This window comes from Schistocerca gregaria, chromosome 7, assembly GCF_023897955.1.
Source record: "Schistocerca gregaria isolate iqSchGreg1 chromosome 7, iqSchGreg1.2, whole genome shotgun sequence".
In the NCBI taxonomy this organism is placed as follows: Eukaryota; Metazoa; Arthropoda; class Insecta; order Orthoptera; family Acrididae; genus Schistocerca; species Schistocerca gregaria.
The window spans coordinates 522,331,802-522,403,890 of NC_064926.1; positions in this window are offsets into that span (position 1 = coordinate 522,331,802).

The window sequence follows — 72,089 nt, forward strand, 5'->3', positions numbered from 1 at the left end:
ATGTGAAAGTCCACGACGAGCTTGGGAGGAGGGGCGTCCCGATGTACACGTTCCAAGCCGTTCGCCCTCCAACTTTGAAGACGCTCATCAGACGGATTCCGCCGTCGCTGCCGAATGATGAATTAAAAATCGCCCTTGAAGATGCAGGGTTTGCAGCTTCAGTCGTTGACCACCATCGCATGCCGGGCACTAATGAAAAGACGGGACACAGAGTCGTTGTCCTGCCCGACACGCCAGCTCACAGGAAAATATTTGAGCTGACCAGGCTGTATGACTTGGACATCAAAGTTGAGAAGCTCAGGAAGTCAAGGGGGCCGGTTCAATGTTTCCGGTGTCAGGGCTTCCGCCACGTTGCCCGCCTCTGCACCATGCCTTGGCTCTGCGTCAAGTGCGGCGGGAACCACGACAGCCGACAATGCACCAGGAGCCGCGAACAACCCGCTACCTGTGGCCTTTGTGGCGGTAACCACCCAGCTAACTACCGCACCTGTGTTAAACACAAAGAAGAGAGCCGACGTCAGCGAGGTCTTCCACCTGCTCCGCCGAGGCCTCCCAGGAACCACAGACGCTGGCAGCAACTGCCACCACCAGCACCCCCGACGCCTGCTGTGACTAAAGCGTGGCCCTCGCTGATAGAGCGGAGGGCAGCTCGACTTCACTCGCAGCAGACTGCTACAGATGCCATGAAGCAGACACAACCACCCTCAACCACGTCGACTGCCCTACCAGGACCAGCAGCACCGCCACCTTCAAGCCAGCCGACTCATCCAGCACCATCAACATCACAGACTGAGCTGAAGGACCTATATACACTTTTGACGACCATCGCGGCGTCACTGGCAGAGGTCACCAAGACGCTGGCCCAACTACCAGCCACCATCACCGCCACTGTTGAAGTGTCGGTCAGCAGAGCCATCCAGGCACTCAGAGAAGGCAACGTCCACCATGCCTAGACACCTTCCTCTCGACGACCTTCGTATCCTCGAGTACAATGCAGACAATCTCACTCATGACGTCGCAGAACTCCAGCAATTCCTCAGTGATCACAATATCGACATCTGTCTTGTCAATGAGACTTTTCTTAAACCGGGGATCAGAAGCAACGTGGCCAATTACTGCTGCTATCGCACGGACCGCCTTACCCATGGGGGTGGCACTGCCATCTACATACGTCGCTCCATCAAGCATTACGAAGTGCAGGCGCCTACCACAAGGACCATCGAAGCAACAGCGATCGTAGTGGAAACAAGGACTGGACCTGTGACATTTGTTGCGGTGTACCGCAGCCCTCGTCGCCTACTCGACCTCGACGACGCCAGAACGCTATTACGGATGCCGGGAAAGTTCCTTATAGCTGGGGACCTGAATTCCAAGCACGCTGCATGGAACTCGCTACACACGAACATGAGCGGGCGTCTTCTCCTGCAGGCTGTTGAAGAAGCCCAGGCACACGTCTGTGGCCCTGAAGAGCCAACTTGCTACCCGTCCAATGGCGCACCGGACATCTTAGATGTGGCAATTACTAAGGGAATTCCCCAATACATGACTGCGGAAGTGATCCATGGACTGAACTCCGACCATCTGCCGGTATTATTCCAGCTTCAGGTTGCGCCGGAACTTTCTGCAGGACGTCTCAACCTGAAGCACACGAACTGGGACCAATTTCGTGATTCTGTTGCCTTCTCTCTTGACGTCATCCACGACCCAGACGAAATCGACGAGACCTCCGTAGAACGGTTCGCCACTTCCATCACGGACGCCCTGGAACTGGCCACACCACCTCCAAGGCCACCTCATCGTCCACCACCGGATCTGCCACCGCACATATTGGACTCCATACGCACCAGGAATAGACTCTGCCGTGAGTGGCGCCTCACGCGCGACGCAGCACTGAAACAACGCATCAACCAACTTAGACGAGACATACGGGCAGCCATAATTGAACACCGGAACCAGCGATGGGCTGCGAAGCTGCGATCGTTTACGCCCGACCCGATGAACTTTAACTCCATCAGGTTCTTCACAAATAGACGAAGCCGGATACCGCCGTTGACAAATGATGACCGCACTGTGTACAAGTCGGAAGACAAGGCCAATATGCTGGCGGACGTTTTCGAAACGAACTTTCGACCGCTGGACGACGGAGTTGACCCCCAGCGGGTTGCAGACATTGAAAACGAAGTTACTACCATACTTCGTGCAGCCGACGACGACGCCGACAACGATGACGACCTCATCCCTCCAGTAACGCCTGCTGAAATCGACGCTGGCATCCGGGCCTTACCTGCCAGCAAAGCACCTGGCTGCGACGACATCACGGGAAGGACTTTAAAACAACTCCCGTGGACCGCGATTGTGCACTTAGCAACCATCTTTAATTGGATTTTTGCTACGGGCAAGTACCCAGCAGCGTGGAAACATTCTATAGTGGTGGCTGTCCCGAAACCTGGGAAGAACCGACGACTACCCACCAGTTACAGACCGATAAGCTTGCTACCACACCTCAGTAAGCTCTTCGAAAGGCTCCTGTTGAAGAGGCTCCACACCATCATGGACCGCCTCCAAGTTCTGCCACCGGAGCAGTTTGGCTTCCGATCTGGTCATTCCACGACACAGCAGATTCTTAGGGCAACAGAATATATTACGTCAGCCTTCAACAATGGAGAGTTCTGTGGTGCTGTTCTTCTGGACGTGATGAAGGCGTTCGATAGTGTATGGCATCAGGGCCTCATTTGGAAGCTTAGCGCCTTCGGATTCCCCAGGGCGTACGTCAAGCTCGTTGCCGCCTACCTCCACCAACGCACCTTTGCGGTCAGAGTAGGGGATGCGCTTTCCACGGCTAGACCTATCCGTGCAGGGGTCCCACAGGGCTCAGTCCTCGGACCAGTCCTGTACTCCGTCTTTACATCGGACCTTCCGACACCACCAAGAGTCGACAAAGCCATTTACGCCGATGACACCATGATATACACGAGGGAGAAATGGCTTGAAGTCCTTGTCCCACGACTGCAGAGTGCCTGCTATGCCCTGGAGGAATGGGCAGGAAAGTGGCGCATCCAGTTCAACCCACAGAAGACGCAAACCATCATCTTCACCAAGAGGAGACCTGGCCCTCGCCGACTTCGACATCTTCGGAACCTCCGACTTTATGGAACCGAACTGCAGTGGACGGACTCTGTTAAATACCTAGGAGTGACCATGGACAAACAACTTACATGGAAGCGCCACATCGACGACGTCCGCGCTAACGTGTCACGAAGGATAGGGGCACTTTTCCCCTTCATCAACGAAGGCTCGGACTTATCGATAGCCAACGGACTGTTGATATTCAGGATGTACATTCGCCCCATCTTTGACTATGCCTGTGAGGTATGGGGCAATGCAGCAAAGACACATCTTCAGCGCCTTCAATCGCTCCAGAATAAGATACTTCGCCGTGTTTTCCACGTTCCCCCGCAGTTTCCTCACCGATACATTCATGAAGCAGCCGAAGAATTAGAGGTACCGCAGAGACATAAGCAGCTTGCACGACGATTTTATGCCAGGACTGAAACTTCGACCAACCCACTGATACGACACCTTGGAGCACCGCCTCAGCCAAGGGAACGCTATGCGCGACCCATAGCCATGCTTGAAAGGTAAAAATGTAAAAAGAAAACAATCCGAAATACGACGGAATCTGCACCCAAGATGGAAACTGATTCATGCCCGCCCACACCCATGACACACAAACAAATAAAGATGTTCAACACAAACCTACCCCCCTGAGAGATGTAGGAAATGCTTACAAGTAAACCCTGCACCACCAAGCTGAAGCAGATCAGCCAGAAGAAAAGCGGAAGTAGCACTCAGCCACTGTAAGATCCGCGTCTGTTAAACGTCGGATTGCGCTCTGCCTCGGATGGCGTCAGAGACGGACTGTGACAAAACGCGTACTTTTTGTAATAACTGGTGGAGAACTCGCGAGGACTGTACACCGTCCTGGAGTTGGCGGCTGCTTACCTCAAATTGCCGTATTACTACTCAAAAAAACTTTTTGTTATTAACTCTCGTGTTGGGTTACTTGAATTTCAACACCTGCCCTTCTGTAGTCTTCAGCACCAGCTGTTTTTCAACGCTTTTTAGAACAGGTGACTGCAAAGGTGTCTTCTTCCTCAAATTACGTGGATGACATTGTCGTGTCTGGACGTTCTGCAGAACAACATGTAGCTAATCTTGAGTGCCTTTTTCAAGTACTGATATTGCCAACCCTCAAGTGATCTTTTTCTCAGACACAAATAGAATATCTGGGACCTATTAAGGTGCAGGATATTCACCTCACCAAGAATCATTTGCGAGCCAGGTAAGATTTAGCGCCCCCCAAAAACCTAAAGGAACTACAAGTAATGTTAGGCAAACGGGACTAGAAATTTACTCCTCACGCCTCTGAGATTGCAGTCACGGCCTAAGGATGTTCCGTTTGCATGGACCAAGGAATGCCAGTTGGCTTTTGAGCAACTGGAACGGGTGCTAGTTAGTAACACGTGCCTTAAACGTTTAAATTAGTGATGTTAGCTCTTGATGCTTCTTCCATTAGCCTAGGCGCCGTTCTGTCGCATCGTGCCGGATCAACGGATAGCCAGATAGCATTTGCTTCCGAACTTCTTACTAGGACTCAGGCAAATTACACAAAGACTGAAAAAGAGGCATTGGCGATAATTTATGGTGTAGCCAAGTTTCGTCATTACCTCTAAGGAAGGAAATTCTACTTGGTCACGAATCATAAGACACTCACATCGCTCTTCCACCCAACCAAGCTTGTTCCGCCACACGTGGTGCCGAAATTTCGACGATGGGCTTCACTGCTGTCGAACGACAACTATGAAGTTTTGTACCACCCAATGGGTCAACATTCCGACGCCGATACGTTGTTAAGACAACCAGCGAACAAGGACGATCAGTTCGACCCCTCCGAAGCAGCTTGTTGAAGGATAAATTCTTTGGTCGCTTCCGCAGTCCACAATTTACCCATGGACTAACTTGCATGGAACATAAACAGCTGCGTATGCAGATTTAACCATTATGTTGAATTACATGCGCACAGGGTGGGCAAGGAGAGTGAAAGACGTCGTTCGGCCGGAAGTACATCGACACTTAACTCGCTGTCAAGTCTTGTCAGTACAGCGTGGTGTTTTACTGTTACACACTGAGAATGACCAAGCCTTGGTCGTCATATGACGCACACTACAGCAGAATGTTTTAAGGTTCTTGTATCATGGACACTGGGGTGTGGTGAGGACAGGCGGCATTGTTTTTGGCCAGGGATGTAGACCAGACATGATGTCACGCTGCACCGCTTGCATGGAGCGGCAGGTGGCTCCACCTCACCGCTTTTCTGACTAGCCACGCCCCAACAGCCCGTGTAGACGCTTGACATTGATTTTGCTAGACTTTTCTGGAACACACGACGGCTTATTGTAGTGGATGCCTTCATTCGTTTTCTCTTTGTGGTTTTGATTAAGTCTACCATATCGGCCATTACTAACACTTTAATTTTTTGTATCGAGGACTTTCCTGAAGTGCTAGTGTCTGATATTCGACCGCATTTGATCTCAAAGGAATTTGAACATTACTGCACCTCCAACGGCACTTAATATGTGACCACAGAGTCAAAAATGGTTGAATTGGCTCTGAGCACTATGCGACATAACTTCTGAGGTCATCAGTCGCGTAGAACTTAGATCTAATTAAACTTAACTAAGGACATCACACACATCCATGCCCGAGGCAGGATTCGAACATGCGACCGTAGCGGTCGCTCGGTTCCAGACTGCAGCTACCAGAACCGCACGGCCACTCTGACCGGCTACCAGAGAGTCATTCCATTCACAGTTAACTGGTGAAGCTGAAAGTTTCGTGTGAACATTCAAGGCGCAAATAAGAAATCTCATGGAACTCACTCACGGGAGCGGGCAACTATTCCTTTCCGCCTACCCTGCGATGCCTCGAGGTACACCTTTCCCAGCCGATCGCCTGCACGGCACCTACAACCGTAGCCTCTTTCCTCTGCTGCATCCATGAATGGGGAGTACAGGTCAGCACAAATATCCACAATGTCAGATCCAAGACAGAGTACTCTTCACGACCTTCCGGACAAGAGAGCGATGGTAACATGAGACTGTTTCGCCTGTTCTTGGACATAACATATTCTTGACCTTTTCCCCTACCTGTTATCTGCTCAAACGACACTAGAATCCCCTTCACCCACTGAGACCCCTGATCCTGCCGCTGCATATAGTTTTGAAGAATAAGCACGTAGCCGGGACCCAAGACTGCGGCCATCCGCCGCAGACGAAATGGCATCTCAGCCAGAGGCGAGGTAGACGCGCCCTCATCCCCGATGCCATCACCGCAGCAGCCCATGTCACCTCTGCGCTCTGCCTCCTTTATCGCCAAGGAGGATCTTCCCGTGTTCGAGACTCCGGTCCTGGATGTAGGCGTGCTCCCTCTCTGCAGTGGGGGCTCGGGACGAATGCTGGGTCGAGGACGGGAGAATGTCGCTGGCTTCAGTCCCAGTTCCCGTCCCATCTGCTGCGCATGCACCCGTAACTCCCCCTCGCCGTCGGTCTACATCGGAAATACACTCCTGGAAATTGAAATAAGAACACCGTGAATTCATTGTCCCAGGAAGGGGAAACTTTATTGACACATTATTGGGGTCAGATACATCACATGATCACACTGACAGAACCACAGGCACACAGACACAGGCAACAGAGCATGCACAATGTTGGCACTAGTAAAGTGTATATCCACCTTTCGCACCAATGCATGCTACTATTCTCCCATGAGGACGATCGTAGAGATGCTGGATGTAGTCCTGTGGAACGGCTTGCCATGCCATTTCCACCTGGCGCCTCAGTTGGACCAGCGTTCGTGCTGGACGTGCAGACCGCGTGACACGACGCTTCATCCAGTCCCAAACATGCTCAATGGGGGACAGATCTGGAGATCTTGCTGGCCAGGGTAGTTGACTTACACCTTCTAGAGCACGTTGGGTGGGACGGGATACATGGGGACGTGCATTGTCCTGTTGGAACAGCAAGTTCCCTTGCCGGTCTAGGAATGGTAGAACGATGTGTTCGATGACGGTTTGGATGTACCGTGCACTATTCAGTGTCCCCTCGACGATCACCAGAGGTGTACGGCCAGTGTAGGAGATCGCTCCACACACCGTGATGCCGGGTGTTGGCCCTGTGTGCCTCGGTCGTATGCAGTCCTGATTGTGGCGCTCACCCGCACGGCGCCAAACACGCATACGACCATCATTGGCACCAAGGCAGAAGCGACTCTCATCGCTGAAGACGACACGTCTCCATTCGTCCCTCCATTCACGCCTGTCGCGACACCACTGGAGGCGGGCTGCACGATGTTGGGGCGTGAGCGGAAGACGGCCTAACGGTGTGCGGGACCGTAGCCCAGCTTCATGGAGACGGTTGCGAATGGTCCTCGCCGATACCCCAGGAGCAACAGTGTCCCTAATTTGCTGGGAAGTGGCGGTGCGGTCCCCTACGGCACTCTCGTAGGATACTACGGTCTTGTCGTGCATCCGTGCGTCGCTGCGGTTCGGTCCCAGGTCGACGGGCACGTGCACCTTCCGCCGACCACTGGCGACAACATCGATGTACTGTGGAGACCTCACGCCCCACGGGTTGAGCAATTCGGCGGTACGTCCACCCGGCCTCCCGCATGCCCACTATACGCCCTCGCTCAAAGTCCGTCAGCTGCACATACGGTTCACGTCCACGCTGTCGCGGCATGCTACCAGTGTTAAAGACTGCGATGAAGCTCCGTATGCCACGGCAAACTGGCTGACACTGACGGCGGCGGTGCACAAATGCTGCGCAGCTAGCGCCATTCGACGGCCAACACCGCGGTTCCTGGTGTGTCCGCTGTGCCGTGCGTGTGATCATTGCTTGTACAGCCCTCTCGCAGTGTCCGGAGCAAGTATGGTCGGTCTGACACACCGGTGTCAATGTGTTCTTTTTTCCATTCATTTCCAGGAGTGTATATGCGATCAAGTCCAGAAGATTTTTTTTTTTGGTCGGGGGGGGGGGGGGGGGGGGGGAAGTGTTGTGTCGTTATACCACGCACCGTCAGACTGCACCACAGGCGTCGACAGGTCGACAATCCACTCCAGAGACGACCAGCGATTGACACATCAAGAAGTTGCAGAAGTGGCGCCGCCAGAGAAGTGATATGCGCCTGCGTCATAAGGCGGCGCCACAGCTGAGGAGCCAGTTCCAAGTCAACTCGTCTACCGTGAAGACCGCCTTCTACTCTGCACTTCATACCTCATCGTCTGCTTCAGTGTTAAGATACCAGGGAGCAACTTCCACTTAAAATGTTCTCTGAGAATGAAGAAATGGTCCAGATAGGCTGCATTAATTTTCTCATTATCTATGATACTGCCAAGTTTCGATCTTTGGGCGTGTTCAAGCACGTATCTTAAGCTTCTAGCGTCATTTTACATTATAACATATCCTGCCAAATATAGACTGGCTTACGTGTTACTACCATGCGTATGTGGCACAAAAGCAATATACTATACTTTGTGTACCACCAACCTCTTAAGAAAGATAAGACCAGAATTACAATAAAGACAATAACTGGGAATAAAGCAGCACTTGGCAGAAACACAGATATTCCCAATTAGAATATGCCGTCACATAACCTCTGCTACTGGAGACTCAGTTCACCGGTAACTACAAATACAAGGGAAAGTCACAGGCTACCCTGAAACAACTGAATAGAACAACTGAAAACGAGAAGTTGTTTCCTCATCCCGACAGTAGAGCAGCACCTTGATCAAATTTAACAAGCCGACAGCACATCAACAAAGTGCCGTCTTAAAAGGCTACAGTTGTAGTACGGTTATAGAGGAACATTAAAATATACATCCGATTTATAGAAAAAGATAAAGGTGATCATACAACTGTCCATTTATAACGTAGACTCATGTGAAGGCTATCTCTATATACAGACTAAGGAAAAAAAAATCCGATCCACCACAATGGAGTTAAGCAAATTGGTCGCAAATTGATATTCATACGGGTATCGACGGAAAACGCAAAACTGTTAACTTTGGCGGGCAATGAGTGAATGTGTGACGCTGCAACTCAATTTCACCGTGCAGCTGGCAAGCATAGTGAATTGGGGACATATTGATACCAGGACATAAAGTGTTTGCAAATTTCATTCCGTGCACTTAGTTGGACAAAAAAACGATGACTCGCACACACACACGCAGGGACAAACTACACAGATGTCAGCATTTGAGGTAGCACGCGTAGTTGGGTTCAAGGAAGCCGGTCAGAGTAATCGGCAAATCACTCGACATTTCAAGAGTAGTGGTGTCTCTATTCGACGATGTTGCCACGAATGGGTTAACCATGGCAGAACACAGAATCAAGAAGCAAGCGGTCGATCTAGAGAGACGACTGAAGGTGAGGACAGAGCAATCGCCAGGGAGGCTATCAGAGTCCCGGATTCATCATTATGATCCATCCGTCGTGCATCTGGTGTTGCAGTGACCACATAAATCATTAATATGTGGCTGAGCTCACTGTGCCTCTTGTGCTCACTACGATTGACCTCCGTACACCAGTAAGCCCGTTTGCAGAGCTGTCGGACACATTCGGCCTGGAGTCTTAACGACTGGAGTAGAATTGTCTTCAGTGACGAGACCCACTTCAACTGAGCGCCGGTCATACAGTAAAGATGTGCCTGAAGACGCCCCATACAGCTCTTGAATACCAACCCGACTGTCACCCGCCGTACGGCACGACAATCATGGGTAATACTCTCGGATGCCATTTAATAAGAGGGCCCCTTTGGTTGTCATCAATGACGCCCTTACAGCACAGCGGTCATCGAAAATGCAAACCATCCTGGGCTTATATTTCAGTCAGATAATGCCCGCCTGGAGACGCCGAGAGTTTCTACTGCTTGCCATCATGCTTGCCAAACCCTAACTTGACCAGCAACGCCGCCGGATCTCTCCTTAACTGAAAAACTTTGGACCATTATTCCCATGGTCCTCCAAGCAGCTTGTGATTTTCACGATCTAACGCTCCAGCTGTACAGAATTTGGCACGATAGCCCTAAGAAGACCATCCAACAACTCTATCAATTAATGGCGAGCAACCACTTGCATAAAGGCCAGGGATGGACGAATGCGTGATTGATTTGCTCAATTTGAAAACGTCTTCCCGTTGAATGAGGCATCCATTTGTTCAGAAATTGTAATCATTATTTATCTGTGTATGTAAATCGTACCTACTGATTTCCGTCCCTTTCTGACAATTTCTTCCTATTAGTCTTATTTTTGTCTTAGAGAGTAGATCCAGAGGACACATTGTATATCGAAACGCGTTGACACAGTGTACTATCTGTGAGTGTTACCTACAAAATAAAGATACGACCGCACAAAGGCACAGTACCTGCTTCAGTCAAAAGCATACATGGATTCATTCAGAAACATAAATAGATTCATCTCGTGCTTCAACTTGTGTAGACACCCTGTAGTCACTGCCGTAAGTTCAGCCTGCACCGCCTCCAGAATCCACTCTACTGCAGGCCCGCGATCATTCAGTGTATGAGGCCGACCCCATACAAAAATTTTAAAAATTAAACAAATAAATTACATTCACAGTTTGCGGTTAGGCTTCTCCCGACCGAGCGAGCACAAGCCTTTCCTGGTGGCTCCGCTCAATGACCAACTGATCTCTTCGAGTTCTGATTGCCGCCAAACAAAGACTTCCCCAACCAGAAGGACAAGAGCACAAACAAGTAAGCAGTATGGTCAACATATCTCTTAGACCTGAAGATACCTAAATAGGCAACAGTGTTGCACGTGGCCAAAGGTGGCTGTCGTCGGCTATAACGCTCATCTTCCAGTGAACCAAAAGGTAATCGACACGGGGACTTTTCACAAGATACCCGTGTCGCCATTGTAGCTATTCAAACTGGTCATTAAAAATGTCGAAAGCACAGACTCGACGTTATGTAAACCTAGAAATGTGCCACAACATCTGTTGAGGCAGGAAATCGGTTTAGTTGCTGAGGCTAATCGTTTGTCATTATACTTGCGACGTGCGACTGCATGAAAATCGGTCTGCGGGTTCCACTTCACGCGTATAAAATAGTTACTTATATCTACGATGTAACCATCAGGTTTGTGCACAGTGTAAATGTTATGATCATGCTCGACGTTTCTGCAAAGAGTGCCACTTTAGGAGTACTCATTGTGTTTTCATTACAGTGTTCTGAAGGATGAATCCACGCTACAGTTTTTGCTCCTTTACAGCTCCTTCTGGTACCATGGATGTTATTCCCCTGATGTCTTAAAATCTGTCATCCTGTCCCTTCTTCTTATCAGTGTTATCCATATATTCCTTTCCTCTCCGATTCTGAAGAGCCTCCTCGATCCTCACCTGTTACCCACAAGCAAATATTTGAAGATAACTCGCGGCGAATTACTTATGTCCTAGTACAAATTGTGTTGATGTTCTGGGTAGCGAGAAACAGTCTGAAAAACTTGTAAGAGAGCTGCGTGGTCGGCTGTGCTGAGAAATTATAGTTAAGGCAAGAAATTCGATACATCTAGCCCTTTCCGAGTTAATCAGCATTGAACTTAGGCAATCCGGCTGTTGTGCGTGCAATTTCAAGCGGCCCGCCAGATACAATTAGTGTCAGTTGTACGACATTGCAGCGCGTGTGTCGCTCAGAAGCACGAAGCAACAGCGTTGTGAAGTACATGAAATGTATTCGCAGTCACGAATATGGACAACCATCAGCTGTATAATGGAGTGACGCCAATGAAAATTCGTACCGGACAGGACTCGAATCCAGTTTTACCACTTAACGCGAGCGGTCACCCAAACATTTGGCTATCTGAGCACTCTTTACGGTCAGACAGAAATCTCAAAATGTCGTCAACCATGTGTCTACAGTCTGCAATTGTACATCCATCAAGACGGCCTCCCGCAATGAGCGCGAAACCGAGTTAGAGTGCCGATCCGGTACAAACTTTCATTGCGTCATTCCGTTGTACAGCTGATGGTTGTCCATTCTCACAACTACGAATAAATTTCAGTGGCAGTCATTTTCGGAGCATGTATGACAGCGGACAGTACTGCTCAGCCTTTGACCTGGGTTCGATCCTTACTACCGTCGAATGTCCAGTTTCTGTATCGCTCTCTTGTTCGGTTTTAGGAAATCAAACCAAGGATACGTTTGGCGACAGCGTCTTTGGCGGAACGCTTGAATCTGCTTGAAAAACTGTCTGATTGGCTAACATCAATGCTAATTAACTCGGTAGCGGCGTGACGTATCAAATTTTTTTCTTGAAGATAGTTTTTCGGCACAGGATCCCCTTCAGATTGTTTCTGAACACTATCTTTATGTTGGAAATCTGACTCTGTATCCATCGTTCCCAGTAGGGTACTCTTCGCTTTAGGTTTCGGCAGTGCGACGATTCCGAACAACGTCCACCAAGAATTAAGAAATTTACATTAATAGCTGAACATCGTTGGGTTCATCAGGGTGTCTGTTGGAACGCCTGAAGACCTAAGTTGAATAAATGTTGTAAATTTTTATGCAGTTAACAGATTCCGGTTACAAGTTCCGACACAGTCAACTTTTACAGTGTAAAGAAAATAAATATTACGGAACTTTTGTAGTAAAATGTAATTTAAAAAACTGTTAATGCTTATGGACAGCGTTTGGCGCTGTCTTTGCAAACATTTGACGCTCTTAGTTAACATTATCTGTTTCCTTCATTTTATAAATGTATGGATTGACTGTAGATATGACCTCAGTACTTCGAAATGAAGAGTGATTGCACAAAATTATCGTAAGCCAGAACAGTTGTTTGCAATCGATCTCATTAGTGAAGTGTCCCACTCATATTTATGAAAGAACAAAAGTGGAGCAATTCTGGTCGAATTAGGAAGTGCCAATAGCAAACAGCAAGCGTTTCTCGTTCTCTCGTAGGCGTCAGTTCAGGCGTTGGCTCCGACACTTGGAAAAAGCTTTCGATTTATTGCCGAAATGGAACGAATACAACCTAGTACTGCGTAGACCAACCACAGCAAGTCTTTTCACATGCACGGATTTGTTTCGTAATAGAAATACATTTGGCTGGACTAGAGGGCTGCTTCCACGAGCGTTGAGTGTAAAGAGGCACATAACGCCTGTTCCAAGAGCTGTAGTTAAATTTTCTTTAGGAGCGCTACACTGCGTTAAATATGTTCGCTGGGTACTATGGATTTCATTGTGTCACAGGCTATTTGACTCGTTAAATCTCACTGAACTGTAAGTTACTATCCAACATATTTACAAGAAATTTCAGCTTATAAAGCACTGTCCTTAATTAAGTCAATTTTGTTGTTTCTTGCTGGCCGGAGTGGCCGAGTGGTTCTAGGCGCTACAGTCTGGAACTGCGCGGCCGCTACGGTCGCTGGTTCGTATTCTTCCTGGGGCATGGATGTGTGTTACGACCTTACTTTAGGTTTAAGTAGTTCTAAGTTCTAGGGGACTGATGACCTGAGAAGTTGTCCCATAGTGCTCAGAGCCATTTGAACCATTTTGTTGTTTCCTACATCACACAATTTTCCCTTTTGAGCATCAGATTCTCGTGTACCTGACCACGTCTTTAAACACTGAAGCGCCAAAGAAAATGGTATAGGATTGGGTACTCAACCACAAAAATATGTAGACAGGCAGAATACGGCCCTGAGGTCGACGACACCTAAATAAGACAACAAGTGTCCAGCACACTTGTGAGATCAGTTACTGCTGCTTCAAGAGCAGGTTATAAAGATTTAAGTGAATTTGAACGTGGTATTATAATCGGCGTACGAGCGAAGGGACATAGCATCTCCGAGATACGGATGAGATTTTCCCGTACGCCCATTTAACGGGTGTACACTGAATATCGGGAAACCGGTAAGACATCAAATCTCCGACCTCGCCATGACCGGAAAAATATCGTGCTAAAAAGGGATCAAAGATGAGTGAAGAGAATCGTTCAACGAGACAGAAGCGCCACCCTTCCTCAAATTGCTGCAGATTTCAGTTCTGGTCCATCAACAAGTGTGAGCGTGCAAACGATTGAACGAAACTTCATCGTGTCGGTTTTCGTAGTCAATGGCTCACTCGTTTACCCTTGATTACTGCGCGACACATAGCTTTACGCCTCGCCTGAGCCTGTCAACACCAACATTGGAATTTGGTGGAAGCTCTGCAATGATGTAGGGCTGTGCAGTTGAAGTGATATGGGATCCGTGATACATTTAGATACGACTCTGACAGGTGACACGTACGTAAGAATTCTGTTTGATCACCTGCGTTCATCGATGTCCATTGTGCATTCCGACGGATTTAGGGAATCCCAGCAGGACAATGTGACTCCTCACACGTCCTGACTTGCTACGGAGAGGTCACCACCCCTTCGCACTCTAACGGATTTATGGACAGCCCTGCAGAATTCATTGTGTCAGTTCCCTGCAGCACTACTTCAGACTTTAATCGAGTTCATGCCATGTCGTGTTGCGGCACTTATGCGTGTTTCAAGGGCTCTACACGATATTAGCGGGTAAAACAGTTTCTTTGCCTCTCCAGTAGATCCAGCGTTGGAGCGAGAGACAGACTGGTACTCCTTGTCACTGAAAAACCTGTATTTTTCGGTGGTCTTGAAGGTACTATCGGCAGACATGCCATCAAAAGGCAGAGTGATTGCTCATTTCCGAGAATTATCAATTATACAGAACGAGATTTTCACTTCAGCGGAGTGTGCGCTGATATGAAACTTCCTGGCAGATTAAAACTGTGTGCCGGACCGAGACTCGAACTCGGGACCTTTTCCTTTCGCGGGGAAGTGCTCTATCATCTGAGCTACTCAAGCACGACTCGCGCCCCGTCCTCACAGCTTTACTTCTGCCAGTACCTCGTCTCCTACCTTCGAAACTTCACAGAAGCTCTCCTGCGAACCTGGAAGAAAGGATATTGCGGTGACATAGCTTAGCCACAGCCTTGGAGATGTTTCCAGAATGAAACTTTCACTCTGCAGCAGGAGAGCTTCTGTGAAGTTTGGAAAGTATGACATGAGGTGCTTGCAGAAGTAAAGCTGTGAGGACGGGGCGTGAGTCGTGCTTGGGTATCTCAAATGGTAGAGCACTCGCCCGCGAAAGGCAAAGGTCCCGAGTTAGAGTCTCGGTCCGGAACACAGTTTTAATCTGCCAGGAAGTTTCGTCAGTTATACAAACTAGACGACCGTGGGGTTGTCTTGTACAGAATGATGCAGCCATAATGCGAAATTGATGTTACAATCGCCGGACAAGTTTTGTATCCGGACTCATCCCATCACCACAATATTAATCATTAATCGCAGTAACACCTTGTTTCTCCTTTCGTATTCGGCCCTAAGCCTCTTTTACTCTTTGTACCTTTTGAAGCTTCCTTGAGACAAACAGTGTACAGTCGAACCTGGATACAACTCTTTCCGTCGAGACTTCGCAGCCAGAGCACTTCCCCGTTCGTAATAGGTATGAGTGATTTATTTATTTTATTTATGTATTTACAAGTCTTTTAGAACCTGTCAGATGATGTAAATGATACTTTAAAAAACATGAAAATTAACATGCAGATGTCCCCACGATCAGCGCCAAATTGTAGTGAATTGATACCCACTGCATTTAATATGCAAATGACACTGCAATGTGCCAAATAACATCAATGAAGGAATAAAATATGAGACATTTACGTTTTTTAGTATTATTTTATTAATATAAATATACGTTTGAGGGCAGATTTCAGTGAACTGAGAGAAGACTCAGTAACTAAAATAGCAAGGGACTACCATATTTCAGCGTTTGACAGAACCAGTTTCTCATTAAGGCAAGCTCGGCAGATGCAAGGTTTTTGCGATGCATCGATCGTCCCTCGTTCTTTTGTGTGGCGGCACTTTGGCAGTCGTAAGCTTCCGTCTTCCACGACGCGCCTCGCTACAGCGACATTCCGTGTGGCTTAACTCGTTCCTTGTTCCGTGCTGGCCGACGTAACTTCTCAGCTATAACATACTTTTGCGTCCAACACACTATTCCTGGTCAGGAACTAATAGTGGCTGTTGTCGGCGGTTATTGTCGGTCAGAAGCAGTGTTAGCGTACTATTTGAAGGCTGAGATCAGACAAGGATGTGGCGTCTGATGCATAAGGGTTCAGGTACTGAACTGCAAAAATTCGTGCATTGACCACGGGACAAAAATGAATGTGTCACAAAGTGAAGATAATAGGTGGCGTGAAGGCAGGGATTTGACTCAAAAGTCCGAAGACATAGTCGACAGTGTCTTGCATACCTGCAGACGACAGTCTTACTGTCTCTTCTGCTCCCACCGCCTCATTCTGTGTGTGTGCACTGTCTGCTCTCTAAATGCCCACTCACATCAATCGCTGACTGACCGACGGATCTGTAGCTGTCTGTCTCTCCAAAACCGGTCAGCTTGATTGTCCACTGCCTAGAAGTCCAATTAATCTCATAGCTGCTCCTGTTTCGTGATTTTGTACTCGTCTCCGTCATTCTGTTCTCCAGGGTGACGAATTTTCTTTGTATCAGATATGTCATTGGTGGTCACAATTTGGAATCCTACCCAATGACCGCCAACCGCCAACGCTGCGTAACTACTGTGTAACCACTTCTTCCAGTCTTTGCACTGAGAGAAATTTTTCGATCTTATGGTGACTGGCGTTTAACCTGGCAATACCCGTATTGTTGCCAGGTCTTCCATTTTGTACTACTTTACAATGCAGGCGGTCGCTTTCTAGCTAATCGTTTCAGGCGTTTATCTGCATTCCTGAGCTCTCAAGAAAACAGCCACCCAACAACAGACCTGCTCTCTTATAACGGGAATGCCTGTGTGTCGCTCAAGTGTACTGAGGTGCTAGTGGCTTCACAGCATCCTTCTCGCTTTCCATCTGATTTTACACCAGGTGACTCCTTCCAATGCCAGGCAAACACTTCAATTAAACTGTTCCCCCCTAGAATCTGGGAAACTTTCACGCACTGGTTGCTCCTTATGCATCCATCTTGTCATCACTGACCATGAGTGAAGTATTACAGAGGCAAGGTTGTGTTTTAGCACAGTACAAAATATGCCAAGAAAGTAATAACAATAACAAAAATTAGAACAACAGTAACATCTGGCTGACAAACGCGGTTTTGCATACAGGAAATGAAGGCTCTCTGATAGCGATTCAGGACCAGTCACTGCGTTGAGGAGGTACTGGAAGTACACCCTGAAGAGCGAGCATCAAAGGGAGGCTTGACAAGGAACCTATAGACAGTCTGCAAAGGCAAGATGAGGTCGCCAAAGTAATTCACCATATGTCAGAGATGGGGTATCCTCCATACTACAGATACAATAACGAAACATTCAAAATATACTGGAACAGGATCCTAATAAATGATAAAACTATCAGTTGTAATCGGTCTGAGATAACAATGATCCACAAAGCTGAACAAATAACATTCCTTATAATCGTTGCTGTACCCGACACCCATAATTTGAAACGACCTTCACTGAAAGAAGGCTCTCTGGCAATGAAATGAAGTCCATGTGAAAATAGAAGTGTGTACATACGGACGGTGTGGTTCCATCGCACGCGTGAGTTCTCCTAAAACGGACTGTGAAGGGCCTACGGGACGTCAAACTGCTTCATTCACTCTGCTGGCATCCTCGAAAGCCAGTTGTACTGAACAACTGCAACACCGACGGTCGGATTCTCGGAGAACATAATTAACTTGGTGATACTTCGTTGTTTGAGCCGTTATCATTGTATCAATACCCTGTAAAAAGAGTGAACCAATAGATAATAAGAGTGATGGTAATAATGATTAAGTAAGAGTGAAAACATTATGTGCAAATAGTAACATAAATTAAGAAAATACACTCCTGGAAATTGAAATAAGAACACCGTGAATTCATTGTCCCAGGAAGGGGAATCTTCATTGACACATTCCTGGGGTCAGATACATCACATGATCACACTGACAGAACCACAGGCACACAGACACAGGCAACAGAGCATGCACAATGTCGGCACTAGTACAGTGTATATCCACCTTTCGCAGCAATGCAGGCTGCTATTCTCCCACGGAGACGATCGTAGAGATGCTGGATGTAGTCCTGTGGAACGGCTTGCCATGCCATTTCCACCTGGCGCCTCAGTTGGACCAGCGTTCGTGCTGGACGTGCAGACCGCGTGAGACGACGCTTCATCCAGTCCCAAACATGCTCAATGGGGGACAGATCCGGAGATCTTACTGGCCAGGGTAGTTGACTTACACCTTCTAGAGCACGTTGGGTGGCACGGGATACATGCGGACGTGCATTGTCCTGTTGGAACAGCAAGTTCCCTTGCCGGTCTAGGAATGGTAGAACGATGTGTTCGATGACGGTTTGGATGTACCGTGCACTATTCAGTGTCCCCTCGACGATCACCGGAGGTGTACGGCCAGTGTAGGAGATCGCTCCCCACACCATGATGCCGGGTGTTGGCCCTGTGTGCCTCGGTCGTATGCAGTCCTGATTGTGGCGCTCACCTGCACGGCGCCAAACACGCATGCGACCATAATTAGCACCAAGGCAGAAGCGACTCTCATCGCTGAAGACGACACGTCTCCATTCGTCCCTCCATTCACGCCTGTCGCGACACCACTGGAGGCGGGCTGCACGATGTTGGGGCGTGAGCGGAAGACGGCCTAACGGTGTGCGGGACCGTAGCCCAGCTTCATGGAGACGGTTGCGAATGGTCTGTGGAGACCTCACGCCCCACGTGTTGAGCAATTCGGCGGTACGTCCACCCGGCCTCCCGCATGCCCACTATGCGCCCTCGCGCAAAGTCCGTCAACTGCACATACGGTTCACGTCCACGCTGTCGCGGCATGCTACCAGTGTTAAAGACTGCGATGGAGCTCCGTATGCCACGGCAAACTGGCTGACACTGACTGCGGCGGTGCACAAATGCTGCGCAGCTAGCGCCATTCGACGGCCAACACCGCTGTTCCTGGTGTGTCCGCTGTGCCGTGCGTGTGATCATTGCTTGTACAGCCCTCTCGCAGTGACCGGAGCAAGTATGGTGGGTCTGACACACCGGTGTCAATGTGTTCTTTTTTCCATTTCCAGGAGTGTATATGTATGATGGGAAGGGAGAGAGTGAAACCCAGCGGCGGTACACGGCCTATTCCCCTCAAATAGCACCAAGGGGGTCTGCCCATCCTCTAACTCGAACACTGTAAATATTACACAAATATTTACAAAAATGATACTAAATAAGAAGATTAATGGCAGATGGGACAGTGTGAATACCATCAGATTATAAAGTTATGTGAAGGTACAGGGGATCCATACCAAAGAGTGCGCAGTTAAGGAACAACCGTAATTATCTGGGTTATTATCAATAGGAAAACAAAATTATTTTAGGTTTATATTTGTTCACACTCAAAGTACATGTTCAGAAAACTACAGCAGCACAGCCATAATACTCTTACTGAACTTTTCAGAAATAAAAAAGGGTAATGTGTACTCTATCGTTCACCTGCGCCTAAGAGTACGCAAAATTCCCAAAAAGTACGCATTTAGCACATGTCACATATGAACGCAATATCACCTTCAAATGAAGAGCACTGTTCGTGCCACCGTCTCCCACACTTAATGGGCAGGATCCAGTTCTCTGGAAACACTAAAACCTATGTTCTCTACTCACAGCTTTCAGTCTTAAACCAAACTCCTTCGTTGCAAGAGCAGCAGCAAAATTTGTCTGCTTTCACCATTTTCAGTTCGTTGTCTGGCCTCATTGAGCAACTTTTCAGTTTACATGAGCTTCTTGTCCGGTCTTCGTACTTAATTTGAAATCATTCAGAAACAAAACCCATCCTCCTCACTCCTCTAGGCATTCAGGAGGTACTTCTGTCATAGTGGGAGACCGAGCGAGGTGGCGCAGTGGCTAGCACACTGGGCTCGCATCCTGATTTAAGTTTTCCGTGATTCGTCAAAATCGCTTCAGACAAATGCCGGGAGGCTTCCTTTGAAAGGGCACGGCCGGCTTCCATCCCCATCCTTCTCTATAGCGATTGGACAGATGACCTTGCTGTTTGGTTCCTTCCCCAAGTCAACCAACCCTAAAGACAACGCACGCACTCTTTGGGGACGTTATACGCGCGGTCTTTCGTACAGAAACAATGATGCCAAGCTTACAACAGATGGCAGCACATATCACAGTTGCAAAACATGTGGATGCAATATGCTAGATTGCAAGCCAGCCTTCAAAAATGCAACCAAGAATTAAAGGATATTGCTCTTGTATTCTGTGTATAACTTATGCAACAGACTACCAGAACTACATAAAGAAAGCTGAAAAGTGATTCTCACCTATTTCACTTCGGAAACTCAGAATTTCTTGTCACAACTTCTACTACATGTTTCTGAAACCACTCTGAACACAACCATGTCAGTTGAGAGCTGGTCCATTCATTAAACTGTCGGGAACGGAAGCTGCGCCCTCTTTGCGACTCCGCACTGTTTGGTACATTCACGCTATATCTATGCTCTGAAATGACATCAGAACTCGTTACCGCTGTACCTCTGATTTAAGGGTCTCAGGTTTTGGAAAGGCAGTGGTACTGCTTACAGCGCTGCATCACATCACTACATAACGCATATTCATCCGCTGTGCAGCCCATGCTCAGTGCGTCTGCCTAGCACGATCTTGTGCTGGCTTGGAATAGGAATAGTTTTGTGGGTTCCGTCGTCTTTCTTGCTTTGACGTTGGATACACACCTACCTTCTCTAACACACAACATTCACATTCACCAGCAGTACTCGCTACCACGTCGTCAGCAAAAATGACGTGTTGCAGATCATGGGAACGATTTTGTAACTAATACATCTGAGAATCATTTTGCTTTTTATATAGGGAAATGATAGCGACGTTGCTTATTGTCATACGCCATTTCTTGTTTTTTAAGAGTTTGTTTAGAAGTTGATTTGTTTCGACACGATTTCTACTTTTATTGAGAGCACCAATTTAAGAATGATGTGATTGGATGTAACCTTATGAGCGTTTTAACAGACATGACTTTCTTTTCTGTCCACTCTGTACTGGTAAAATGAAAATGAGCTGTGTATTTTGCATGGCCTGATCATGTTTCCCATCTTCAAAACAAACGGGAAGGTGGGTTTGGAGCATCGTCTGATTTCCGTGGCTTACTTCCGCTACCAATCTGCCGAAGTCTTTTGATATGTCTAAAAAACTGACAGATATCATTGTCCAAATCAGCGTTCGATCAGTAAATATGTCTTTACATTTACGTAGAAGAACTACTTACATCTGTAGCAGCACCAATATCTATGCTACACGAAGAGGAAACTGATAACGACATCAGCATGGCCATCAGCCCCGTGGTTTGCAGCACAGACAGCAAACAACATTTGAGGGAGTGGATGGATTTAAAGGACAAGAGACTGGCTCGACAAGAGAGAGGCTTGACAAGAGGCTAGACGAGTGACAAGCAAGAGCAAAAAATGCATCACTTATGCTGTGTGATAACAAAGAGTCAGCCTTACTTTTACGTCAGAGCGATGTGTCAGTAGTGAAAAAAAAAGAACTGAGTTATTTAGAATTGCCAGAACAATCAGCAGCACCATAGTGTAATGTTTCAAGTTATGAAAATGACAGAAATACTCTTTACGAAGTGGCCGTGACTGGGCTGTATTGCTTGTAATATGAGGTTATACTCAGGGAACACAGCACTCACAGGTGTGTGGCCTTAATAAAGCTAATACGAGAGCTTTCCAGTTAGGCTTTCTGGAGCACGAAAATTGTAAATTTCAAATTTAATGAGAAAAACACAATTGGGACCGATTTCTTTCGACCTCTAGTGCACCAAAAGCTTTCGTTGAAGCAGCTGTTCCTCGCGCTAAACAGCTTGAAACCTACATTCTAAACCACAGCGTTTTTTGACGGAGTGTTATCCGTAATGTCGACAGGCATATTCAATTCGACGGGTTATATGTAGCCGATAATTTATGGATGAAAATTGTTCGCAAGGGAGGAATGACTGTGAGAGTATAACAAGAAGGAAAAATGAAAGTAATGCTTTGAAACATTATTTTTAACTGGTTCAACTGGCTCTGAGCACTATGGGACTTAACATCTGTGGTCATCAGTCCCCTAGAACTTAGAACTACTTAAACCTAACTAACCTAAGGACATCACACACATCCATGCCCGAGGCAGGATTCGAACCTACGACCGTAGCTGTCACGCGGTTCCGGACTGAGCGCCTAGAACCGCGAGACCACCGCGGCCGGCTATTTTTAACTTTCGGATAACACTTTATTGATATAGTGTCTCAAGTTACAGGAGTCGTTGTGTAGGGCAACCGCAGGTTTCCGCTCTTCTGTAGTTGTTCAAATGTTTTCAATTCCATCGTCTAAGTAGCCTGTGTCAGTCGCAGATTCATCGTGCAAACAGAGGTGAAAACCACGATGTGTCTCAGTCCGTAAGCAACGTTGTGTGAAGAACATGGAGAGTCGCTGCGCTAAGCACGTGAACCGTCCAGTAAACGGTATCAGAGAAATAAAGTATCAGGAGTAGCAGAAGTACCTGACCCACCTGACGTCGAATGTGATTTTTCTGCACTACCAAATGAACAGCACTGGTTGGCAACTCAATAAACAACGGTGGCTGCTTCTGACTGCTGTCGTGAGAGATGCGCCACAGCCAGCATGCTGGTACAACGTGTTAGAGCTCCCATAAATAGTGCGCCAGCCAACCCTACCCTCCGCAATACTATATCATAGCAACACCGCCAATGCATAACGTCCTTAAGAAGACTATGACATCAACATACAGAGAAATTCCAGAGTCGAGAAGTAAGTCACAACTGAGGGAAAACTGGTTAACCTTGTTACGAGCCTCGTGGAATAGGCGAAGGCTTCCTGAGCTGAAGCAATTACCTTGTCCTTGTACATTCCTCAATCGACAGCGTATTCTTCCTAGACAATCACAAATAAACCCCCATCCTCTGACACCCTCGGTCGTTACATTCTGTCATAAAACTGATTAAAAAATTTCCAGTTGACTGCGAGTTCAGCAAAAGCAAACTGACAATCGTTCTTCAAGAACTGTATTCAGATAACTACATAACTGGAGCCATGTGTAAGACTTAGTTTAAGCCAAACACTAATACCATACAATTACCGTATTTACTCGAATCTAAGCCGCACTTTTTTCTGGTTTTTGTAATCCAAAAAACCGCCTACGGCTTAGAATCGAGTGCAAAGCAAGCGGAAGTTCTGAAAAATGTTGGTAGGCGCTGCCACAACTAATTGCTGCCATCGAATTTATGTAGCGCTACACAGGCATGCTTTGCAGGCACTAAGATAAATACTGGCGCCAAAACCTCTGCGTCAGTAAATAAATTAAAAGAAAAGATAGGAGAATGTAAACATTATGCCATGTATTCTTTCGTGTTTGCTGCTATCTCATTTAAATCCTGTCTGCCTAATAAACTACCAAACTAGAGTGAGAAAACAGCAAACGCGTAAGAATATACATATCATGTCGTGTTTATATTCATATTATTCTTATGGTGAATAGTGATAAAGTCAGAAATGAAGCACAGCAACTGACTAGATTTTTAAATCTAAGATGACTCTAATTTCTCTGCACAATGTAATGTACTAAAGAGGCGTCTGCAAAGATTTTCAAACGGAGAAAAATTTTCGCTAATCTCTCGTTCAGAACATCTTCTACCATACGTAGTTTATTATTTGGTTCCTGTTGATCATTATCAAAGAAAGCAGCAGTGTAAGTAACAACAAATAGCAGTCTCTTGCCATTGGTTCACTCATGAGACAATTCCTCTCTCTTTCTTTTTTATTGTAAGCCGCGGTAGCGCGCACAAAAGCAAGCCATACCGCGAGCGGCGTCAGGTCGTAAACACTCGTCATCAGAATATGACAAACAATGCATGACGCAGTACAATAATGCATTTTCAGATTAGAGTGACGTAAACACCTATAACAAAGAGAACGGCACTTATCAGATCAAAGCAAAATAAGCAATCGATTCAAACCAGACGAAGCATGTGAAAAAGGAAGGTACCCGTATATATACGGACGGAGCGCTTGACACATAGCAATGGTTACTTCGTAATGCTTAACTGTTAAGTTTACAACTCGAACCAAACTACTATAGCTGTATCTTCATCCACTTGACCTCAATTGTATCTCATGTAACAATGGACCACCATTGTTTCGATTTGCAGGGGCAATCTAAGACTTTTATCTCCCATTGAGTTTCGAGTTTCAAATTTCAGGTGCGGCTTACGTTCGTGAAATTTTTTTTTTTTTGCTTGATTTCGAGTCTCATTTTTCAGGTGCGGCTTAGACTCGAGTGCCGCTTGGATTCGAGTAAATACGGTAGAACATCGATTCGATGACAAAGGTGGAGTGGCATTATCATTTAATACTATAGTCAAACATTAGCAGGTGAACCTGAATATTTACGACAAAGAATTTTAAGCAACAGGAGGCAACTTTATGACGCTCAGAGCGTGTTTCTACTCACCGCCAACTAGACCCTGAATTCAACACTGCGTGAGGTTCCAAAGCCTACGAAGCATTTGGTAACGTACTGACGTCTGCTACTGACGATTTTAACTCATTAGTACACGTGTATCATTGACATCAGTAGAAAATTATGTCCAATGGCTGTTGTGGCATTTCTTTGTAAATCGATATAGTGCGTTTCCAAATTTCTATGCCTATGAGCACTGTGGGACATAACATCTGTGGTCATCAGTCCCCTAGAACTTAGAACTACTTAAACCTAACTAACCTAAGGACATCACACACATCCATGCCTTTGGCAGGATTGGAACCTGCGACCGTAGCAGTCGCACGATTCCGGTCTGAAGCGCCTAGAACCACTCGGCCACAACGGCCGACTACGACGTACGTCTCAATGTCGGTGGCGACTATGTCGATAATTAGTGCGAGGTGTATAGTTCATGGTGCCATGGGGTGTTTGTTTCTGGTAATAAAATTCTCGTGTGAAAAATATGAAGAAACTTACTTTCGGAACGTCCTTGTAGCCTCTAACGTGTTTTTATACTGCGCTGCAGTCTGCTTTAGCAATCTGTTTAGTTATTGATGCTCAGATCCTCATTTGGCTGAAGAGAGATTTCAATCTGAAGGTGTTCAGAGCCTGGAGCTTCGTTTATAAGCAATCGGAAGGAGTTTAAATTAAAACACGCAGCGTAGATTGATATCAATAACTGTCATTCACTTCCAGTACCTTAACGTGACATTTATCGAGAACATACGTAATTTCTCCCTTGGACTGCAGCAAAATACTGTTCTAACCTTAAATTGTGTCCGAAAATGCCTTGCAGATACCACGCACAGTCTTTAATTAAGTCTGGACGTATCGGTTGATGATCCCAACCTGGAAAACACAATTTGCAGTTCCTCTGATAAATAGAGACAAGAAGAAAAGTTCCTTGCCTTCCTACAAAGAGAAAACGTTCGAGCTCATGGTTGAACAACGCTACGACTCGTGGTTAGAGAACAGCAGTTATTTAGGGCATTTCCAGTTCGGATTTAGAAAGAGGGAAAAGTCTACTAATAATTTTACAATTTTTATTAACACAATTCTCCGAGGATTCAGTGAACAACCGTCTTCTTAAAAGACATGTCAGAAGTTTATGAAATAGTCCATAAAAATGTGTTGTCAAGACATATTGTATTATTTGGGTTACCAATACATTTTCATTTCGGAAAGGTTGTCTCTTTTACAGGAAAGGGTATGTGAGGGTAGAAAAGTAATAAAAATTATACTTGCCAGCGACCACTGAGCATTCAGGTAATACGTTAACTGTCACAGCACTCGATACTTGCTAGCTATTTTGTCTTTGTTTCGTACGCGTGTGCATTTCTCGGCTCTTAAAATCTCGATTCATCCAGCTTCGGAATTAATATAGACATATAAATAAATTACATATATAAAGACTCTGTAGGTAAAATGAGATCTTCTGTGTACTTCTTGGAAGTCTCTCTAATTAAATGAACGTTTAGGTGGTTTCATTTCTAAAGAGTCTTCACACACAACATGTAGCGCGGATCACCCAGATGGGTGCTCAAAAATGTCCATATGAACTGTACCTCATACAGCATGCCGGTAAATTGCCAGTAGGGCATAAAACGTAAAGATTATATAAGTAAGAGATTGAAGACTGGAGACAATGACATTTACAAAACGATTTTCCAGAACCTAAGCCTGAGTGCTGGAAAAGGAAATTACATATCCTGTGAAGTTCTGTCTCAAGGAAGATACTGAAAAAAGTAATTGACAGTAGACGTAGTGGTAAGTCCTTGTCCTCGAGGTGTCCTTCCGGCTACGTTTACCGTAATGATGTGGAATAATGCTTCGAAGTCTTCACTGTCCGTTCTGAAATAGTTTCTATAGTCATCTAGGAAACGGTCTCGCAGTTTTTAAGATGAAAGAAGTATGATTCTCCCCAGTACCTAATTTTCTTTGACTTATGTATATATTGACAGTGGTTGTAATAGCAATGATCATACAGAACAAGACTGTCAGTAGTCTACAAGCTTCGAAATATTTTAGGACGAAAGCCCTGATATTAGAAAAGTTTTATATATCTGCATGCCATTTACACGAAGGCACTTTTGTGTGGCTATCAGGAACGCTGATATGCATGCAAGTAAGAAAGCGTTCCTAATTTTCTCTGGTTGTCACAGTTTTGTTCGAGTCAGGCACTCGTGCAAATCCGCCACGCTTAGCATCAAGTGCGGGCTTACAGTCTCGGTTTCTTTCTTTCTAGAGGCCTTTGCCCCTCTTCAACACAGGGTCGGCCGTGTTACGTTTGATTTGGCAGTGTTAGTTGCAGAGGGTAGCCGAATGCCTCTCCTGCCGCCACCCCGACTCCACCCCCCCTTTCACCGGGGCGGAATTAGTGTACCGCAGCTGTCTGCGTCTAGTGTAAGCCATGGAATAGCGCGAACGTTTTAAAATGTCTACGAGTCGTGTTACTGAGGCGGAACGTGGGACCAGACTGGTATTCACCTAGAAGGATGTGGAAAACCGTCTAAAAATCAAATCCAGTCTGGCCGGCAGACCGGCCCTCGTCGTTAATCCGCAGGCGGTTTCGATCCATGACGGGCGTGCCTACCCGAGTCCAGGTAGCAGTGCATTAGCCTCTCGGCTACCCTGGGGGGTCGTGTGAGGATTTACAGTAAGGAGGCATAAATGGACATACAGTTTAACAACAGAGTAGGACAGTAGTTAGAATGTCAATAAATCAGACCGTCTGAGTTCATGCAGGCTACAGCACAAGAGGATGATTTAAGGTACACAAGTAACAACGCACAGCGAAAGAATACGAGACACTAAATACCAAATTTCATCCCAAAACCAAATTCCAAAATGTACATTACCAAAGCCCATTGCATTTACGATGTCCAGTCACCTTACTGCGATCACCTGTCAAAAGCCCGAATAACTACCTTTGCAGTACGTAATGCTGCGAGACGTGCGGGAAGGGTGTCAATCAGGATGTAGGCATTACCGACTTGAGGATACATAGCGTGAACAGCCCGGACAAGGTGATCCCTCAGATCCTTGTCTGGGCTTGATTCCGGGTAGTTGAAGGACAGGGGGGTACGGTAATCTCACGCTCTGCGAACTACTCATGTACACCGCGAGCTGACACGCTGCATTGTCCCGCTGGAGGATGTCATCGTTCCAAGGAAAATCAATTTGCATGTAGGGGTGGACAGAGTCCCCAGGATAGAAGCTTGCTTGTGTTGATCCTTTGTGCCTTCCAGAGTGACGACATCATCCAGGGAATTACGCTGATCCATTCCCCAGACTGTAATGCACCCCTCGCTTCCGATGATTGTTGTATGGTATTTGCTTTCAGATGTGTCACGCCACCAACGCCAACGGTTCTCTGGCTGGTGGAGCACAGACGTGATTCGTCCGATAAGGTCACCTGTCCCCACTCAGCGGATGTCCATTTGAGTTACCGGCATGCAAATTCGAGCCTTAGTCACCGATGGCCAGCATTCATGGTTGATAAACGAACCAGACGGAGACCCATTCGCAGCAACGTTCGCTGAAAAGTCGTTGAGGTGATACTGATGGTAGCCCCTCGGTTCATCTGTGCTGTCAGTTTCTCTACAGTAACACGTCTATTCGCTCGTACACATCTCCGTAGCCGTCATCTAATGACCGTGGTGCACCAGTTTCTTCGGTGACGGTTTCGGGTAGCGCCATTTTACCATGCACGGTATACTTTAACCACGGCTGCAAACGAATTGTTCGCGAAATTAGCTGTTTCGGAAATGCCTCCGCCCTTGGCTTGAAAGCCAATGGTCATGCCTTTTGGACGTCAGATGAAGCTCTCCGTTTCCCCATTGCTACAACGACTGCAGAGTTTTTGGTTTCCCCTATACGTTTATATATCCTCCACTGACAGTGCTGCCAGCAACCGCCTGTGAGTGGTTATTGCACGTTAACGTCGGACATGGGTGTTGAACCGTGGTAAAAAATGCTGTTTTGAAGAGCGCGCCACAGCGCGTAGTGTGAAGCAGTCGCCCTCCGTTTCTGGCGGTGACGCCGCTGGGGCAATCGCAGCTTTAGTGTCTCCCTCTGGTAGAAAATGGGAAAGGTTGCCTATTCCCGTGTATTTAAGGGACGCTATGAGCTCGCTAGGGGTCAGTCTGTGAATCGGGACGAATTTAGTCAGTTGGTCAGCCGGGTCAGTGTGGGGCAGTCAGTGTCTGTCTGTCGTTAGGCCCCCAGTCTGCTCGAGTTTGTTCAGGCAATGGGCATTGGCGGTTGGATCGATCGGTTGGTCGGTGGCGCACTGGGACACAAGATGACTTGTCCGTCTTGAGCGTCGGCACATGTGAGGTCGCCACGTGAGTCCAGTGTGCCGCGCCGTATTGCGAGGGGTAGTGGCTTCGCGGCCGACACGAGAGCAACAGGGGTCAACCCACGACATCGGTCCGGCCGGCGCGAGCTGCGACGCCGTGAGACGGGAGATCGGCGAGCCTTCCTGCGTCCGTTGAAGCGGCTGGCAGCGGACGGATCGGGAGAGCGTTTGGGGTGCTGCGCCATGTCTTCGTCATAAATCGCATTTATTATAAGTGATTCGTGATGTGTCGTTTGAGTTACCTGTTAAATTCTACTTGTTTTTTTGGTCAGTCTCTCGTCCCCAGTTTGCTCGTTTGTCTCTCGTCCGTATTTGTTAGGCAGTTAGTGTCTGTCGGTCTGTTTGCCGGTCTGCCGTACGTTAATAGCTGCATCTGTCATGTTTTTCGGATTCAGTGCTAACGAATGTATTGCGTAAGGTGTAAAGGCCGAATTCCTAAAATATGGTTTTATCTTGCCTATCATCTTGCGAGGTGGTATATGTGTAATGTAGAGCATGTTGGTACATTTTATGTAAAACTGCATTTCATGGATTTTATTTAAATGGTCATTTTAGTACATAAAGTTGCCACCCTTCCACAGTAAGTGTTATTATAAAAACAGGTTGCACTTTCGGTGGCAAATAATTTTAATGTTAGTGTTTTGTACCATTTCCATCTCTCTTACGGGGTGCATAGTTAATGCGCTTTTGTGAGTTGTTAAGTTGTTAAAACTTTTAATTTAAAGTAATGTGGTGTGTTTCAGAGTTGCACCAGTGTAATCTTTCAGCTGTTGTTGTGAGGGGTCGTGACTGCGGCCATGTTAAGAGGGAAGGACAAGGTCCTCAGCCCGAAAGCTCATACTATAAAAAAAAAATTGATTTCTGGCTCTGAATAAATTGTACTTGATATTTACAGGTTACTTTCTGATTATAATTTTAAATTTGTTTCAGCAAAAAAGGGCTTTTAGGAATAAAATTTTAATTTATTAAAAAAATTAATTTGTATCATCAGTTACACATTGGCAACTCCTTCCATGCTCACGTACTATGCTTAAATGTGTTAATGTTCTTGATGAATCGCTAGTAAATAAAGTAAATTCTTAAGAAAAGGTTTTGAAAGTAAATTCACGGTTCAGGTGTCACAGTAATTAATTGGACCACGCGTTACTGAACTGAGAAAAAACAAAGACGAAATCCCAATAGCCGACCGTTGTGGCCGAGCGGTTCTAGGCGGTTCACTCTGGAACCGCGCGACCGCTACGGTCGCAGGTTCGAATCCTGCCTCAGGCATGGATGTGTGTGATGTCCTTAGGTTAGTTAGGTTTAAGTAGTTCTAAGTTCTAGGGGAGTGATGACCTCAGATGTTAAGTTGAAATCCCATAGAACCAACAGCACGTATACTCTGCTGCATACAGAATATCAGAACGCTGAAGCAATGAAATCCAACAACAATGACAATTTCATTTTCGGTAGTCACACTTCTTTCAGCTCGTACTCTTTTAGTAGGTCACACTAGGCGCAACAGCGGCCTGCTTGCGCTGCCCCTCTGATCAGTGGTCGACTCTAGTGGGTCAGGCATGCCTGACTCGTGTCTACTACCGCCTCCACTCCTCACTACAAACAAACACTCGTGTATCGTGCCACCAGACACGGCGCGGCAGCCAGATCTCCGCTCCCAGCTGGGCTACATTCCTGGTATTAGAGAGTTTGGCCCGGCCCGCTGCTCCAGCCAGAGCGACGCCCTGCGCCGGCAGGAAGCGCCTGCCAGACTCGGCCGCCAGTGCTCCGGGCCGCCTCGCTGCTCCGCCACGCGCTTCCTGCTCCGTCCGTCCAGGAGGCGGTCCTCGCCCCACCGGCTGCCGGAACTGGTCCGTTCACTAGCCGCTTCCCAAATAACTCCTCTCCACCGAGGCTGTCTGCCGCCCACAGGAGCTGCGGCCACTTGTCACGCTTCGCAAGCGACCTCTCGCCTGTTCCACCGCCGAATAAATTTGAATACGCACAGCCAGCGGCGGGAAAGATGGATGTGCTACGGCACGATTATTATGTCTGCCTGATGGAATCCAAATCGCTTGGAGTTACAAGTGGAGAAACTGAGAGACATGCCTAATTGGAACCCTGCTTCCGGTGGGCCACTAAAAACGTACGTATTTGGAACTGCGTATGCGTGTAGCTGGTGGAACATTTCAAGATGAGAGAGGTCCTCCATGGTATGCTGTGTAAAGAAACTTCCGAAGAAACGGTGACTACTACACACTATGTGCGAAACGGACAAAGACCTATAAGGACTGGGTGATTTATTCGAGAGAAAAAGCTTCACAAATTGAGCAATTCTACAATCCACTTATCTACCTCTGACTGTTATGTAAGGCAGTTATTTGGATTGGCATTCATTGAAAGAGTTATTGGAAGTCTTCCTGAGGGATATCTTGCCACATTCTGTCCAACTGGCCCGTTAGATAGTCACAATCACGAGCAAGTTGGATGGTCCTGCCCGTAATCTTGCAAACGTTAACTGGAGAGAGATCCGGTGACCTTGCTACCAAACTCGAAGACAAGCAGTAGAAATACTCGTCGTGAGCAGGAGGGCATTATCTTGTTAAAATGTAAGCCCGTGATGGGTTACCATGAAGGGAAAACGGGGCGCAGAATATCATCGACGTATGGGTGTAGTGTAAGGGTGCTGCGAATGCCAGGGAAAAAGTTCCTGCTATGAAACGAAATGGCACCCCAACCACCGCTCTGATTTTCTGATTTTATCCTCATGGTCTCTTCGTGATATATACGTCGGAGGGAGCAATATACTGCTGGACTCCTCGGTGAAGGTATGTTCTCGAAACTTCAACAAACGCCCGTACCGAGCTACTGAACGTCTCTCCTGCAGAGTCTTCCACTGCAGTTTATGTTTCATCTCCGTAACGCTTTCGCGATTTCTAAATGATCCTGTAACGAAGAGCGCTTCTCTCCGTTGGGTCTTCTCTATCTCTTCTATCAACCCTATCTGGTACGGATGCCACACTGTTGAGCAGTATTCAAGCAGTGGGCGAACAAGTGTACTGTAACCTACTTCCTTTGTTTTCGGATTGCATTTCCTTAGGATTTTTCCAATGAATCTCAGTCTGGCATCTGCTTTACCGACGATCAACTTTATATGATCATTCCATTTTGAATCACTCCTAATGCGTACTCCCAGATAATTTATTGAATTAACTTCTTCCTGTTGCTGACCTGCTATATTGTAGCTAAATGATAAGGGATGTTTCTTTCTATGTATTCCTCAGCACATTACACTTATCTACATTGAGATTCAATTGCCATTCCCTGCACCATGCGTCAATTCGCTGCAGATCCTCCTGCATTTCAGTACAATTTTCCATTGATACAACCTCTCGATATACCACAGCATCATCTAACTTCCGATGTCATTCACAAGGCCATTTGTGTATATTTTGAATAGCAACGGTTCTACGACACACCCTTCCGGCACACCTGAAATTACTCTTACTTCGGAAGAATTCTCTCCATTGAGAATGACATGCTGCGTTCTGTTATCTAGGAACTCTTCAATCCAAGCACACAATTGGTCTGATAGTCCATATGTTGTTATGCTGTTACTTTGTTCATTAAAAGACTGTGGGGAACTGTGTAGAACGCCTTGCGGAAGTCAAGAAACACGGTATCTACCTGGGAACCCGTGTCTATGGCCCTCTGAGTCTCGTAGACGAATAGCGCGAGCTGGGTTTGGCACGATCGTCTTTTTCGAAACCCGTGCTAATTCCTACAGAGTAGATTTCTAGTCTCCAGAAAAGTCATTAGACTCGAACATAATACGTGTTCCAAAATTCTACAGCTGATCGACGTTAGAGATATAGGTCTATAGTTGTGCACATCTGTTGGACGTCCCTTAGTGAAAACGGGGACGACCTGTCCCCTTTTCCAATCCTTTGGAACGCTACGCTCTTCTAGAGACCTACGGTACACCGCTGCAAGAAGGAGGGCAAGTTCCTTCGAGTACTCTGTGTAAGGTCGATCTGGAATCACATCAGGTTCAGCGGCCTTTCTCTTTTGAGCGAATTTAATTATTTCTCTATCCCTCTGCCGTCTATTTCGATATCTACCATTTTGTCATCAGTGCGACAATCTAGAGAAGAAACTACAGTGCAGTCTTCCTCTGTGTAACAGCTTTGGAAAAATACATTTATTATTTCGGCCTTTAGTCTGTCATCCTCTGTTTCAGTACAATTTTGGTCACTAGCTGTCGTGCCGTGTGGCCGGCGGCAGGCAGGCTGGTACCCCAGCACTGTGCAGGGCGACTCCTGACGGGTCTGCGCCGGTCATTGGGGCTCAGTTCGAAGCAGTATTCATCAGTGAAGACAACTGTATTGTAGTTGGTGAGATTGCACGCCGAAGCCGTGTCTGGGGACGGCGCGGCCAGCGGTGGGGTACCAGCCTTGACTGTCACCCGCCACAGAGCGCACCACCAGGAGTGATGCTCGGAGGCGCCACTTCTCTTCTCAGCACGACCCCTCTTGTTGTCATCCGCGGCACCCTTTCAGCATAAAGATACGTAGACAATATTGTACGTCCCGTATTGTTGCCCTTCGTGCAGGCCATCCTGATCTTACATTTCAGCAAGATGATGTCCGCCTGCACACGGCGAGAGTTTATACCGTTTGTGTTGCTACCTGTCAAACCCCACCTTGGCCAGCGAGATCGCAGGTTCTCTCCCCAGCGTTATGGGCAGGACGCACCAACCACCTCGGGATATTCGCAATCTAACCCGCCTTTGGACAGTATTTGACACCATATTCCTCAGAAGACATACAACTCTGTCGATCAATTTCAAGTCGAATAACTACTTGCTGCTCGCATATGGACCGAAGGGTTTTGGAGCATATACTGTATTCAAACATTATGAATCATCTCGAGGGGAACGATCTATTGATACGTAATCAGCATGGTTTCAGAAAACATTGTTCTTGTGCAACGCAGTTAGCTCTTTATTCGCACGAAGTAATTTCCGCTATCGACAGGGGATCTCAAGTTGAGTCCATATTTCTAGATTTCCGGAAAGCTTTTGACACCCTCACAAGCGACTTTTAATCAAGCTGTGGGCCTATGGGGTATCGTGTCAGCTGTGCGACTGGATTCGTGATTTCCTGTCAGGGAGGTCGCAGTTCGTAGTAATAGACGGCAAATCATCGAGTAAAACTGGAGTGATATCAGGTGTTCCCCAGGGAAGCGTCCTGGGACCTCTGCTGTTCCTGATCTATATAAATGACCTGGGTGACAATCTGAGCAGTTCTTTTAGGTTGTTCGCAGATGGTGCTGTAATTTACCGTCCAGTAAGGTCATCTGAAGACCAGTATCAGTTGCAAAGCGATTTAGAAAAGATTGCTGTATGGTGTGGCAGGTGCCAGGTGGCAGTTGACGCTAAATAACGAAAAGTGTGAGGCGACCCACATGAGTTCCAAAAGTAATCCGTTGGAATTCGATTACTCGATAAATAGTACAGTTCTCAAGGTTGTCAATTCAACTAAGTACCTGGGTGTAAAAATTACGAACAACTTCAGCTGGAAAGTCCACATAGATAATATTGTGGGGAAGGCGAGAAAAAGGTTACGTTTCATTGGCAGGACACTTAGAAGATGCAACAAGTCCACTAAAGAGACAGCTTACACTACACTCGTTTGTTAGAATATTGCTGCGCGGTGTGGGATCCTTACCGGGTGGGATTGACGGAGGACATCGAAAGGGTGCAAAAAAGGGTAGCTTGTTTTGTATTATCACGTAATACGGGGGAGAATGTGGCAGATATGATACGCAAGTTGGGATGGAAGTCATTAAAGCAAAGACGGTTTTTAGTCGGGGCGAGATCTATTTACGAAATTTCAGTCACCAACTTTCTCTTCCGAATGCAAAAATATTTTGTCGAGCCCACCATAGGTAGGAATGATCATCAAAATAAAATAAGAGAAATCAGAGCTGGAACAGAAAGGTTTAGGTGTTAGTTTTTCCCGCACGCTGTTCGGGTGTGGAATAGCAGGGAGATAGTATGATTGTGTTTCGATGCCAAGCACTTAAATGTGAATTGCAGAGTAATCATGTACATGTGGATGTAAACTAATTCGTTATTGACTTGCTCAATTTGTGTAGCTATTTCATTTGAATTACCCATCCTATTTTTCTGTAATTGTAATCATTTTATTTGTCCGTAAATGTACGTTACACCTATCAATTTCCGCCACATTAGGGTAATCCTTCGCGGGGCGTCGTTCTCTTTTGCTTATAGTGTATTTTGCGTACATTTGCTGGTAAATTTTAGCTGCACATTTCCGTTTAACACCTATAGACTGCGGGACGCAAGTGATTAGCGTGAGGGATAGGATTTGCGTGAAACTGTTTTAAGTGCCTTATCCAAAAATCATCTTTAGTAGTTAATCAGAGATCCGACTTGTAAAACTAACATGTTAGACCTGCCGCTGACACATAGATCCAACTTTTTCGATTCATTAATTGTAGAACAGGCAATCAGTGATCATAAGGCCGTCACAGCACTACTGGAGACGGCTGTAGACATGAAAACAGAGGAAAACAAAGAAAGCTAGAAAGTTCTGTTGCGCAAGAGCGACAGGAAACACCTTTTACATTTCAGTATAAGATTAAACAGCCAACCGGTTGCACATAAACGTTAGGTACATTGACCTACGTTTCGACACCTAGTAGAGGTGTCTTAATCAAAATGATTCAGTCTGATATTGTTCCCAGCTCGGTGCGCGTGGCAAAGGCAACAACGTTTTGTTTTAATTTTGACGACTGTTGTTTAGCACGTAATTTTATGATTTAGCAACTGTTCGTTCTGATTAAGGTACCTCTAGTATGTGGCACAACCTGGTTCAATGTACCTAACGTTCATGTGCAACCGGCTGGCTGTTTAATTTTATATTGAAACTAGCATACGGTTGCTGAATAACAACCACCTTCAAAACTGGACCACATTTTAGATTACCTGACAGGTCAACAAGAAAATCTCATTTCTAGCGCTGACAATGCTGAGCATCAATGGACAAAACTCCAGAGCGTTGCACAGTACGCATTAGGGAAGCGTGTGGCGACCCAAGTTGTGAGGGATGGAAAAGATACGCGGTGGTTCGGCAACCTTCTTAGAAAGCGGTTATGAAAGCAAAGAGAGCTTCACTCAGGGCTTAAATGTACCCAAAGCTTCATAGGCAAACAGAAACAAATCGAAGCTAAAATTAGTATATGCTGGGCCATGCTTGGAGCCATCAACGAATTCGCAAATAAATCTCTTTCTATAAATATTTTACAGCTGTAGCTATTTAGCTACACACATTTTCAATCTACCTACCTTCTAGTCAGGAAATCCTAAGAAGAACAGTAAGCAGATGGAAGTTGTCAGGTAAGACACTCTTCAATTATAATGTCTTTGAAACGGGGATTACTCAGGAAAGATCGAAATACTAAAAGTCGTTTTCCAAATTCGTTTTACAGAGGAAGATTGCACAATAGTTCCTCCTTTGAATCACCGCACTAACTGCAAAATAGCTGATATGGAAATAGGTGACCTTAGGGTAGAAATGCAGCTGACATCGCTCAACAGAAGGAAGACCACTGGATCTGACGGGATGCCAGTACGGTTCTACAAAGAGCACTCTAAACGCCCCTGTTCTAGCAGCAGTGGAGGAGCGAAGCAGTGGTAGTGATAGGAAAAAAGCGCACGTAATGCTCGTCTTCCAGAATGTTCATAGAACAGACACGTAAAACTATAGGCTTATACACACATATATAAGTGGGTATCTTTTAGAATTTCGGAACATGTTTTATGCTCGCGTATTATGAAATTTCTGGAGATTAAAAATCTCCTCTGTAGGAATCGACATGCGCTCAGAATCGTGTGTAACCCAACTCGCTCTGACCCAGATAGCAATAGATACACGTACTCACACACATTCTGTGTTCCTCGACTTCCGTAAGACATTCGATGGTTCCGTACTGCTGCTTACTGAACAAAATACGAACGTTTGGAATATCAAACTGACGACGTGACTGGAGTAAAGAGTTTCTAACGAAGGGAACACAGCATGTCTTCTGAACGGAGAGATGTCTTCCAACGTCAAAATGCGACGAAGGAGTGCTTTAAGATCACTGTATTTCACAATGTCTGTAAATGACCTAGAAGATAAAGTCTGAACTTTCGTGAGGCGTTTCATTAATGATGAGAAGTAACAACGATAGAAAATTGTAGAGAAATGCAGGAAGACCTGCAGAGTATAGGCGCTTTGTGCGGGAAGTTCAATTCACATACAGATAAACGAATATAATGTATTGCGAATACACAGAAAGAGCCGTATACTATGATTATACATACGACTGCAGAAAAATCACTGGAAGCAGTTGCTTCCATAAAATACCCAGTACTATGCGTGTGGGATTAAAGCGGAATGACCACTTGAAATCAATCGCGGGTGCGATGGAAGCCAGAGTGAGATTCATTGTAGTAATCGTTAGAAAATGTAGTCCATGAACAACGGAAGAAACTCACGAAACACTGACTCGATCAGTACTTGAATACTGCTCGTCAGTCTGGAATCTGTAAGAGGTATTTTAACTGGTATGTAACTAGGATATGGGAGTAGTAAATTAATCAGGGTAAATAAAATAATTTAAATAAATAATTTATTTATCGAAAAGACCTATGTAACAAGTACCAGAATAAGTAAAACTGATTCACCACTAGGGGAAAACTTCTAATGACAAAGATCAACAAACTGAAAAAAATATTTATATTTTGATAAATGTACAAGTGTTTAGCAAAGGTTTTAGCCACAGTTTCTGTAACAGTTAACAGATAGCTGATACTCTAGTGATTAACCCAAAAGGAATAGGATTATATTCAAACAGATTCCAGTCTGTGCAAACCGCAGTTAGGAGTTTTGACTCTTTGACCAATGGCACCTGACGTTTAGCCTGATTCAGATCTAGAACGGTGAAATATCGACCTCCTGAAATGCAAGTAAAACAATTATGGAGGTAAGGTAACGGCATCGATTCTAATACTACCTGTTAACCACGGGAGCGGCAATCAACTACTGGGCGATAAAACTCACCGCTGGCTTTAGGAACTAGGAAAGCACGGATGCTTACGGAGAGACTGATAGCCTAATCACAGTATCCTCCAGCAACTAATAGATAAATTTACACAAGACTTTCATTATTGGAGGAGACAACTGGTAAGGTGATTGGGAGACAGTGATTTGATCAGTGCGTTGAATTTTGTACTCATTGTTATTGTTGACTCATAATTTATCCGTTAGTACATCCGAAAATTCCCCAAGTATCAACAGAACTTACCAAGCCCCAACCTCGCTCAAATGATTCGCATTTAAAGGGACAAATTTATCTTTGACCTAACTCATCTCTTGAATTTATTTACTGTTATGCAGTGAATACCCCTTTTTTGTCTGAAACTTGAAAAAGAACTCACTGCTTGCATAATTTGAAACACAGCCCGTCTTCTTTTAAAAAAATCACAACTAAGCAGTAGGACAGCCGACAGAACTTTTAAAATAGCCCAGTTCATCGGTTATGATGGACCGTGAATCCCAAAATCAACTAAAATTTGGCCCAACACCAGCAACATCTCTCTATTATTCGAGCATGATTGCTTTCGGAAAGGGGAGGCCTACAAATCTGAGAATGCTACACCACTGATAACCGAGCAAGGAAATGATGGTACGCAAGTGAAGTAGAGCGCTTACTGCCTCATGGTTTAAAGTGGTACTGCAAAGAGCAAACTGGCGCCGGAAACGGCCCTTGTCTTACTGCGGCCCTTAGGCGGCCCACGGCAATTCCTACAGCGAGCCGCCGCCCCATGGCGTCACCTTCGTTTTGCGCAGTCTCAGGGTACAGGGTACAGGGCAGTCCAGCACGTAATAACCTGCATAACGGTGCCAAAGAGATGTTTCTCCTGTTTCCATCAGTTTAGGCTTACTATTGTCGCTGGCGTAATTTATTATAGAGTGTTTCGAACTGAATTCCCGGAATCCACGACGTTCAACATAAAACCGAACGTTTCCGACACTCCTATTAATCTATTATAAAATTCAGTAGAAGTTTGGGTTTACTGGTGAACAGAACATGCGATCCATTTTTCTGGTCGCAGAGCTTCTAGAATGTTGTTCACAGCTACATGGTTATTAACACTTAGACAAATAGCCGATATCGCTATCCTAACGCCCTTAGCAGTGTAGCCGAGTGGCTCACTATGATCTTGAACAAGACAGAAATGTTGGCTGGTCAACTCATTCTCAATTCTACTCGAAAATGGTCCTCTACCAAATTTCTACTTAAATTAAGCAATGACTTGGTCTTATCGTTGGCCGAGAGGTTCAATTATGCTCAGTCTACCACTAGTTAATGGGTTAATAATTTAAAACACTCCATAATGAGCCATTTTCGGAACCTCAGTCTATAAAGGACCTACGCTTCCGGTTAATTAGGATTTTTATGTGACACGTGCACCTAATATTCACTTTTTGGGGAAGGCATCTGCTCCGAAGAATAATTAAAATCTGGATAACTTTAGATACAGTTATAAACGAATCGTTATCGTGCGACTACTTTTGCAAGATAACGGTCGAAAGAAATTTTGACCAGAAAGGGAAAAAATAAGAATAGTTAGTCAAATTTGGATTAAATGAACTGAATCTATTATAATTACTCAAGAATTGTCACCAGCACAACGTGTGATAAAAATTACTTTACAATTATGAACTAATCACTGAATTGTAATCAGGCGACAACCGAACTAAAGGCACTGACTCGAGCTCAGATGCAACAACACAGTTAATAGCGTGACCTAAAGTTAAACAGAAAACCACAAAAATAATTTGTACTGAACGCATGTGCATAACACTTAATTGTTTGCAAAGTAGTTTGCTTAAGGAATATTCTTAAAGTTACTTACTGTAACGCTATCTGTTACTGCTTTTAGAAATGCACAAACGTTCACAAACATTCATTGTCTGGAAGGTATGGAATATTTCATTTGGGGAAGACAAAGTAATTTTAGAGTATGCTGTTACGTAATTTGCAAATGTGAGCACCGTCTGCATTGCACACAAAAAACATGGAATGTATTCCTCACAATTAATATTTCTTCAATATTCATTTAAATTGTGCTTTTGTTAAGTGACACATTTATATAGTTTATAGTTTTGTTAATTGCACTTGTTTATCTTACACTCCTGGAAATGGAAAAAAGAACACATTGACACCGGTGTGTCACACCCACCATACTTGCTCCGGACACTGCGAGACGGCTGTACAAGCAATGATCACACGCACGGCACAGCGGACACACCAGGAACCGCGGTGTTGGCCGTCGAATGGCGCTAGCTGCGCAGCGTTTGTGCACCGCCGCCGTCAGTGTCAGCCAGTTTGCCGTGGCATACGGAGCTCCATCGCAGTCTTTAACACTCATAACATGCCGCGACAGCGTGGACGTGAACCGTATGTGCGGTTGACGGACTTTGAGAGAGGGCGTATAGTGGGCATGCGGGAGGCCGGGTGGACGTACCGCCGAATTGCTCAACAGTGGGGCGTGAGGTCTCCACAGTACATCGATGTTGTCGCCAGTGGTCGGTGGAAGGTGCACGTGCCCGTCGACCTGGGACCGGACCGCAGCGACCCACGGATGTACGCCAAGACCGTATGATCCTACGCAGTGCCGTAGGGGACCGCAACGCCACTTCCCAGCAAATTAGGGACACTGTTGCTCCTGGGGTATCGGCGAGGACCATTCGCAACCGTCTCCATGAAGCTGGGCTACGGTCCCACACACCGTTAGGCCATCTTCCGGTCACGCCCCAACATCGTGCAGCCCGCCTCCAGTGGTGTCGCGACAGGCGTGAATGGAGGGACGAATGGAGACGTTTCGTCTTCAGCGATGAGAGTCGCTTCTGCCTTGGTGCCAATGATGGTCATATGCGTGTTTGGCGCCGTGCAGGTGAGCGCCACAATCAGGACTGCATACGACCGAGGCACACAGGGCCAACACCCGGCATCATGGTGTGTGGAGCGATCTCCTACACTGGCCGTACACCTCTGGTGATCGTCGAGGGGACACTGAATAGTGCACGATACTTCCAAACCGTCATCGAACCCATCGTTCTACCATTCCTAGACCGGCAAGGGAACTTGCTGTTCCAACAGGACAATGCACGTCCGCATGTATCCCGTGCCACCCAACGTGCTCTAGAAGGTGTAAGTCAACTACCCTAGCCAGCAAGATATCCGGATCTGTCCCCCATTGAGCATATTTGGGACTGGATGAAGCGTCGTCTCACGCGGTCTGCACGTCCAGCACGATCGCTGGTCCAACTGAGGCGCCAGGTGGAAATGGCATGGCAAGCCGTTCCACAGGACTACATCCAGCATCTCTACGATCGTCTCCATGGGAGAATAGCAGCCTGCATTGCTGCGAAAGGTGGATATACACTGTACTAGTGCCGACATTGTGCATGCTATGTTGCCTGTGTCTATGTGCCTGTGGTTCTGTCATTGTGATCATGTGATGTATCTGACCCCAGTAATGTGTCAATAAAGTTTCCCCTTCCTGGGACAATGAATTAACGGTGTTCTTATTTCAATTTCCAGGAGTGTAGTTACCGAGATTAGTAAGCTCATCACTTTCCATATTTTCCTATTCTTTCAATGGTGGAGTCAATAATGGTGATAAAATAGGATCCTCTTAAGTACATTGTTGACGTAAAGTTCATTAGACTGTAACACTTGCTGCACTAAACGCTCTGTTATTCAGCTAAGAAAAACTACTGAGCTGGTTAGCCTTGTGTAGTCTAAAGATCTAAACTGGTCGGACTTTGATCAGATCCTTGTGATGCGATGTAAAGTATTATTCAGCGACATGTATGGCAACCTGTTCTTCTTTATCGTCGCTTCATATAATAAGTCTAAGACTGCAGTACTCTTCTTGAATATTAATTCCTCTTACTGACAATGTACTGTGCCCATTTTCAACTGCATAATATGCCTGGCCGTATACAGGGTGTTACAAAAAGGTACGGCCAACCGTTCAGGAAACATTCCTCACACACAAATAAAGAAAAGATGTTATGTGGACATATGTCCAGAAAAAGGTACGGCCAACCTTTCAGGAAACATTCCTCACACACAAATAAAGAAAAGATGTTATGTGGACATATGTCCGGAAACGCTTAATTTCCATGTTAGAGCTCATTTTAGTTTCATCAGTATGTACTGTACTTCCTCGATTCACCGCCAGTTGGCCCAATTGAAGGAATGTAATGTTGACTTCGGTGCTTCTGTTGCCATGCGACTCATTGCTCTACAGTACTAGCATCAAGCACATCAGTACGTAGCATCAACAGGTTAGGGTTCATCACGAACGTGGTTTTGCAGTCACTGCAATGTTTACAAATGCGGAGTTAGCATATGCCCATTTGATGGATGGATCATCACGGGGAAATAGCCGTGGCGCGGTACGTTTGTATCGAGACAGATTTCCAGAACGAAGGTGTCCCGACAGGAACACGTTCGAAGCAATTGTCGGCGTCTTAGGAACTGGGGAAGACCTTTAACGACGAGGACACTTGCAATGGACGAGGCAATTCTTCGTGCAGTTGACGATAACCCTAATGTCAGCGTCAGAGAAGTTCTGCTGTACAAGGTAATGTTGACCAAGTCACTGTATGGAGAGTGCTACGGGAGAATCAGTTGTTTCCGTACCATGTACAGTGTGTGCAGACACTATCAGCAGCTGATTGGCCTCCACCGGTACACTTCTGCGAATGGTTCATCCAACAATGTTTCAATCCTCATTTCAGTGCAAATGTTCTCTTTACGGATGAGGCTTCATTCCATCGTGATCAAATTGTAAATTTTCACAATCAACATGTGGGGGTTGACGGGAATCCACACGCAACTGTGCAATCACGTCATCAACACAGATTTTCTGTGAACGTTTGGGCAGGCATTGTTGGTGATGTCTTGATTGGGCCCCATGTTCTTCCACCTACGCTCAATGGAGCACGTTATCATGATTTCATACGGGATACTCTACCTGTTCTGCTAGAACATGTGCCTTTACAAGTACGACACAACATGTGGTTCATGTACGATGGAGCTCCTGCACATTTCAGTCGAAGTGTTCGTACGCTTCTCAACAACAGATTCGGTTACCGATGGATTGGTAGAGGCGGACCAATTCCATGGCCTCCACGCTCTCCTGACCTCAACCCTCTTGACTTTCATTTATGGCGGGAATTGAAAGCTCTTGTCTACGCAACCCCGGTACCAAATGTAGAGACTCTTCGTGCTCGTATTGTGGACGGCTGTGATACAATACGCCATTTTCCAGGGCTGCATCAGCGCATCAGGGTTTCCATGTGACGGAGGGTGGATGCATGTATCCTCGCTAACGGAGGACATTCTGATCATTTCCTGTAACAAAGTGTTTGAAGTCACGCTGGTACGTTCTGTTGCTGTGTGTTTCCATTCCATGATTAATGTGATTTGAAGAGAAGTAATAAAATGAGCTCTAACATGGAAAGTAAGCGTTTCCGGGCACATTCCCACGTAACATATTTTCTTTCTTTGTGTGTGAGGAATGTTTCCTGAAAGTTTGGCCATACCTTTTTGTAACACCCTGTATAACAATTCTTACAGTTTTCTCCTTACATTCCCGCTCATCACATCTCCACTTCACCTCTTGTCGTTAGCAACTCTCTCCGCGAATTCCCTCTTCCCGACTCCGCGCTTTTGCGACCAGCGACAATACTCCTTACTTGAAACTTCTTTGGCTCCATAAAATAGCAGACTGATTTAAAAAGCGTTTTTATTATATCATCATTACAACATTCCTTTTATTTAGTTCGTTTGAATTAATTTTAAGCATTTAACTGTGTGAAATCGTTTACAAAACAACAATAGATACATGTAGCAGAAACTACATCACAGTTACATTGAGGTTACAGAATTAATTATGCGAAAAAATTATTAGGTATTGTTGTGCTTCAAACTTAGTTTTTCAATCGAGCAATTAACCATAACAGAGGTATAATCTCACTACTGGTGTTCGCCGATAACGATGTCTGAGTATAACAAGCAAAATCGGATTAAGTGATTTATTACTTCCCATCCCAGCATTCCTACCGATTCCAAACCACTCATCGTGAATGGTTGGTTCAGGAAGACAACCCTCTGCTTTATCCCGCCCAGAAGTGTCTTCCCAACTTAGCAAATCTGCATCAACCTGTAACTGATTGCTTTTACTCCGCATCTCTGTAACAGGATTCTGTTCCGCATCGTTGTTTTTTGTCAAACCCTGAACGCAGTTACCCAGATGGCTTAAGTGTACTTGAATTCTAGAGACTTGTGCCCGCGAAGCCGCTCCACTTCGCAACTCTGCAATCTGTACGTGCACATAATACAGAAAAATACCTCACACAGCGCAGGCGTCACATATCTCACCACCTGTGTCATGAGTGACACTGTGGCGGTTGTGCAATGCACCGTGCATGCATTGGATTAACTGGTCCACGCTGCCATCTGTGGGTAACCCGTGTGCTTTCAGTTTGTACCGCACTGACCCTTTGCTACGTTCGATATCCCCAGGACGGATCGCTGGTCCCTGGCCGATTCCATCCTCTGCAGGTACCTAAAAATCAAACAAAGAAGCAGTGGACTTTGCAAGGACAAAATTCTCTCCCTTACCAATATACAGAATCGTAAACCTGCCACTGAATCAGAACCACAATCTTCTAACCACTGAACTAGGAGGGAGCAGGTATCTGGTGGTACTAAGGTACTGAGCGTAAATAAAATAATTAAAAAATATATTTACTTACCGCAGAGTCTTATCTTACAATTATGAAAAAAAGTAAAATTGATTTATCACAATGAGCAAATTTTGATTACAAGGATCAGCAAATGGGAAACAAAACTTTTGATTCCGATAAATATACTAGGATTTAACAAAGATCTTAGCAAAATCTCCTGTAATGAGCTGTAACAGACAGGTGTATATGTCTGTGGAGCAATCAGTGAAACCACAAATGCGCAAACACGCTGATAAAGTAACACATTGTCCCAGCAGTACGTTCAAAGCTTACCAAAGCACCTCAGTGAAACCATTTATGAGCAAAATTGAAAAAGAATAACAAATTATTCACGTCTGTGAAGCAGATAAAGTGGAAAGTTTTTTGGTCGGTACTAAAACAGACAGATAATACAATAGAAAGCTTGACAAGGAAACAAACTATACACGCCTGTCAAGCAGACAGAGCAGCATGTTTATAATTTTTTATATAAATAATAAATTGCGTATGCCCTTGAAGCAGACGGAGCGAAATGTTGTAACAGAACTTAAACTTTTCACTATTAACATGAGTTTTGACTTTAGGATCCCAGGTGTTTGCTTGATTCAATGGTTCAAATGGCTCTGAGCACTATGCGACTTAACATCTGAGGTCATCAGTCGCCTAGAACTTAGAATTAATTAAACCTAACTAACCTAAGGATATCATACATATCCATGCCCGAGACAGGATTCGATCCTGCAACCGTAGCAGTCGCGCGATTCCGGACTGAAGCGCCTAGAACCGCTCAGCCACCGCGGCCAGCTTAGTAGTAGCGACCTAATTTAATTCTTGCACCCCGGAAAAGTTGGTTAATAGAGATATTAGTGTATGTGTCTTCGAGAAACAACTGAAATCGCTAAAATCATTTTGTAAAGCAATTTCAGTTAAGTTATAAACCACAATTGAAATCAGTCAGCTCATACAAATATCTGGGTGTAGTCCACTTGTTTGACTAAGAGGTCAATGTGTCCGACTGTCACACAGTGGGGCCGGGTGCGATTCCCCGGTTGAAGATTTTCTCCGCTTGGGGGACTCGGTGTTGCGGTATCTTTACCGTCGTCGACACGCAAGTCGCCCAGGGCGGCGTCTACTGAAAAGACCTGCAACTCGGCGGCCAAGCTTTTCCAGGTGGGGACTCCCAGCCGTCACTTCAACACGATTATTTCACTTCCTTTCACCTGTGTAAGAATTTGGAGAGATATGAATAGGAGCATCACATACGCTCAGTTATAAGTAAAGCTGGTAGCACATTTTGTCTCATTGGTAAGATACTGGGAAACTGCAGCTATCATCAAAAGAGACAGTTAAGAAAACACTCGTGCAACCCATCTTACAATGTTGATCAAGCATGTCGGACGTATAAAAAATAAAACGAACAGAGAACATTGTACGTGTGCATAAAATGTTACCACGAATCGTCACACGTTTATTTTATCTCCGTGATAGTGAATGTCCTTATTCCTTACCGTATCAGCCCAACTAATTTTCACTATTCTTCTGTAGCGCCACATCTCAAATGCTTCGACTCCTTTCTCTTCTGGTTTTCGCACTCTACATGTTACACTACTATACAGTGCTGTGTTTCAAACATACATTCTCAGAAATTTCTACCTCAAATTCAGCCTTATGTTTGATACTATGAATGCAACTTTTTGCCAATGCTTTTATGCCCTCCTTGCTTCGTTTATCATTTTATTTTGCTTCCAAGGTTCAACTACTTCGTGTCAACCAGTCTTGATGGTAAGTTTCAGGCAATTCTTATTTCTGGTACTTCTAACTGAACCTTTATTCGGTTTAGTCTCAGTCCATATTCTGCACTCATTCGGCTATTCAGTCCATTCAACAGGTCCTGTCCTCCTGTCTTCAGCGAATCTTTTCATTGACATAATTTCACCCTGAATTGTAGCCCCACTCTTCACCCTCCTTTTATTTCCATCATTGCTTCTACGATGTGTAATTTGGGCAGTATGTGCCAAAGACTGAATCGCTGTCTTACACCATTCTTAATCCGATCACTTCATCCTTGGTCTGCTAATCTTATTGTTCTCTTCTTTTTATTGCAGATATTGCGTAATACTCGTCTTTTTCTGTAGCTTACCCCTATTGTTCCCAGAATGAGGAACATCTTGCACAATTTTACATTGTGGAACTCTTTTTTTCCTGGCCAACAAATCTAATGAAAGTGTCTTGATCTTTCTTCAGTCTTGCTTCATTTACCAAGCGCAACATCAAAACTGCCTCTCGGGGATCACTACTTTTCCGAGAGCTAAAATGATCGTCATAGCCTCAATTTTACTTTCCATTCTTCTGTGTATTACTGTTGTCAGCAACTTGGAATCGTGAGCTGTTAAGCTGATTGTCCGATGACTGTCGTACTTGCCAGCTCTGGCTGCCTTCGGAACTGTATTGATGATGCATTTCCGGAAGACTGATGGCGTATCGCCAATCTCATAGATTCTACACACCAACTTGAACAGAAGTTCAGTTTCCGCTTCCTCCGGTGGTTTTAGAAATTCCAATGGGATATTGTATATTCCTTCACCCTTGGTTGATTTTGAGTCTTTCAAAGCGCTTTTAAATTCTGACACTAATACTGCGTCACCTTTCTCTTCCATATCGACTCCAATTTGTTCTTCAACCACGTCATCAGACACTTCCTTCCCGTCATAGACGACTTCAGTGTTCTCTTTCCAACCAGTCTCTCTCTTTCCTCGTTCAATAGTGGACTTCCCACCTCCCTCTTAAGGGTAGCATCCTTGCTTTTAATTTCATCGACAGTTGTTTTGGCTTTTCAATGTGCTGAGTAAGTCCTTCCGACGATAAGCGAATGGAATAGGGAAGCTTAACAGAAGGTACAATGAGAAGTACGGAGTGCCAACCACTTTCCAGTGGTTTCCAGAGTAGTACGTAGAATTCAGGCCAAGATTTTTTATTGCCCTCTCTGACAGCAGTACAACAAAGCGGAAGGGAAGTGATGAATTGACACTTCAACACGACGTACAGTTCTGCAGGTATTGGAATACTCCTAAATGAATTGCATTAGCCGGCCGCGGTGGCCGAGCGGTTCTAGGCGCTGCCGTCTGGAACCGCGCGACTGCTCCGGTCGCAGGTTCGAATCCTGCTTCATGCATGGATGTGTGTGATGTCCTTAGGTTAGTTAGGTTTAAGTAGTTCTAAGTTCTAGGGGACTGATGACCTCACATGTTAAGTCCCATAGTGCTCAGAGCCATTTGCACCATTTTTGAATTGCATTAGAGGAGAACTTCTTTGACGAATGTTGGTAACTTTTAGGGCGTAGAAGCAGCCCCTTATACCACAGCGACGAAGATTGCTACCAAATAATGATGTTCTCAAGATGAAGGATCTGTGCTGGTCATTCAGGTAAGTGGAGAGTTTTCGGAGAGAGAGAGAGAGAGAGAGATCCTTCCGGAGTAGACCACTTCGCTGCTGAGTTTCGTGAGAAGTACTTCAAAGCTTTCCCTGAGGTGAGACATTTCAGCCCCAATTCGGGTGTGACTATAAGTAAAAGTCATTGCTGATAAATACCGTGACCCTGTTGGATCCGGCCTCTTTAGTCACTGACACAAACGAGACACTGCCTTCAATCGGCCGCTTGGGAATGTAGCGCTACTTTTCTCAAAGTGTCAGATCCGCTCACGAAATGTGTTACACTAATAATTAAAATCTAGGAAAAATAACCCCGAGGTTTTAATGAACACGAGGGGAACACAGTGGGCAAATTATTGTATTTTTTACATTAAATTGAAGTGGAAAAAGTATTAATTTTGTCAGGATAAATTCTTTTGCAGTTACTAAATGAATCTGTGTCGAAACGTGCTGATCTTCTATAGATCTTCTCTATTTCCTCTACCCATTATCTGGCACGGATATCATACTGACCAGTAATATTCAAGCATTGGCCGTGTTTTGTAAGATACTTCCTTTGTCGACGGGTCTACATTTCCTGAGGACTCTTCCAATGAATCTCAGTCTAATATCTGCCCTATTCGCGATTAATTTATTGTGCTCGTTTCAATTCGAATCGCCCTGTACGCTTACTCGTCGACACTTTATGGAAGTAAATGATTCCAGTGATTGTTCGCCAATTTAGTATCATACAGTAAATGGACTTTCTGTCTTTCTGTTAGCAATACGTTACATTACGTTGAGTATCAATTGCCATGACCTGCACCAAACGTCGATCCTCTGCAGGTTTTTCTCCATTTCGTTACAATTTTCTGGCGTGGCCTCTTTTCTGTGTAGAACAGCGTCATATGCAAAAGTCCTCAATGGCCTTCCGATATTATCTACTACGTTATTGCCGGCAGGTGTGGCCGAACGTTTCTAGGTGCTCCAGTCTGGAACCGCGCGACCGCTACGGTCGTAGGTTCGAATCCTGCCTCGTGAACGGATGTGTGTGACATCCTTAGTCTAGTTAGGTTTAAGTAGTTCTAAGTTCTATGGGTCTGACGACCTCAGCACTTAAGTCCCATAGTGCTCAGATCCATTTGAACCATTTTTACTACGTCATTTATATATATTATCAAAGGTGATGTTCTTGTAACACTTCCCTGGTGCACGCCCGAAGTTACTTCTACGGCTGTCCGTTCAGAATGACATGCTGTATCTGTTTGCTAGAACTCTTCAGTTCGATTGTTGTTCCATACGCTCGTATTTTCTTCACTAGGTGGCAATGCGGAACTGTATCGAATGCCTTCCAGAAACCAAGGAACACATCTACTTGGGTGCCTGTATTCGCTGCTTTCTGGGTCTCGTGGAAGTACAGAGCGAGCTGTATTTCACACGACCGTTATTCTCGGAACCCATGTCGATTTCTGCAGAGGAGATTTTCGACTTCCATAAATGTCAGAATACGGAATCATAAAACATGCTCAAAAATTGGACAAGAGACTGACATCAGAGAGATAAGACTATTGTGCGTCTCTTCGACGACCCTTCTTAAAAACAGGAAAGACTGGGAATACACAGCTCCTCCAGAGACTAAGGTACACTGCCGCTGGAAGAGGGAAAGTTCTTTCGCCTAGTCTGTATAGTACCCCCTTTAAGTTCAGCGGCCTTTCCTGTGTTGGGCGGTTTCATTTGTTTCATAATACACAAATAAAATTAATACTAATCAGATTCAGAATGTGATACTTAGATGAATTCTATCACAACATATATGGTGCCCATATGAAGGCTTAACTAATGAAGAATACAAGTGCAAAATGAATCTTTCACTTCATATGAATACGCATTCTGCAACGAAACGTGAAATGGATACACAAAGAGGGGCAAGGGATGTAGAAGGGCGTCTGAAAAATTTACTAAATTTGGTGAGAGTTTGTAAAACTTGTAGTACATCGGCCCCGAAAAGCAGAACACTGTATGTGGATCCCTGTCTAGGTGTTTCACCTTTCGGAAATGAGTGAGCTTGGGATTGCACAGTGAGTGAGCTATTTACCGGATTATTCATAAAAAAATGAAGAACGCACATATCGATTAAGTTGCGCTACACTTCACTGTTTCACGAGTGGCTGTCTTTAATCGGCCGTATTTTAGGTTATAGAGAACATACAAATTATGCACTTATCTGTGTCGAAATACGACTACACACCGAGTCGCAAAGAGGAAGACAAGTTCACTTTTTCTGACCTTCTTCATGTAGTCAGAAAGATTTATTATACGATGATGCGATGTGTGCAACATCTCAATACGCCGTTTGCATGTTTACGCCTAATCACCACCAAACGACTGAACACGTAGAGTTATGGCGTTTGAGATGGAGATTTGGCGTTGTGTCATTTAGAGTAAATTAATTTAAGAACATATGTTATTTACCAGGAAAAAAGAATTATTTACAGTGCAAATTATATTTTGATTGCTATATAATCAATATGCCAAGAGTAACGCCAGGTGCGGACACGAAAGTAGATCTCGTGCATGATTTACAAACAAGGTGGTGAAGTATAATGCAGAACTTGTTGCAAGCAATTTCACAGCTGATTATTATCTTCCAACATTCTATCTGCCTTTATTAGTTTTACTTTATTGGGCGTTACCAGTCACGATGGACGTATTTACAACTTTTCAGAGGGAAACATGATTAGTTGCTTAAAGAGAACATAAACCTTAACGAGGGAACTATTGTTTTCGAACACTGTCAGTTCTGTTTTATGTGATCTGTTGTTTGGAATGTCCAAGCGAGTTATAGGTAGGAGACGAAGATTGAATAACACTCGCTTATCATTATGTGGAGTCTCTAGAAGAAGAATCAGTGGAAAAATGCATTTATCACCTAGTGACACCTTTTAATTCACTTCCTATCCTGTAAATCTTCCCGTCCAGTAAGTCCTCCTGAAGAAATGGCTGGTTGAATCAAATTGTTTTACAGGTTCTGTGAGGACCAGAGACTAGCTCCTGCCTGCATGAGCTACACCAACCTCGCAGTAATTTGGTAGTCATGAAGCTACCGGAGAATACAGGGTATATCACAGATGTTCGTTGCTTGGAATTACGCTTACCAGCAGCTGGAAATATGTTATAATTCGGAATCAGGCTTTGAGTCGTTTTTTCATTATATAGTACTTTCAGTTTTTACTTCATTATTACAATTCAGTAGTTACTTTCGTTGCTATACTTTCTGTTGTAGTTCATCACGTTTCAAGTGCACAACTCTTCTTAGTGAGATACCATTTGTCTGCAAAGTTGCTCCCACGTTCACTTAAAGATCAACGAACCTAGTGTTTCATGCTTTAGCTTATTTCTAAATTGAAATACGTAATTCTTCAGGAAAAATGTTAAACCTTTTCTACGAAAATGCATGTGATTTTAATTACTGTGCTCATGTCTTAGTCTACATCCTTGGATTTTGAACACACCACATGTATCAAATTCAGCCTGAAGCTAATGCACTGTAGGAAAAAATAAAATAAAATGAATTAAATAAAAATTTGATGATTTACTGAAGAGGTCCATCTGCGACCTTTATGCAAGCAGTTAAGCAGTCCCCGGTGGCCTAGCGGTTCTAGGCGCTTCAGTTCAGAACAGCCCTGCTGCTACGGTCACAGGTTCGAATCCTGCCTCGGGCATGGATGTGTGTGCTGTCCTTAGGTTGGTTAGATTTAAGTAATTGTAAGTGCTAGGGGACTGATGACCTCAGATGTTAAGTCCCATGGTGCTCAGAGCCATTTGAACCATTTTTGCAAGCAGTTATAAGACTTGGCACTGAGTGAAAGAGTTGTTGGGTATTTTCCTGAGGGATGTCTTTCCAGATTCTGTCCACTGGCGCTTCAGGTCATGAAATCCTCAGCTTGTTGGAGAGCTCTGCCCGTAATCCTCCAAACGTTCTCAATTGAGTAGAGATCCAGAGACTATGCTCGCCAACGTAGGGTAAATCAGTATCAAGCCGGATCATTACTTGCATGAGGGTCAGATGCCGACCATCGCATTATTGACATGCTCAATTTGTGAAGTTCTCACTCTTCAATAAATTATCCGGTTTTGTGATATTTTAATCTTATGCTTGTCCGTGCACACTCATCCCATTTACCGATTTCCGTCCCATTCAGATAATTTCTTTGTGGTGCCGCTTTTATTTATTAATTTATTTACCTGAGCGTCCACTCGCTTTGGGCACGTCCAACTAGGAACATTTTTTCCAGATCCAAGGGATTTTAGTTTCATGCTACTCATACTTGTCAAGAATCAAACGAGAACTAATGTGGGTAATGAACTCCATTATTCATTTGTAGAATTTAACGTGTTTCACATTGGTTCAAGATCTGACCAGAGCTGCGTCTGTACTTGCCCTGTTTCCACCTTAGTCAGTTTTGTTGGAGTAACTAGGCATCAGCAGCTTTCTAGTAGTTTGTGTCTCGGACTCCAAGTGTAACTTTCGTGACTTTCAATGACTTATTTCCGTTGCCAGTGGTCCATACCACACTCTGCCCTGCCACTGCGCATATAAAACAAACTACGGCTGTGGCACCGTCCCCTTGTTAATGAACGTGAATTACTGTGCCGTCACCAGATCTTACAATATGCGTGGCTCTGCAATCTTCGATGGCAGTACATCTAAACCATTCAGTATGAACTGTGGTCTAAGACAAGACTGTGTGTTGGCACCTGCACAATTTTTGAATTTTCCTCTCGGGCCTGCTCCAAGTGGCTTTCGAGAGTTGCAATGTTGGAGCACATCTGCATACTAGGAAAGATGGAAGGCTTTTCAATGTCAGTCTTCTGAAGAGTAAGACAAAGCGCTACGAGACAGTCGCTCGTGAACTCCTGTATGCTAACGATGCTGCAATTGTTGCGAACTCCGCAGAAGAGCTGCAAGAGCTAGTATCAAGATTTAGTCACTCATGCCACCTATTCTCGATGAGTGTAAACAGCAGTAAGACCGTAATTAGGGCTCAGGGTGCTAACACAAAACCGAATATCACAATATATGGCAATATTCAACAAGTCGTAGATAACTTCTTCTATCTTCGATCTACTACAGAATCTAACATGTCTGTTGACAAGGAAATTGATGCTGGCATTGGAAGAGCTGCGACAACTTTTGGCAAACTCTCTACACGTGCTGGGAAAAACAACAAACTCTCTTTGACCACCAAAATTCTTGTGTATCAAATTTGCGTCCTCAGCATCCTTTTGTTTGCATCGGAAACCTATGCCAAACAAGAACGTGCAGTGCCTGATATCCATCCTCGGAATAACGTGGAAGGACCGAGTGACCAACGAAGCAGTGCTATCTAAAACTGACCGCAACATTATTTCAGCTATCTTGAAGCAGAGACGACTTCGCTGGCTGGGACACATTCACCGTATGGATCCTGACAGATTACCACGTGAGGTGATGCTTGGAGAGATCTCGGTACCCAAAATACCTGTAGGACGTCCTGTATTGAGGTTCAAGGACTCCTGTAAACGAGATATGGAGAGCTTTGGAATCGACACAAACAGATGGGGGGCATGGGCTAGCATGAGACCAGAGTGGTGTGATGATGTATCATCTGGAATGTCGAAGCGTGATGAAGGCTCGTTAAACAGATTAAGGCAGAAAAATCTTCACAATGCTACCACTGCTCCTGTCTCAGCAGACAGACACACTTGTGACAATTGCGGCAAGAGATGCCGTGCTGCCATTGACTTGACAAGTCATATGAAAAAATGCAACCCATAAACACACAGACACTGCAACAATCATCTACCAAGATGTCGTGGTCAATATATACCAGACATCAAACGTTCCTGCCACCTGAAAGACTGCGAATAGAGCCTTAACTGCGCCAGAGCTGCAGTGTGAGGTCTCTGCCGGTGGGAGCCCCACCAAATGAGCGCCGTCTGGAGCCAGTGTGGGAAGCTGGTTGCGGCAGAAGAACAGAACCCTGGGTACCACCTAGGAGAACGTTGACCGCCAGAGGGCAGAGTGTTGATTGAGGCAAGTGTGGCACATACAGAGCGGGTTCATACGGGTTCAGTAACGGCGTCCGCCCTGCGTGCTTACTGGAGTGTGTCAACTGGGATTAATCTTTGAGTTGTGTGTGTGTGTGTGTGTGTGTGTGTGTGTGTGTGTAGCTGTTTTGCAGGAACTCAGTCCAAGCTCTGGCCCATGTAGTACACCTGCCTGTTGCATGGATGGTATATTATGTGTGGGAAGCAGGCGGTAATACTGTATTGAGTGAATATGCAATCGCTCTGTCATCTGATTTGAGTTCGAGGGTTAAGCTGAACTACAGATTTATGTAACGGAACTCGACGATTTAAATTTTGTCTTGGATATGCGTATGCATCTGGGTAAAACACACTGCGTGAAAAAAACAGTACACTCTTTAAGAGGTTTCCAGTTCACTCAAGATTGGTTGTTGCAACAGTTCATATGGAGTACATGAAATGATCATGTTTACAGGTCAATAGAATAAACCGTTCTGAGGTACCAGGTATTGACCCATGCTGAAACACCCATATTATTATGTGGTGTAGCCTCCGAAGGTCGCAATCAAGGGATGATTTTGGGATCCAGTCGATCGTACAGATGGCGAATACTATCTTGGGAAACGTTATGCGCGCCTGCTGGACCTGATCACGGAGTTCTGTAAGAACTGCTGGTTCACGAGTCCCACAAGTCACTTCTCGTTTCATCACATCCCGACTGGGGACAAGTCCGGAGGTCACGTCTTGCAGAGCATGTTGAGTTTCACGTGCAGTGTGTGGGTGAGAATTATCCTGCAGTAAGAACACATTACCTTTCTGTTGATAAAACGGCGAAGAATAACATTCTGCATGTACCGAGCGCTGGTAAGTGTCCTCTTTTGTAACACCAAAGGTGAACGAGACATTTAGCTAATCGCACCCCGGATCATAGGGTCTGCGGTGGGGCCAGTGCAGCTTGGACGAATGCACTCTACGAGACAACACTCACCAGGTCTACGTCGTACGAGCAAATGACCCACTTGCATGCAGACCGAATCTGCTTTCATCCCTGAAGACCAGGGCACATCCTTACGTCTTCCAAATGATGTTCTGACGACACCTGTGTTGCGCACGTCGATGCTGTGGAAGACGGGCCAGAGGTGTGCATGTCAATAGCCCCACTGCTAATGAACAGTTCGCAACAGTTCTGTTCGCATGTCTGTGTCCACAGACCCTCTTATCTGTTCTGTGATAGCTGTACGATCTGCCACTACTGCGCTTACAACACTAAGATCCTAACGGGAGTCTGTGCTCCACGTACGTCCAGAAACTCCTCTACGGGTGTGACAATGCTCATATCACCACGGATACCAACGTCGTTGCACAACTGGCGCATCACCTCCAACTTGTATGACAGTTCTCGGAATGGACCACCCCGACAATCGGAAGGCGATCATTTAACCGGTTTCAGACTCGCTCAATTGGCCGTAAGAAGCACGAGTGCGTTTCCGTGTCTTGGTTGCCTGCTTGCTTCACACGTTTCCACCACAGAGGGCCTTCTGGTTGTGACCATTCCCTATTAAAGGGTAGACAAGGATGGCGCCCTAGCAGCTATGCCACTAAACTCTCTATTCGCGGACGAAGTTGAAACCATTATCAGTACATCTTCAGTACACCAGGTGCCATATGCTGCATCGAACCAGTCTTGATGTCGTCTTTCAAGCTGTACAGATTTTTTCCGGCAGTCTGTTTTTCGACATATTTTAGGTATAGTGCTAATTCTCTTCTTGTCTATGTGTAATTCGGAGGGGCTGTGTCCTCCATTATTTGTAATTCCTATGTATTACATAAAATGTACAGTGCAAATTTATTTGGCGGTGTGCTTTACTTTAATTGTAATACTGTAAATTTATTCTCTGTTTTTAATATTGTTGATTATTATTGCATTCATTGGGTATTTTGTGTAGTGTATTCTTATTTGGCTTCCTACTTTTATGTACATTGAGTGTGACTGAAATACTCTCTTTCAAATTCTAAAGGTGGCAGGGGTGAAATACAGGGAGCGAAAGGCTATTTCCAATTTGTACAGAAACCAGATGGCAGTTATAAGAGTAGAGCGACATGAAAGGGAAGCAGCGGTTGGAAAAGGAGTGAGACAGGGTTGTAGCCTATCCCCGATGTTATTCAATATGTATATTGAGCAAGCGGTAAAGGAAACAAAAGAAAAATTCGGAGTAAGAATTAAAATACATGGAGAATAAATAAAAGCTATGAGGTTCACCGATGAAATTGTAATTCTGTCAGAGACAGTAGAGGACCTGAAAGAGCAGTTGGAGGGAATGGACAGTGTCTTGAAAGGAGGATATAAGATGAAGATCAGCAGAAGCAAAACGAGGATAATGGAATGTAGTCGAATTAAGTCGGGTGATGCAGAGGCAATTAGATTAGGTAATGAGACACTTAACGTAGTAAAGGAGTTTTGCTATTTGGGGAATAAAATAACTGAAGATCGAAGTAGAGAGGATATAAAATGTAGACTGGCAGTGGCAAGGAAAGCGTTTCTGAAGAAGGGAAGTTCGTTAACATCGAGTATAGATTTAAGTGTCAGGAAGTCGTTTCCAAATATTTGTATAGAGTGTAGCCATGTATGGAACTGAAACGTGGACGATGAATAGTTTAGACAATAAGAGAGAAACAGCTTTCGAAATGTTGTGCTACAGAAGAATGCTGAAGATTAGATGGGTAGACCACATAACTAATGAGGAGGTATTGCATTGAATTGGAGAGAAGAGAAATTTGTGGCACAACTTCCCTAGGGGAAGGGATCAGTTGGTGGGGCATATTCTGAGGCATCAAGGGATCACCAATTTAGTATTGGAGGGCAGCGTGGAGGGTAAAGATAGTAGAGGGAGACGAAGAGATGAATACACTAAGCAGATTCAGAAGGATGTAGGTTGCAGTAGGTACTGGTTTATGAAGAAGCTTGCACAGGATAGAGTAGCATGGGCGATGTACTTAAGGACAATATTGAACTATTATCTTTTGTTAATGAACTATTTATATTCATATTACGCCCCTTCTCGCAAACTAACCTATTATTAGACATAATGCGTGCTAGAAAGACAGATAAAATTAACCATTAAGTTTCATTATGAAAGGACTGTGTTAATTTTGTTTCGTTACTTTCACTGTCTTCGCAATTCATCTGCGCATTGGTTAGAGGACATAATATTTACTTAAATACTAGCTGACAATCACGGTACTGAGTGGGCATTCATTTTGCGAATTTTCTATTAGAAACGGAAACATGACATGAACTGTGGGTGTACTGAAGCATCGAAAAAAATTGATTTCCATGTATTCGTGAAAACACCTTCGAAATTACGAAACAGTCGTAAAAAGGACTATATATAAAGTATAAATGTATAAGTGTAGTATCCAAATTAAGAAATACGATCCCGGACAGTTTCTGCTCATTGGGCGCATCTACTTCGTGTGTCTACAACGTGATTCTTTAAACGTCTCTATGTCGACTTGTTCTCATAGCTCTACGGACAGCTATCGTCTTCACTCACAGCCGCTTGCGCTTCGCAGTTGCAAACAGTCAAAAGCGCTGGCAGGTGTCACAGTCTTCCTTATGTTCACTGTACTGTAGGAGCGTCCTAGAAATAAAGAATAAAACTTCGTACATGATGCGGCATTTTTTCACGTATCTCAGTGTATCACGTCGTATCGCTTGAACTATGTGTTGTCCAATGACATATTTGTGCTAATAGGTCCAGTGGCATATGTAGATCCTGTCAGTGAAATATGTTTCAGAACAGATTTAGTGGCAGAGAAGTAACAAATTTAAACGCCATGCAGGACGCGGAAATTTTGAACACAGCTTAGTGTTTATGACATATCTACTGACGTACGCATCACACAGTAATATGGGCTAATGGTTCAAATGGCTCTGAGCACTATGGGACTCAACGTCTTAGGTCGTAAGTCCCCTACAACTTAGAACTACTTAAACCTAACTAACCTAAGGACATCACACAACACCCAGCCATCACGAGGCAGAGAAAATCCCTGACCCCGCCGGGCATCGAACCCGAGAACCCGGGCGTGGGAAGCGAGAACGCTACCGCTAGACCACGAGCTGCAGGCAGACACACCCATGCCCGAGGCAGGATTCAAACCTGCGACCGTAGCAGCTCCGCGCTTCCGGACTGCAGCGCCAAAACCGCACGGCCACCGCGGCCGGCACAGTAATATAATTTTGTATGGACATTCAGCGGCATAGGCGGATACTATCTGAAAAATGTATTGCGAATAGAATTAGTAGAAAAAGAAGTAATAAATTTAAACGTCATGTGCAATACGGCAATTTTTCACCCGTCTCAAAGTTTATGGCGTCATATTTCTTGAAGTATGTGTTGTACCATGATATTCTTTAGTAGGTGTTGTAGCGTTCTTTTTCATATGAAAACCTTATGATTACGCTGAACGAATGTCTGAACTGTGGAATGAATACAAAACTCAGGTTATCGTGTAGCGTGATGTAATTGCAAGTGGTGTGCTTGTTCTGTGTTGTTACCAAAATTTTATACGAACTGATTGAGCAATGCAACTCCCAATACCAATAAAGAAATACAGTCACCACAAAATACATTCAGCCCCTTAGGCACTGAATCATCTGCCCCTGTTCAAAACTGAAAGATAAGTTTAATCCCTGTGCACATAACAAATAAATTAAATTGTCTTATCCCTAAAGCAGCAACGGTGGAATGCGATATATTCCGGTCTATATATGCCGCTCTAGGCATCTACATATGCCACTGGACCTATTAGCACAAATATATCATTGGACGACACATAGTTCAAGCGATACGACGTGATACACTGAGATACGTGAAAAAATGCCGCATCATGTACGAAGTTAGGACTGGGAGGTATGGTGAATTACAAACACTGAGTGTTTTTTTAGGAAAATTATATTACAAGTTGTCTTTTCAAAAACATCTGAAACCTGAAGTTGCATTACTCACAATTGAGTCACAAACAATGAGATTCAAACAGCAAGTACTATCTAACTTCACTAATCCAACATAAATACAAATCATCAAAATACACATAGCTCTGTTAACAAATCTTAAAACATTACAAAAATGAAATATCTAACTAGACCTTTTATCAAAACAGTTCACGTACATTCTGAGGTTATTCAACAACTACATATTTATCAGCCAATTCATCTATACTAACTCGGTGGCAAAAACAAAAATCATAATTATTTAACATCTTTACCTTGCTTGCATGAAGACTTTTGCTTCCAAGTTCTAAATACTTAAATTAATCTAACTCTTGGTGACTTCACATAGCACAGCACAAAACTGCCTACTCCATCGTCTTTCCCTCACAGACAGCTATCTACAACTGAGCGCCAAGCGCTCTCTTACTCCATCACTATAATAATCATAGTCCAGAAACAGTAAGACTGAGTCTGCCGGAGTGGCTGAGCGGTTCTAGGCATCCTGCCTCGGGCATAGATGTGTGTGATGTCCTTAGGTTAGTTAGGTTTAAGTAGTTCTAAGTTCTAGGGGACTGATGACCACAGATGTTAAGTCCCATAGTGCTCAGAACTATTTGAACCAAGCCAGTATCACTGAGTCTGCGGTCATACACCGTCAGCAATATAAAGCGTATCAAAGATACGCTTTATATCGATTATAAAATAATATTATGCCGCCACATACAAATGTGCCCCAGTAGAATACTTTCAATGTATTTAGCAACGTATGTAGATACTGACTGCGAAATTTATCGCAAATAGAGTTGGTAACACATAAATAACAAATTCAAACGTCATGCATGATGCAGTAACTTTCTACTGATTATGAAGTGATATCTCCTGAACTATGGTAGGTATGTGGTTATCACCCCCACAACTGTTGCCTGACAGTAAAGGATATGTGTAGCAACTGTAAAGGAACTGAAAATATTGTGATTTAATCGCAGAGGTGCTGAAAAATTGTTCCAGTGACACACCAGAGAAATATCTGGTAAACTTTTTATCTTTGAGAGACATAGGAACAATTTCGCCCTTCGTTTTTTATTTCTTGTATGAACGACTACTTTTTGTTCTGATGGGCTGGTGGGATGTCGTACTGTCTAATTACTAGTGTGTGTGTGTGGGAAATGAATGAGTGAAAAGACGCAAGATGTGTTTTATATTATTTTCATCGCACAACAAGCCTTATTTCCATGCCTATGGAGTATTTATGTTATGCAGAGAAGGCGAGTTTTAGATGGAACCGAAGATCTTCAAAACGGCTCTGCTCGACAATAGAGGTACGTGATTGTGCTCTCTACTTTCCTTTCGTGGCCGCTAAAATTACTTCCGATTCGTTTTGCCGAGACATTCAGAACCTGCAATCTTCTTTTTCTTATAAAAATACTAGTCCGATGCAAAAGAAATACTCTTAGATTTAAATAATTGCCATTCTTTTACCCAGGCCACGGGGAATGATAGAACGTACGTGCCTCTACTCTGAATGTACGTTCGCTATCTCCGAGTGTGTTACGACGAAATTATTTCACAATGAAAATTTCTCATCAGACCGCAACCACTCGCACGCGAATGTACGTACCCTCTGAATGTATCTAGTCAGTCACGCGCGTTGTTTAAAAGCTTTACTTTTAATATTCAGTGGATTACATTTCCGAAATTAATTTTTGTTTATGCTGCAAATTGTACTTCACGCGAAGTATCTATTACGTAAGTTTCAGGTTCAATTTAATAAAAAAAAAGATTCCGAATAATAGAAATAAAGAATAACAATCAAACAAATCAAACCTAAATAAACAGAAAGAGGGAACGTTACAATGGCGACCGAGTGCCATGACCATAATTTCAGTAAAAATCAGTAGAATTGTTAGTTGAAATATTTAAGCTTTTTTTCTTGCCATCCATTATTGCCACTACAACATATTGTTTCTGTTGCATGTCATGGGAGCTACGTACCAGAAACGAAAAACCACATGGAAATTACTAATTTTCGAAAAAAAGTTTTGGACCATTTAATGTTAATTCTTCTCACTACAAAACCGTCAGAAAACACACGTAAGGTAAGAACAACAGCACTAATCCGCTTTAGTTGAAAGTAAATGTGGGACAGTTTTTTTTTTTTCATTTTTTCGACACCCACTGCGTAGAACGCATCAATTCCTTTTTCCAAATTCTTTTCCATTTCTTTTTAGTTTACGTAAAAATTGCATTAGTTCATTTTCTATTATATGTAAATGCATCACAAGATGGCGGACAATTTTTATTGATTGAGCGCGAAAAAAGTAAGAGTCATTTATCAGTCTTCTGTTTTGCCAGAGACATATTTTACTACGTGAATTTTCACGGACGAGTGCAAAGCCATCTGTGATTTATTTACGTGTAGTACGAGCTGTAGTGATAGTGAAGTTCGGCTGCACGAAAACACAGTCGTAGCGACCGGCAGTGCCCAGTCGTAGGCGACGGGCGACAATATGTCGACTACAGAAACAAATACGAATACTGACAATACACAAGACCCAGTAGAAACAGACCTTATACGCATGTTTAGAGAGATGCAGACAAATTTAATGTCGCAGTTTGCAGCTCAAGTTGTAGAAAATGTTGCAGCACAAATGCAAGCTCACACAGAAAATGTTGCAGTTCAGATAGGTACTGTTAACACACGAGTAGAAAATGTTGCAGCACAAATGCAAGCTCACACAGACAATGTCACAGCGCAGATAAACGCTGTCACTACCCAGATAGCCAGTGTAACGACACAAATGGACAAAATAGACAATGACGTGAAGAACCTGACCGACATGCAAAATAATCTGACGACTCAACTGACCCAGTTAAAATAAGGTAGCAGATCAAGTGATAGAGGTAGTACGCGAAGATTTAAATTACATGAGCCAAGACATTCATAACTTAAAGTCCACAGTTAAGGATATGCCAGAACAGATCCGTACCTTAACCGAAAATTTTGAAGCTATGAGTTTTCAACAGACCGAGCTTAGTGTCAAAATGCAGGAGGCTGTAGACCAAGTTGATGACATGACGAAACAACAAAAACAGCAGTTTGACGAATTTTTAGAGGAAAAAGACAAACATATCAACCATACATTAGAAACAGAACTGAAAAAAGCAATAACTAACACTGTAGAACAGGTGTACACTACCCAAAACACGTCTGTAACTAAACTTCAAACTGACCTAGCTCAGTTACAAAAGACTCTGACACAGGACTTACCTGACTGGAAAAAACATGTCGACGAGCAACTAAAGAGTAAACACCATACACAGAACGAAAGAGAACAACATTCAGAAGAGGAATTTGGTGACAGACGCACAGGTAAGAGTGACGACGCAGCAAACAGTTATCTTTATCCCGATGTACCCACGTTTTCACCAAACCAAGGTCGTTACGGTAATCAACATTACCGCGACGAACGAGAGAGACACCAGACAACCGAACCAACTTTGTCGGCTGTTCTTTTAGAGGAAAGCCTTATAAAACACAGGCAGTTTCAAGTGTTTATCCCAGAAAAAAAAATCCGTCCACCCGGTAATTTTTATAAAGTCATTTAAGAATATGTTGCCTAAGACCTGGTCTGAAAAGCAAAAAATACAGTATGTAACTGGATATATTCAAGGGGATGGTGCCCTATGGGCAATGGAAATGTCGGAAAATTGTTAGACATTAGAACAATTTGAAGCTGCATTTTTATCTAAGTATTGGTCCCATGGTGTACAAGAGAGATTGAGAAAAGCTCTGTTTAACCCGGAGCCATACAATCCAAAATTTGGATCACTCCGGAAGTATTTTGAAAAATACTTAAACAAAACGCGATTCTGGGACGAGCCCGTCACACACACAGACGTACTGCGCATCCTGAAGGCAAAATTACCGATCAGTATCAGAGAAAAATTAGTACAAGTACCAGAGAGCAATCTCGAATATCTCCTATCTGTATTAGATTCTATCGATTTAATTAATGAGGATGCTAGGCAAAATCAAGCCTACCAAAACAATTTTCGTGGCAGCGGTAGCAACCGGCTTATACAGCGCCAGCCGCATTACGGCGTCAACAATGTAGCGTGCGCGGCTGAATCGCGACCGGCTTTTGTCGATCGCGCCCCTACAGCACAGATGCCAGGCCCGAGTTCGGGAGGAAATTACAACTGCTACAATCAGACCTGCCATCCGCAATACAATAGAAAAAGAAAAAACGGGGATAGGAATTTTTCTGGTTATTCCGGTGACCGAAAACGTAACTGGTACAGAAATGGCAATAGGAACCAGTGGGGAAATAGTTATAATAATTTCCAGCCTGAATTTAGCCGCAACCACACGGGAGATCATCAAAGTAGGCAGTGGCAATATCCTGCTAACAGCCAAGCCTATCAATCAGAAACGCTAGGTGACACTATTCCGCTAAACTCAGGGCAAAACCACGACAGAAATACTCAACTAAGGAGCAACACGTCAGGGGTAAACATAATTGAAGTCGCAAACGAAACGCAAACAGATATGAACCGTGGAGCGTTAAACTAAACATGGCCTCATTATGCTCCCCAATGTTGGCCATAGATTGTCGTGGGGGCGATCCATGCTGTCATGAAAGTAAATTGCTCAGGTACCAAGATGAAACGGATATGCGTGATTTATTGACCAAGGAGGAAGAACCACAGTCATGTGAAGGTGATGGTATAGTACAAGCTAATTTACAGGCCGTAGTAGGAAAAGTACCTACGCATATCCTTGTAGATACTGGTGCGAAAATTAGTGTGATGTCCAAGGCACTATTTAAAGAGATTAATATCCACACGACTTTACCGACCTATCCAGTACAAAATTGTAGGATATTAGGAGCCATAGGCGGTAAATCCAAGTTAATTAAAATGCAAACCATGGTCGAAGTGCAGATTGAAGACATTGTTTTTCAGTCAGTTTTTCTAGTTGTAGAAGGGTTGACAGAACGGTGCATTTTCGGCATGGACTTCTTAAGGGAAAAGTGTGCTAAAATTGACTTGGAATCTGGAAAGTGTCGTTTATATATTAACGGAAAGAACTGTAGTGTGGATTTAATAAAAGTCAAGAGTAGGAACGACAAAGCTTGTCGAAATATACACATCCAAATCCTAAAGGTCAATACTTCACGAAACAGCGACTCGAGTGAACTGTGGTATCAGCAGGTAGAGCAGCATGGAATTGAACAGAAAATATCTGAATGCTCGGAAATCTCACAACAACAGAAGGGTGATCTTAGAAGTGTATTGTTACGCTATGCTCGTGTGTTTGATAAAAGACCCGGGGTCATTAGGACGTATCAGTATAGCATGGATGTCCGGCCCCACGACACTTTCTGTAAGAATACCTATTCTATACCTTGGTCACAAAGAGAGGCAGTGGCTCAAGAAATAAAGAAAATGCTCTCGTGGAATATCATAGAGACTTCATTATCGCCTTATTGCAGTCCACTATTAGCGGTCAAGAAAGCCGACAATTCGGTGAGACTCGTTCTCGACGCAAGGGAAATTAATAAGATTATAGTTCCAGTAACCACCCGAGCTGAAAACCTGGAAGAACAGCTGCAGCGTTTTCATGGCGTAGTTCATATTGGCAAATCCCACTATCACCTGATAGTAGGAAGTATACAGCATTCATATTTGCAGGTAGGTCCTACCAGTATTGTGTTCTACCGTTCGGATTGAACGTCAGTGCCGGCGTTTTCATAACTGCGCTCGACACTGTTTTAGGACCTGACCTTCTTGACAAACTCAGAGGTTATATAGATGACATATAATAGCAACACCTACATGGGATGAACATATAGAGCTTTTGGAAAGAATGTTACAGAGGCTTTCAGCGGCAGGTGTCACAACAAACCTTAGCAAATCAAAATTTGTGAGAAAAGACATAAAATTTCTCGGTCACATAATTTCGCCGGCAGGGATAAGACCCGACCCAGAAAAACTGTTAGCCATAAAAAACTTTCCCGCGCCGTGCACAAAACGACAGCTAAAGGCATTTGTGGGATTGTGTTCTTTCTTTCGCAGGTTCGTGCCGAACCAATTGCTCAATAGCCCTGCATTATTGGGCCTCTTAAAGAAGGACAAACAGTGGATCTGGACGCCTCAATGCCAGACCGAGTTTGAAAAAATAAAACGTGCTTCGGTTAATTCTAAAATACTAGAAATCCTGACATGAGCAAAGATTTCTGTATAGCGGCGGCTGCTTCATTTTCGGGACTAGGAGCCTGTCTATTTCAGCTGGACATAGGCGCTAGCTCCGACAATGTTAAGATAATTAGTTTTGCTAGCCGTACTCTGTCAGAATGCGAGCGCAGGTATTCCACAACAGAATTGGAAGCCCTTTCTATTTTGTGGGCTATTAAAAAATTCCACTATTATCTATTTCGCAAACATATACGAATCTACAGCGACCATCAGGCATTAAGCTTTTTACTCACTTGTAGGTTGCTACACAATCGCCTTGCGCGGTGGACGTTATTTTTGCAGTCTTATGATTTTGAAATTATACATGTGAATGGCAAGGATAACGTAATCGCCGACGCACTGTCAAGATTACCACAAGGACTACCTGAGTTCGAAGAATTGGTAGGATAGAACACAGAATTTAAAGTTATGCTCATCAAGGACACAAAATTCAGGAAATATTTTTTGGAAATGTGCAATAATATGGCCAAATTACAGGAAGAAGATGACCGGTGGAGAAAAGTTAGATTCCAGTTAAACAATAACCCCCCTTTACCCATAAGACAACATTACAAATTACACAAGGATGTATTATTTTACAGGAGGAACATGTACAGCGATACATGGTGCGTTTGTGTGCCCGAAGCATATGAGAAAAGTTTAATTTGGCATACTCACTACGCTTGGGGTCACTACGGTGCCCGCAAGTGCTATAAGAAATTAAATATGTACTGTTACTTTCCCAATATGCTTCGACGCACACAACAAATTTTGAAAACTTGTATTATTTGTCAGAAGGTTAAGCCTGTCAATCTGAACCGCGAGACAGAGTTGCATCCTATTTTACCAAAAAAACCCACTAGAGCTAGTATGCATAGATGCTATGGGTCCTTTACCCTCTGCCAGGGGAGGTGTAAAATATATTATTGGAGTATATGATGTATTTTCAAAGTATGTGAAATTATATGCCACGAAAACAACTGCAGCTAAGCCTATTATCAGACGTATGCTAAACGACTACTTCCCGTCTGTTGGGAAACCACAGGCGATCTTAACAGATAACGCAACCAATTTTACGTGCCATGCTTGGAAAAAATTTCTGAAAGAACAACAGGTTAAACAAATACTGATATCCCGGTATAGCCCGCAATCAAACCCTATTGAAAGAATATTCCGTGAATTGAATAGGTTTATGAGGACATACGTAGCCAACAAGCAGTCTAAATGGATTGAATACTTAAACGTTTTTGAACAGGTGGTAAACAATCTCCCAATATACGACACTGCAATTACGCCGTCAGAACTAATATGCAATAAGAAAGAAAATAATGAATGGGTAAACCCTATCCCGTCTTTTCCTAGACAACCCGTCGACCTAAATGAAAAAATAAGGCAAGTATTAATCTCTATCACACAACAGGCCCAATGCCGAAAGAAGCATTATGATAAACGGCTACATGGTGTTACCAGATTTACAATCAGAGAAAAGGTGTTACTCAAAACTCACGTGAAATCTTCTTTGCTAGCTAAGAAAAACGCTAAGTGGCAAATGAAATATACTGGTCAGTACGTAATCGCACATATTCCGCACGACGGTTGTTATTTACTTGCATACCCTCACAGTGGTAAGATCAAAGGGCTGTATGCACACAGAGACTTAAGAAAATTCTACTATAATTAAGTATCATACGTCATATCTAATAATGCACAAGTATAAAATAAGTTACTGTAAAAAAAAAAGGAACGAGCACGATTAGGATAAAGAAAATACATCTTATGCAGCTAAGTGAATCAGAGCATTTCACTATTTCTGTTTACATTTGTCAGTGAACGTGGACGCAAGACACAGGTAAGCTAGGACATACACGTCAGTTGGTGACTAGCGATGTTTAACACGAAGTGTACTTGTAAGTTTTGACGGAATGTTTTTTGTTTGGTCACAGTGGTATTTTAGTTTTAAGTTTATGTACGGAGGTATCTGGAGCGAACAATTGGCACAGACCTCACAGCAAAATAGATGTAAGTTATTTATTCTTTTTTTTTTGCCACTTGTGTATCAAGGCAGTAAGGTACAGGGTAAGTTACAAAGAAAAACATTGGACTCCCTAAGGTACAAAGGTTAAAATTGTGACGCAAGTACACGATAGGTTGCTGAGAAAGTATTTTGTGTCTTTGACGTATCCACACCACGAGTTTTTATCTATAAATATATCGCACAAAACACGACTACGCACAGTAACTTGATCTAAGAAAAGTGCACCTAAAGATAGGATACATGAATAACAACTTGTGTGATCTTACTGTCATACAGATATTTTTTTTTAACTTTATATACATGTTTGAATGCAAGTACGATGTTGAGATACAATCTGTGAATGTTAACTGAAGCAAACATAACACCGTCCCTTATAAAAAAAAATAAAGGAGTATGTATAAGGTAAGTTACAGGTAGCCAACTAGCCGAAAAAATGAGGTAACGCCGAAACAAACAATTATTTACAGGTGGCGCTCGGTGAGATACTGCGAGACTTCAATCGGCGGGGAAAAGTCATGAAGTTACATTAATGTCACTATGACTGACGATTGACGTAATAAAACATTACCAAGATCACTGAGAAACACACTACGTGATACCCAGTAACGCCAAAGAATTTTAATAATCTATTTTTTTAGTATGAAAATACGAAGGATGTACGCTGACTTTAGAGGGATGCAGTACATTGATTATATTTTTTTATGTGTTTATAATATTTTGACCAATCTGAGCGAAAGATATTTGATGGAAGGAGAAGAAGTAACACAAATATGAACACAAAAAAAACACCATATACGCGAGCACAGACTTTAGAGGCAGTAGCGCACAGCAACCAAGCTTCATTATTAATCTGTTGTTTGTACTACCTAGCAATTTATGTATAGTGATTTATTTATGTCTGTTTACTCATTTCCTATTATTATTTTATTCCTTTATGTTTATGATGTGTGTGTACCATGCGTTGTTACAAACTTGGGTGACGAAAGGATGAAAGAATCCCCCCTCCCACATAGTAACTCGCGGGTAGAGAATGAACAAACTTTGCCTCATTTGGAGACAACTTCTAAAAGCACTTATAGTGCGTTCATGTCCTAGTATTGTTATTTCAATACATAAGTGCATCAGTAGCACGTCATAGAGTAAAAAAGTGCTGTTGTTCTCAAACGTGTTCTCCTATGCTCTATGAGATGTCAGACAGTGTCACGATCGCGAAATATAGTATTAGAGGCACGTACTTTCTGAGAACACAATCACCTACCAATTTATGTAATAAAAATGTTATGAGCAAAAAGGTACGCCGACAAGGTTCAGTAAAAAATCGCTGGAAGAAATAACGAACGTGGGCATTTATCATAAAAGACAAGCTAGTGATATCATGAGCTACAGTTTTGTTTCTGACTGGACAGGACAGTGTGACAATGTTATTCAGTGTCAGTGACCTGTGAGCTATATGCAAATAGACAAGTGAAAATACGTTTCATATCACGAACCTTTTCCTTCGAGGTAAAAGAGACATAGTGAATCGACGAAGACTGCGGCGGTACAAGTGTTTGTGCACTACATAGGACAGTGTGCCGTTGCTAGCCAAATAGTGAAGTGCAGTACTTACCTTTGTGCACTGGACTTCTGAGGCACCGAGTGGTCCCTTCCCACAGCCAAGGTGTACAGCAAGTGGAAACAAGTGCGGTTGGTTTTTTTGCAAACTCTGTGAACACTGCACGAGACACTGAAAAGTTTGGACCGAGACGCGCGGCATCGCTTTACGGCGGTGGGCCCGCGCAACTGCCGAGTTCCACACGGCGCGCAGCGCGCCACCAAACTGATTGTTGCGAGTGCAGTTATGTGCATATGACACATTATTGGCTAACGGCATAACATAGAAGGACAATTTAAATGCAAAGCAAAATCTACGTTTAAATGGACACCCAACGAAGTGCCAAGACATGTAGAAACACAGATTCCTGAAACCCGAAATAAAGTCTGACTACCCCAGCTCATGATTCACGCCCCACGTTACCTTTGAACAACGCCTATGTTTATATGTATATATATGTATTAGTATTAAGTTAGACTAAGTATTAATCCATGTGAATTTTTGTTTGTTACATGTTTATATTACCCATGACGAGACAATAGTAAAATACGGAAAGGATGTCACTAAGCAGATTTTGGCGTAGAAGAGAGAAGCAGTGGAAAGCAGAACCAACTCTAAGCAAGAGCTAACGCCTCTTGCTGCCCCAGACACGACTATTAACCCACAATCTAGATCCGAACACTAATAAATATGTGACTTTCCTGAAAATTTTTTAATAAAAAAAAAGAGACTTAGGAATTATCAATTTTATGAGCAGCAAGTGTAAAAGAAGACTGTTTATATAGCGATAGACTATGTATAAAACAATGTAATACCTTTGTATAATGCGATGTACCAAGATATAATAAAATAATTTTGTGTATACAATACAAAAAAAGAGAGAAGAAAGAAGGTAATAGGAGGATGTAACAATTATCCAAATGTGATGATTTTGTGTCAAGGAGGATGTAATAATTTTGTGTGTATGGTATGTAAGTTTATGTGTGTTTTACATGTGTTCTGTGTATCCTTATATAAATGTTTTGTCCTCATTGTCATGTGTCAAAACTGGCATCAAAACCATGTTTGTAGAATGAAGTGATCGGGAGAGAGACACTGACAGTGCAATCCCATTACGTGTGAATAACAGTCAAGGACTACCAGTGTGCAAAGTGTTTGGGCTCATTGCCCGCAAAATTGACATTTTTTCAGACAATTCGCCCAAGGGGGCGATGTAAAGGAACTGAAAATATTGTGATTTAATCGCAGAGGTGCTGAAAAATTGTTCCAGTGACACACCAGAGAAATATCTGGTAAACTTTTTATCTTTGAGAGACATAGGAACAATTTCGCCCTTCGTTTTTTATTTCTTGTATGAACGACTACTTTTTGTTCTGATGGGCTGGTGGGATGTCGTACTGTCTAATTACTAGTGTGTGTGTGTGTGTGTGTGTGTGTGTGTGTGTGTGTGTGTGTGTGGGAAATGAATGAGTTAAAAGACGCAAGATGTGTTTTATATTATTTTCATCGCACAACAAGCCTTATTCCCATGCCTATGGAGTATTTATGTTAAGCAGAGAAGGCGAGTTTTAGATGGAACCGAAGATCTTCAAAACGGCGCTGCTCAACAATAGAGGTACGTGATTGTGCTCTCTACTTTCCTTTCGTGGCCGCTAAAATTACTTCCGATTCGTTTTGCCGAGACATTCAGAACCTGCAATCTTCTTTTTCTTATAAAAATACTAGTCCGATGCAAAAGAAATACTCTTAGATTTAAATAATTGCCATTCTTTTACCCAGGCCACGGGGAATGATAGAACGTACGTGCCTCTACTCTGAATGTACGTTCGCTATCTCCGAGTGTGTTACGACGAAATTATTTCACAATGAAAATTTCTCATCAGACCGCAACCACTCGCACGCGAATGTACGTACCCTCTGAATGTATCTAGTCAGTCACGCGCGTTGTTTAAAAGCTTTACTTTTAATATTCAGTGGATTACATTTCCGAAATTAATTTTTGTTTATGCTGCAAATCGTACTTCACGCGAAGTATCTATTACGTAAGTTTCAGGTTCAATTTAATAAAAAAAAAAGATTCCGAATAATAGAAATAAAGAATAACAATCAAACAAATCAAACCTAAATAAACAGAAAGAGGGAACGTTACACAACGTTAGTTGAAATCGTTACAGTAGTTTAGGAAAAGGCGTGGGACATTCACACACACATACACATACACATACACATACACATACACACACACACACACACACACACACACACACACACACACACACACACACACACACGGAAAAATACAGAAATTTTTTATAACATATATGGATGCAGATGAATATGTGCAGCTGCAGTTACGCTACGTTCGCTGCTTAGCATCCTAGGATCAAATACTGATGACGCATTGGCTATGACCCAGAAAGGGAGGCAACCGATTGATTAGCACGATGGAAAAGGAAAAAAAGATTGCAGCCTTTTGGAGAAGGTAACTCACTCAGCTCGCTCAGGGAACCAGCAGAGAGAACAACATCGGTGCGTTATGGTGTAAACACTTTCTATCCGGTTAGTGCTCGCTCATAAGGGAGAATTGACAAGTCTGAGTAAAAGATTTATATGAAATATGGCGGGTGTGTAGAGGGAGCAAAATAGTGCAATACTTTCTTTTGCTTACACCAAATTTCACTTTTAAGTGGTAATTTGGTATTTTAAGTTTAGAGGGAATATCTCTGAAACGATGATAAATAAAAACATTTTTCATATAAAAGTTGACATGTGATTAATGTTCTTGAAAATTGTATAATTAACTTTAGGAATAATTTGAAACTTTTCAAAAT